The following is a 70,748-nucleotide window of genomic DNA, read 5'->3' on the forward strand; positions in this document are numbered from 1 at the left end:
CTTGTGTCGACCCGGTCAGAATGACTGACAGATCCCTTCAGGCTGTTTAAACCTTGCTTCTCTTCATTAGAAGCCGCACTAGATGGCACGCTCACTCCTGAGTTTTCTTTTCTCTTAAATTCAGGCGCTGTTTAAGGAGTTGGAAAAATGTGCAGATGAATCCAGAAGACTGCAATAAAACATTGTCCAAAAGAAAGAAATAAAATCAGCCACACCCCGAGAGGCAAAGGCCCACCTACAGGAAGAGCAGCTCTCACAGGTGACACTCCTTCCACTGGGTGGAGCGAACACAGGCTACTACTTGACATTTTTCTAAGATAAAAACAAAAGAAGTTTAAATAAATCTGGGATTCAGAAATAGTACAATGATTTACATTAAAAGTATTATAATTTAAACTATATGTATGTTCTGATACATTGACAGGGATTCAGATGTAATTCTAATCACTTCTAAGAAGTGGAGAAAAAGCCTCATTAGAACATGTCACACGAAAAAAAACAAAAAAAAAAATAGGTGGTGAGGATGCAAGCTTCTCTTTTTTGTTTTTGCTTTTCTTGATCTTTTTCCTGATCAGGATATTCTGGGCTATATTTTTGGATAAATGTGTTTAAAGTTTCTCGTCAGGCTGCATGATCAGGAATCTTGTAATCTATCGGGGATTGAACAGAAATCACTAAAAATCACAAATCCGACGTGTCTTCCGTCCTAGGAGCTATTGGTGTCTTTATCCAAATCTAAAGTAACGTCTACGCAACAAATGTTTACAATGCTACGTGTTTGTAAAAATACTTTTCATATGCCATCACTGACCAGTCGTGACGTATCTTCTGCTCTGGTCCTCTCATTTCTTTTACACGTATTTATTTTCTCTATTCTTGTTTATGGTTTTTCATTTGCTCCAAACGACCCATCTTTAAACTGTGACTCGACTTGACTTTTACCGACGGTATGAATGAGCGATGAAAAACTAGTACACTTCAAAACTGAACATGACACACAAACATGAACATGAAGAAAAAGATGCATACAGGAAACGGCAACAATATAAGTGTAAAGAAAGCATATTGAGATTTAAGAAAAAAACTGTTCAGTGGAAATATTGTGCAAATCAAATAAAGTTATGTTGCAACCCCTTTAATGAGTTTTTCTTCCTCAATGTTCTTTCATGTTGGGGTGTTGATGGTGATATTTAATGTGAAAGAAGACAACAAACAGTACTGTTTAAAAGTCTTGAGCCAACATCATTTGTTTAGATTTATAACGATTTATTGAAATGTGGAAACATTAATGTAAATATGTTGTAGAAGGCAAAAACAGTTGGTATAATTCTTACAAGCCTGATATTCAGTATTTGGTATGACCAGTTTTATTAAACACAGTCTGAACTCTCGTAGGCAAACTTTCTTTTAATGTCTCTAAGGAAATTTTTTTTTTTTTTTTTAAGTTCTCCAGACTTACTGATGGACATTCAAAGCTATTGTTCTATTACCTGTAAAGCTGATCACACAATGACAGGCCAGTCATGACTGTTCGTGTTCAAAGTGTTTTGACTCTTTTCCTCTCTGCTATGCTCGTATGCCTTTACTGCATTGGTGGTGTGTTTGGCATTATTCTCATGCTGAGAAATAAAGCTGTTGCCAGTCAGACACTTTCCAGATGGAGACTGCACGGTGGATAAATCATATTTTCGGCATTTAGAATTTCACTAGTTTTTCCTCCTCAACCATGTTTTATAAATGGCTGTAGGCACTTACTGTTGTGCTCTCTTAATATGACATAAATTAAAATTTGGATTAATCGCACCAGCACACCTGTTGCCACTGACTTTACAGTCTAGCTCTTGTGTAATTTGGCATATCTCAGCCTCCTTAAGACTGGCCTTTTGGAAGCCATCCAGCAGATGGATCCCTCCGATCCTGTGTAAGGTATACATGACTTTCAGACACTCTTCACTTATTGTAGGTGGTTTTTTTAGGCCTTAAGATGCTACAACCCATGGGTTGACAGTTTATCAAATACTAAATATTTTAAGTCTTCAGGAAAGACTCACTCCGAGGCTGTTCTTTATTAACATTTGGTCCATTTTCATCATCCTTTTCCTGCCGTTACATTTGTCTGCCCATCAGGGACTCTCAACCATTAAATGTGCTGTTTGCTCTGTTAACCATGGCAGTGGGACTAGAGCTCTGTAGTAGCCACCAGGTAGTCCAGCTTTCATGCAAACATTGCAGCTGTTTAGTTTTTCATCTAAAGTGAAAGCAGAGCTGTATGTTTTAGGTTTTTAGAAATCCTAAAGTCAGAGCATGGTACAACATCTTTAGATGGAAAGTAGCGAGCTAACTTCAAACTCTGTTGAACTCGGTTTGGACACAAAAGTGGCTAACAAGATCATATACTAAGGATCCAAATATGAATTTTTATTTATAGATATATATATGTGTATATATGTGTATGTAAATGAATATGTGTATGTGAATATGTGTATGTGAATATGTATATGTGAATATGTGTATATATGAATATATATGAGAGAGAGAGATCTCTAGATAGATCTCTAGATATGCGCATGCAGTCTTTTTATTTGAATAAAAAAATATTTGGAATCCTGTAGATCCCAACAACTCATGAAGTAGGAATTTCAGGAAGACGCTACTGTATCAACGCCACACATGCTGATGGAGGAAGGAGAAAAGAGAATGAAAATGAACAAGATTGATAGGGCAGTGTAACAGAAAGCAGCAGAAATGGAAACAGATCAAACGCATCATTAGCATTAAAAGGATTTGAACACAGCATGGGCATTAACATACTTTTACCGCAGTTATATATCACCTTTGGGCTTTTGGAGCCTTGACCTTCAAGTGGGGAAAAAAAGCACTATGCTTCTTAAAAAACAAAAATAGATATTTGCAAAATTCTGCCTAAATATGTATTTTACCTGGTTAATGCGTGCGGCGGGGCGTGGTCTGCAGCGCCGCTGCAGGGGAGGCGGACGCACCTGAGCGGCACCCGCAATCACGCCTCGCGGCCTTAACGTCTGTGCTGTCTATGGCTGTATCCCAATTCAGGGTCTGCAGCCTTAAAGTACGCAGCCTCAACGATCCTCAAGGGCCACGTACTCAAAGACCGCTAAGGCCGGAAGTGCGAGGCTTGTGTAATGGGACGGTCTAGCCTCCGTTGCGCTGATACTGTTGTTTGTCAATAAAGTTTAAAAAATAAAAAAAAAGCCTCCGTTGCACTGCCCAGGTTGCCTAGCAACCATGATACTAACCACTGGACAGGTGTCATACAGCTTTGTTTGATAGAAATGAAGGAGAAAATCTTTTGTTCATTTGTTTGTTTGTTTCTACATGAGCTTTGATCATTCTCTGTAAGATTAAGCTCAGCTATTGAACGGCGTATATTTTAAAGTAAAGGCTTTAAAACCAAGTTAGTACAAACGTCACTGTCACATAACTTTGCCGACATGTGGCCAACAGGAATGTTTAACGTTCTTCGTTATTAAACATTTGCACATAAATACGTGACATAATATTCAGTACTTACTTTTCACAGTTTACTCTTCGGCCGCTCCGCTTCTGCCGTCTGCGGCAGAATTCTCCACACCGACTGCCGCGCTATGAATTGTGGGATATATGGGACCACGAAGTCTACACTGCCACCGCCTTAAAATTCAGGATAATGAAGGACGCATTTCAGGGCCGCATTTCGAGCAGCCTTTGAATTGGGACAGCCTTCGGCGCGCCGCTGTGACGTAATCGGCCTTGAAATGCGTACTTTAAGGCTGCAGACCCTGAATTGGGATACAGCCTATGCTGTTGTTGGTATGTGTCGGGCTGTGAGCTGAAAAGCTACAGCCGACTGTATGCATACAGCAACTGTGTGTAAAAAGTGGTCAATAAAGAGATGCTAAAAAGCAGTGGGTCTGCCGTGGTATGTTTACAATGGGACTTCTGCTCCTGAACCTCAGCGCACAGCGTCTGCAAATCGGGGTTGTACGAAGTCACTTTCATCTTTAGGCAGGACTGTAAGCTGTCATCTGTGAGCAGTGGCGGCCCTAGCCTGTTTGGCGCCCTGGGCGAACACTCCCTCTGGCAAACATCGGTGCAAATTATAAGTCTGTATTATAATGTCTGGTGTTTTCGTGTTTGTTGGTTTGTTTCTATTTTGTTTTATTTTGCGAGTTGGTTTTTAGATGCCGCTCCAGCCGGTCAGAGAATCCCCCGCCGCCCCGCCCTCTCCTCTCTGCGCCGCAAGCAGCAGGCGCACCTCGCAAACGAAGGGCACCCTTACTCCCAGCAAATGGGCGATAGAAAACCGATCGGTGCCTATGCCATTCCCAATATGCGCTGGCTGACGTCGGGGCAGCATGAGTACGAGCATTTTATTTTTTTTTTTTTTTGCCGATGCCCATGATGCCGCCCACCACCACGATGCTGCCCCGGGCAACCGCCCGTGTCGCCCGTATCTAAAACCGCTACTGGCTGTGAGGCGTGAGCGGTGTTTGTTTTTAACATAGTTCACGATGGAGCTGCTGACATAATGTGGATCCGAATGCACAGCGTTGTAACAGCAGTCTGGCGAGGAAGGAGCGGCTAGCCGGTCTAGCGGGCATGTGGTGTGGAGGTTAGCCGGATAACACGGAGCCAGTCAGTTAAATTAAACAACAGACCTTTATTCCTTGTCAGCAACATAAGACCATACAAGCCAGGTCTCCACGGCTCTATACTGTCCGTACATATATGTGCGGGGATCGGTAGTCGCCGGTGCCAGGCCGTTACAACGGTGAGGTCTATCCTGAGAACAGAACACGAGCAGCATGTAATGGCTGCCACGCTATACTCACACACCCCCTAGGAGACTCCCCCCCTAGTGGTGCTATAACCCAAAAGGTTTGTTACAGCGTTCGGCGGGTACACCAGCTTCCGCGAGTGTGATGCTTATTTTGAGCGATGACAAAAATAATAGAATATAATTTTATTTTTATATTTCAATATCACAATAATCTTCCAATTTAGAACTACAAGTTAAAAAAGAACTAACATAAATAAAATACACTTCAGCTAAATACTTATAATTTATTTTCCCAAACCACGCAGAGCCGCACTATACGGACTAAAGAGCCGCGTGCGCTCCGGAGCCGCAGGTTGCCGACCCCAGCTGCTGGGGTTTTATTATAAAAACTGGGTGGGAAATGATTAAACAAATCTATTAATATATGGTGAATTTTGATCTAAGTTCAGTCTGTCTGTTACTCACAAATAGTACACAGTGGTGTTTGATCCCCAAGCAACTTTCAATAAAGTTGGTTTACAATGATATGCTGGCTTATGACATCAAGTCATTTTGAGCCCGATAGGACATTCCTATTGGCAGGTAGAAGCTGCAATTAGTTTTTGGCAAAGTTACATTGTTGTGATATTTTGATACCATGGTAGCATTTACAGGATATTGTTTTGTAGTGATATTATACAGAAAAGAGTTACTCAATAAGGCCCATTTACTAGTTGTTTTTCTCTTTCTCTCTGACCCAAGAATTGATGTGTAAGAATCACAGGCTGGTACCCCAAGGTCGAAAATACCACAGAGACGAGACCACTTCCTTACTCCCATCCTCCCTTCCTTATCTTTTAGAAAAGAGCTTGTTAAAAGCCAGGTGGTTTGTTTCAGAATTCACTAATGAAAGAACTCTGTATTCTATGCCTAGGAGTGTATTTTGCTGGGATGATCATAAATTGTAGCTGAACTGATAAACTACACAAAGGATACTTCTTTGCTCAGAAGGCAGGAAGACGTTTCCTTATTTGGTCTGTACCGGTTTTGAACTGAGAACCTGCTGACACACGAACCTTTTTTTCCTCTATATAAGCTGTTTTGTACTGAATAAACCTTTGAGTTGGTTTGGGAAGGCAACCTGAAGCAGTCTGTGTTTCCTTGTTCTCCCAAGCTACTCCCGGCGCTGTAACTAACCCAGCTGAACGGCATACTTGAGCGTTACTTTGAATAATTAGGAATCTTATAAGGAAAGGACAAAACTCTGCTTATCGGTGCTCACGCCTTGGAGGGAAACCGGGACGGAGATTTTCTCTTCATACATTAAAATGTATTTTCCAAAAAGAGTGGCAAACACTGGGACCAAAAAAGTCTGGATTGGTTATAATGAATTTAAAGATACTTTTAAAACAGTTCATTTCTTTATTTTATATATAAAACTACTATTTAGTGTGTAGTGTTTACTATTTAGTTTTTCCGCAATAAAGAGATGCTACTGTAACCAATCTTTCAGTATGACTCTTTGGGCTTAAATTATAACAGGTAAATGTATAAAATTACAAAAACATCAGTTGTAGCTCAGATGGTCCAGAAAGTTGGTAATTCACAGAATATTTCCTTTTTTGTGGACCCTTTGTAAAAAAAAAATAAAAATTCTATAGTCAATAGTGAGAACAACAACGAACTTTTCTGTTATGTAATTGTTTACCTGTTATTTAACTCATTTGCTGTAGTTGGAATAGCCATGGGGAAGATCTTTATCAGTAAGTAAAGCTGCGAAACATCTTAATTTATATTTATAAGTCCAAAAATTCACGTCTTTTGTCACATTTTCCAAATGCACCCAGTGGGTCTTTGTCTGGCTAATCCTGCACCTTATGTTTGACACCCCTGACGTGCACGTTTTAAAATAGGGAAACATAAAACAGGCAAGAGTTACAACTGTGGATAGGAGAAAACAATAAGTAATAGGAAGAAATAACTCAATTTATTGAAAAGCTCAAAAAGATACAATTAAAAAGTTATCAGTAAGTGTTTTATCACGCCACATATAAAGCATTAATTTCAGCATTAGTTAATTTGACTGACGGGCTGCTTTGTAACGTTGTAATCCACCTCCCGATCAGCGTGTGGCGGTAAAGCACCAACCAGTTGTTTGCCAAGCGTCAATAAACCTCAAAGAAGAAGAAGACCCCAAAGTTATTACCGGAAGTGAGTTTTTTTTTTCTGTCTCACGCTGTTAAGGAAACCTACAGACACATTAGCAATTTCCTCCTTGACTCTAAAGGTAAACAGTTGTATACTACCTACAAACAACATGTATCATTTATAAGCAGGTAGCCGTGTAGTGTGTCTTTTTGTTTCAGTAGTTTGTGCCTGATATATACGAGCTCACAGCGGCTACCTGGCAGTTGTGTAAGCTAGTTTAGCTGCTTCTGGCGGCTTGTGCTAGCTAACGCAAAGTGAAAGCTAATGGGGACAGGGCACGGTAGAAAAGAAAGCAGCTAGAAAAAGTTACTCTTTAATGTTTGGAGGATAGAAATGTATATGAATTTCCAGGCTAAAGTTCAGGTTTCACCAAACCAATCGTGCGGAGCCTGTCTTAAAACTAAAACTTAAAAACAAGTTCATCAGGAAACGTTACTGCACTGCGAAGGAGCATAGCTTAGCAGGAGTAACTATAGGTTTATTTCGCTTGTGGTTCAGCTGCTGCCACTTTGTTTGTGTCCCCATACAGCCGAGGCTTTATTAGGCTAGAAAAGAGAAACTTTATTACGTTTAATGTTCTGTGACTCATTTGCGCTGACGGTTAAGTGTTGCTCAATAAATAAGTCTATTTGCTGTTATTATTTCCATCCCTCTGAGCTAACCATGGCAGGTTTTTCTCCTTGTAACAGGTAACGAGAGATGAAAAAACAAGATACCGAAGAGTCCACCACTCAGGCTGCGGAGAATGCTCCACCCGCAGCAGCAGCAGCAGGGACAGAGTCACCTGCAGCTGCAAAGGACAGCTTGGAAAGCAACAGCCCCAAAGAGTCTGAACCACAGACACCACAGACGGATACACCTCCACAGGGCGAGGAGGGGGCGGGGGGAGGTAAACTGTGAATTCATGTCAATCCCAGCTGTACTAGATTATATAGTAGGCTAAAACCTTCCTATCATCAGTCATTGTGACTCAAGTTTATCATCTTGTTTCCCAGTTGTGCATGCGTATGTATACCAAGCAACCAAGATGTAGGAGTAGAGCTTTTTTCTCTATATCATTGATTAACCTGCCAACCCGAAGGGTGCATGTACCTGTTTATTCCCTGTGAAAGGAGGAGGCAGGAGGACACATTTTTTTCAGTTGTCCGGTATAGTTTATAAATTCCTGCGCTAAAATCTTTCTTTTTTTGCAAATTACTCATCTGCTGTCTACCTAATTGGCCTGGCAGTTGGTCGTGATGGTTCTTATTCTGATTTGAAGCAAGGAAGCTTGCTAATAGCAACATGTGATCCAGTGCTTTAGTTAGTGTGTCCTTCCCACTACAACCTGTGGGGGGGGTTGTACTCTACAGCCTGCTGTAGACTTCTGTGGGGAAACTTTGTAGAGCCCAAGATGTAACCTATGTAAGTGCATTTATGCTGGTGCTGATGCAATATTTGTTAATTAACATAGGGCAGGGATAGCTCAGTAGGTAGAGTGGTGGCCCCATGATCGGAAGGTCGGGGGTTCAACTCCATTGAACGGCTACCCTGAGGTACCCCTGAGCAAGGTACCGTCCCTACACACTGCCCCCCGGGCGCTGCATTGGTGGCTGCCCACTGCTTCACTGGGTGAATGGGTTAAATGCAGAGGAACTATTTCCCTATGGGGACTAACACATACACATTATTATTATTATTATTAGTATTATTATTATTATTATTATTAGGGCCTTGTCCCAGTGTTTCACATGCAGTGCCTCCTGGGTCCTCGCTTGTTGCTGTGGTCAATTTTTTTTCAGGGAAGTTTTCCCTCTTCTTTGTACATTCCTTCATGTCCATTCCAATAGTTTCAGCAGTCTTATATTGTCCTTACATTGATGCTAGGATAATTATTTTTTATACTGAGAGAAAGTTATCCCCTCACTGATAAATTAAAATACTGCTGCGAAAAACAACAACATTCAGCATTTAACAGCAGTATGATAAAGTATACAATCAAAAAGCTCAGTGCCTCTTTCATTTTCTACATCTCAGTTGTCAAACTCCAGCTATGAAGTGTCTGCATCAGTTTCAGTGCCATGCAAGCATCATAAGCAGTGTTAGGAGAATTTACTAATAGCAGGTTCCAGCTCCATATTATAATGCTGGCACCACTAATGTTTGACTCTACACTGCTTAGAATAGTTTGCTCTCTGTTGTTGTTTCATTTTTCTTATTCTTAAGCCTTTAATTTGCTAAGTGAGATCCAGCACGGCCAAAGTGACAGTTAGGAAGTAGAAATGCTGACCATGTGATCATCTGTGATGATGATAACGCCAGTCACAGGCCTTCAGATGTGCATCATGGTTGAGGACGGTGCCTAAAAGCATCTCAAAGTCACAAATCAATTAAAGATTCTCATTTATTTTCAAGATATTGTAAATAAAACTTCTAAACTGTTGCTGATCTGATAATCTGGGTGTTTTTTGTTTTTTTTTAAGGAGTATCATTTCCAACACGGTCTTGTAGCAAGTGAGCTTCATATTTCTCTCACTGTAACTGTTTAATTCTACATTGTATTATTTATTTGTTTTTTTAATTATTATGAACTGAAAACCCAAAATGCAACATATTTGACTTCAGAAGAAGAAAAGCAGCTAGTCATTTTTTCCCCTCCATTCTGTGTAATTGCAGAGGCTCCGTTGTCTCAGTGTGACATGGCAGAGGAGCTGAGCCGGCAGCTGGAGGACATCCTTAGCACCTACTGTCGGGAAAGCATTTCAGACGATGCCAGCGACTTAGCTAACGGCCAGTCACACAGCCCAGAGCTCAATGGCCTGACCAATGAGAGGGAAGATGACAAGCCAGAGGAAAGCAAAGTCAACGGTGGTGACAGCGGTGTGGGAAAGCAGCAGAAGAAAACTCACGAGAAGAAAAAAGTGAAGGGTCTAGGTAAGAGGGGGAAGTGTGTTCAGTGTTTTGGCCAGATTTATAGGAATAAGTGGGAGAAATTAGTGTGAGCGCGCTGCACAAGTGGAAAGATTGTGAGTAATCTACTGAAAATGCAAATTTATGACTGCACACAAAACCATTTTGTTTCGGTAATCACCAGCACAGTCCAGAAATGCAAATCAGGCGATATAAAACGAGTAGATTTTGTGTATCTTTTCAATAACGGCATAGCATTTCAGGTCAAAGAGAAGCAGACTCAACATGATCTGAAATACAGCCTGTAACAGATGTTACAGGCTGAGGCAGCTGTTCTCTGAGAGCGCTAATGGAGTGCAGCAGTATTCATCCAGAGAAGGGCTGCTGTTGTCTGCTCGACAAACCTGAAGTTTGTATATGGCAGCTCATGTGATATGTTTAGAAGGAGGACACAAAACATTAGATACCATATTGTTAATGTCTTGTTGGACTTAATGTAATGTTTGTGTAAACTTGTGCATGACTCTTGTTTTTCCTGCATTTGTGTCTGCAGGTGTTTATTAAAGATAAAAGAAAATAATGTGACTCTCAGACAGCTGCGAGTAGCAGAATCTCGAGTTGCACTTAGTAGTACCTGAACGACATAACGTGGGAGTCAGACATTCTTGTTTGTCACGTTTGCGTCAGGTCTGTCTGAGTCACATTAAAAGATTAATTTTTAAAGATGCTTCAGTGTGTTAAGTGAAAGATTCTATATCTAAGGAAAGTTAGAAAAATAAGTGGATTTGTGGCACAGAGCTCTGTGTGTGTTCACTGCTGAGCTTGTGCTCTCTGCAGTTTTTTGAAATGTGACTAAAACCATGAAACACCGCAAACTGCTCGGCTCACTGTAAAAGTGCTGCCTGTAATACATCTGTGGCCTACTTGTCTACTCTTTTAAAATAGCAGTGCTGCAGACTAGGGCTGGGCGATATGTTTTAGTACAACTTTGGTAAGCCGCACTGCTTGATGGATTGTCAGAGCATTACGGCTGCCGTAGTGAGGAGCTTCGCGGAGTAATCTGGGTCCAAAACTCCGTCCGCTTCAGGTCCCAAAGTCAAACGAACACTAAGAGTTAAAAACGGTCTAAATTCTTTCATCTTTAATTAAATCATCAACGTTGCTGCTTTATCGGGTGTAACAATTAAGTTTTACATCCATGAAAACAGAATTTATTAAATTTAACAGAGTTATAAGCTAACAGGAAGTTAGCTCGCTAGTTTCCACCTAAACATTTCATACCAAGTTCTGACCGAGAGATTTAAACTAATTAAAACGTACAGCTCTGCTACCACTTCCAACATAAATGAAGACAGAAAACTAAACAGCAGTGGCGTTTGCAGGGTTATTACTGGACTACCTGGTATATAATGTTGTGCTATGTGATTGCTAGCGACACAGCTATGTTAGCATAACATTAGCACAGTGAAGCTGGAGGATGAACACCAACTTTTTTTTTCCACTCGATAAAAGTTAACGTGAGGGATTCTGGTGGTCAGGGACAAATGCAATCGCATAGCAGGATGCTATACACGGGCCAAACTTCAGTCAGGAGAACAACTGAGATCATTCATCCACAATACAAGGTTAGTTATTAATATACTGCAACAACATGGGACTAGAACAGCTGCGAGAGAATTCAACATTAATGAATCATTGTTACGGAAGTGGAGGAAGCGCAGTTTTTGGATTTCCCCATATTTCAAAAGTGCTTCATCCCTTTGCTATGACTGTCGTCCGGCATAATTTGCAGATGATAATGGTTTTAGCCGCTGCGATGCTTTCGACCAAAACAGTCGCAGCTTGATGACATCATCAACATGCGCTATCGCGATAGAGCGGTATAGTCAAAATCTCTGTCGTTGGCCAAATTTATATCGTTTCTATCGTATATCGTTTATCGCCCACCCCTACTGCAGACCAAACGTATGCAGGATTTGCTGCTGCTTCTTCATTCATGCATGTGTGCACATGTGCATTCCGCCTCACTACTGCTACCTCTACAAATAAGTATCTTACACTGCCTTCTGTAAATTGGCCTATCTCTTAAAAATGTCCATCCAAAATCCATCAGTTTGTAGTAGTTTAAAAAGCTGCTAACATTTGTGTGAGGTGGGCGAGGTTCCATCCTGATGTTTTTATTTGCCTTTGTTGTGAGCAGGGAAGGAGATCACACTTCTCATGCAGACTCTAAACACACTGAGCACCCCCGAGGAGAAGCTCGCAGGCCTCTGTAAGAAGTATGCTGAACTGGTGAGTAGTTCTTCTGAAGTTTGTAGCTTTGGCTGTAAACGTCTTTGTTATTATGTTAACGATCACAAATACTTCAAAACATATTAACAGCAACATTTTAACTGCTGTAAAATTTCCAGTCTGCCTCTAAGGACAAAAAAAAACAACCCAAGCATCATATTGTTTGCGTGCACTATTCTTACATTTGAAAGTGTGTAAGGCAAGTTTGTCCTGTCGTGTCTTATAGGAAAGCAAGGCAGCGTCCTGCATAAAAAGATATAAATGTTAGTTTGGCGGTGTCACACCTGAAAGAGCATGTGTGTGTTTTACAGTTGGAAGAGCACCGAAACACCCAGAAGCAGATGAGGGCGCTGCAGAAGAAGCAGAACCAGCTGGTCCAGGAGAAAGACAACCTGAGGAACGAACACAGCAAGGCCATCCTGGCTCGCAGCAAGCTGGAGAGTCTGTGCAGGGAACTGCAGAGACACAACCGCACACTCAAGGTACAAAAACAGACCCTGTCCTCTATCTTTTACATGTATACACAACGCACATGCACAGAGACTCCTTAAATTTAGTCTTATTTTACTGATGAAGCGAAAACAGTTTGGAGGGTAAAGCTGACGATCACATAAAAAAAGCACTCGTTGTCATTATCATCATCGTGTCTCCGCAGGACGAAGGAATGCAAAGAACCCGGCTGGAGGAGGAGAAAAGGAAGGAGGTGACTTCTCATTTCCAGGTGACGCTGAACGACATCCAGGCTCAGATGCAGCAGCACGACGAGAGGAACGCCAGCCTTCGACAGGAGAACGCAGAGCTCGCCGAGAAGCTGAAGAAACTGTATGAACAGTACAAACTCCGCGAAGAAGTGAGTAGGCAGTGTTTTCCTTCACCCGCTTGGTTAAAGCGCCACCAGTGAGTCCTCAGTTATTTGAAACTCTCGCCTGTCTGACCTTGTAATCCCAAAAGCACATAGAGAAAGTGGTGAAGCACAAAGACCTGCAGCAGCAGCTGGTGGATGCAAAACTGCACCAGGCCCAGGAGCTGCTCAAGGAGTCTGAGGACCGCCACGACAGAGAGAAAGACTTTGTAATTATCCTTTTCTTTTTAAAATAAATACACAGTCCAAGCACAAGACTGAATCTACACATGCAACAATCAATCTCTAACGGCTTTGTTTTCTCCCTCCACAGCTGTTAAAAGAAGCAGTAGAATCCCAGAGGATGTGTGAGCTCATGAAGCAGCAGGAAGTTCACCTCAAGCAGCAGGTTTCCCATCAGCCTTTCAGATTTTCCAGCTGAACTCGGGAATGACTTTAACATTTAAATAATGTTGTTGTTTTCCCTCACTAGTTATCACTGTACACGGAGAAGTTTGAAGAGTTTCAGACCACCTTGTCCAAGAGCAATGAGGTCTTCACCACTTTCAAGCAGGAGATGGAGAAGGTGAGGCAACTCCACTAACTTGAAGGTGTAAGAATGAAACGTCTCCGTGGTTATTGGCTGTGGTGACAGTCTTGTTCGCTTTGTGCTTACAGATGACTAAAAAGATCAAAAAGCTCGAGAAGGAGACGGCCATGTATCGCTCCAGGTGGGAGAGCAGCAACAAGGCCTTGCTGGAGATGGCCGAGGAGGTAAAGCTGGTTTGAGCTTATTGTGTCCACGTCTGCTGTTAAGAAGCTGTAAGATCTGTGTTTGAATAGTGTAGCTCATAGGTGTCAAACTCTGGCCCGTGGGCCAGATTTGGCCTGCAGCCTAATTACATTTGGCCCGCGAAGCCATACCAAATTATTATTAGAGCTGGCCTACTGTTATTATACAGCTAATATATATATTGTTTAGTATTAAGCTTTGCTTGTTCCATATTCAGTTTTTCAGCAAAACTTCTTTGAGTTCATAAGAAGAGATTCATTCTTAAATCTGGAGGAAGATTTTTTTTTTTTTCTTTCAATAAATATTAATGTTAGCCCGCGACTTTGTTCCAGTTTTGAATTTTGGCCCACTGTGTATTTGAGTTTGACACCCCTGGTGTAGCTATTTAAAAATCTGTATATCTTTTCAGCTGTCTTAGAGAACAGCCCCACTAGTATACTAGTGGACAACATCCTTGCTTTTATTTTGAAGGGGCAGTCGCTGCTAACTGTCTAACAAGATGAAGGGCAATCCCCAAATTAACCTGCAGCTAGTTTATTTTAGGATGCCACATAAATAGTGGAGTATGTGCCACTATTTTGAGCTGCAGAGCAGAACAAGGATTATTGGCCCTTCTATGCTCAACCTGTTTACCCTTGTGAACAGAGGCGTGTGCTAAAAGTGATGCTACAATAGCTGAGCTGAGCTTTGTTGTCGATTTACCTCCTTTATTTGTATTCTAGTCGGGTTTTTTTATACTTTATGATAAGACTGCAGTGAAATTGGCATGAAGCTGCAGTATAAATGGTTACAGGCTTCGTTGACATCACATTTGGTTCACAGACTATCACATTTGTAACCTAACCTTAAAATTTCAAGCCACGGTTCTAGACAGTAGAATCTTACGTAGACAGTTTATTATGGCTGCAGTGTTTATATTCATTTGTGATTCTATTCATTTTTTTTTTTAAGCAAGTGTGGGTGTAGGAAGTGGATGCATCAAATCTCCAGTCAAACCAAAAGTTTGGTGACTTTGCACATGAACAGTAGAATAACCTGCAAGTCTTGTTTTGCAGCAAGGTTATGACATCACAGGTGACTCAGTCCAGAGTCCTAACGATGTCACTGCCTTTGGGTCTCTCTTAGGGTTTTAAACAGATCCATGCTTACTCGTTTTATGGATACAAGAAGCCAAAAACCTCACTAATGGGAATCTTTTCTGTGACAACATGACAATGTTTCAGCTTCCTTACAGCTGAAAGTGGAATCTTCTGTTTTTCAATGCACAGATGGCTAAAAAGCTGACAGCACAGTTGCTGTAATTTTGTGTGTGTGTGTGTGTGTGTGTGTGTGTTTTTTTATTCACAGAAAGCCGTTCGGGATCGTGAGTTTGAGGCACTTCAGGGAAAAGTCCAGCGGCTGGAGAAGCTCCGGCGGGCGCTCAAAGTCGAACGGAATGAGCTGAACAAGAAGGTCCAGAGCCTCAGCGGCGGCACAGAGGGAGCCCCCACCTCCAACCCAGGGACTGACTCCCCCTCTCCACCACCTACAGACTCTCTGCTGGAGCCTGGCACCTGCCCTGCCCCTGACACCACCACCGCCTCCACCTCTTCTTGCTCCCACTCCTGCCCCTGTGAGCCGCAGCTGGACACAGACACCCTGCTGGAAGAGGCAAACACTCAGCCTGTCCAGGCACAGGAATGAAGCAGCACTGCTCACACGTTCTTCAAACCACCCACAGATAAGCCACCAGCCTGCAACCCACTACTCCTCTGCTGGATGGAGCCCATGTTAAACACTGGGACCGAAGCAAACTGCAAAGTCACACCTTTATGTACGAGGCCAGAATACCAGATCAGCGTTTGACAGAAGGGTTTAGTTGTAATCTCCCAGAATCTTCTGCAAAACAGTCTGCTGGTGTAATTACATGCACACTATCACACAGTTACCGTGAATGTATAATGCAATTTTCTGCAATAATTTGGTTTTCATGGTTTTTATTAGCATCTATCGAGTGTGTTCATCTACAGGAAACAACTAATCAGCCACGCAAGTTAATATTATTACAATACTTTCAGAAATAACTATAGTGAAAGGATAGTGATCATATTTACAAGTTATTATCTACATATTAATGTCAACATGTGTAAAAATGATCAAAGAACAGAAACCAAGGATGACATAAAGGACCACCATAACAACATAAACTATGCCATGTAGTCATATTAACACATCTAAATTTGTGTATATACAAATTATCAAAGCATTTTTAGCAAAGTAAAAGTATATATAAAGCTCGTATGAATAAATTTACATTAACTACATCACTTTGTTCATTCTATTTACTAAGATCCAGAGCAAGTGTTTATTATTCTGACTCTTCATTTCTAACTCTCGAGTTTGTTCCCCTTGTTTTGAAGTTTGCCATATTCTTCCTTTCCGTTTCTGAACTCACATGTACTCCTGTACTCAATACTCTGAGTAAATTTATTTCCTGCTTTAAATCACACCATGAGAGTTCCAGAAACATCTCTTTTAAAAGCATTATCCATATTTAACATATTGATTATAATAACGTATTTGAAATAACCTCCAGGGCCCTAATATTGCTCTTAGACTGTATGTAAACGGTGGCCACAGTGATATCAATATTCCGATATCTTGCATTCCTGAACTTTTGGTCCGTCTGCATTGTTGGAAGATGTTTCTAAGTCACATTTAAAAGCCTCAAATTTAGTGTTTTTGCCACGACTGTGTTGGATTTTCAAAGTCAGAAGTGACTTTTCATCTTTGTACAAGCATGTGGAAATATTAAATTAACAGCTAATGCTAATTAGCTTGGTTGCATTCATAAATTGTAGGGGTGCGAACCGAAGGCACACATGCCTGCAACAGAATAAAATAGTAGAATTTCAAGCTAGATTACAAACTAATTTCATTTAATAAAATCTTCCAGAAGGTCCCAGCAGCACAGACATAGTGGAGCTGTCCAGCTCAGAATTAGCTGACCTAGCAAACAGCAATTAACTACTCTAGCTCCCTGTGTCGGTCAGGGCAGGCATTGATTCACATGGATAACAGGTTATCATGGTGGTGTTATGAAGGGATTTGTTTTCCCAGGCTGGAAACGTTTTTATTAAAGTTTAAGGCTTTGGGGATGGACTTTTGAAGCAGGCCTCAAGTGGCCACTGGAGGAATTGCAGTTTCTGGCACTTTGTGTGTTCACATTTTTCAGGCCCAGAGGTTTTTGTCGCATCATCTTCAGATCTCATCATGTTTTTTTGACAATTAATAAATATTATTTTATTAGCTGACAATCCCAAAATATATGTCCGTATTAACCTCATTACTAGTGTGCATGTAATTCCACCGACCGCCTCTGTGTTGTGCTGTTTTCCTACACCTCCGGTCCAATCGGCCCGGCAACAACAGCAACACTGCTGTAAGGTGAAGCCAACCTGCTTTATGGTGTAAAGAGTCAGAGGGTGTGTGTGTGTGTGTGTGTGTGTGTGTGTGTGTGTGTGTGTCCAGTTAGTCTGCTTCAGTTTGCCCGCTGATTGTCAGTGTTTATCCTAAAACTCACATTATGTGTTTCTTTCAAGTGAAGTCTTAACAGCAGCATCAGGCACAATATTTTTAGCAGGTTCAATTCATAAAAACAGAAAATCATTTTTAGGCCTGTCCTGAAATTTGAGTCCCACTTATTAAAGCGTCGTACTGATGTTTAAAATGACAATTTTATGGCACTTAAGCATGTTATTTTTGAAAATTAAGGCAGCACATTACTGATGTGACATCAGATAAATATCAGCCACTGATCGACCAATCATTTTACTTGTCAATATTCCGATATCTTGCATTCCTGAACTTTTGGTCCATCTGCATTGTTGGAAGATGAATCTGTCATTGAAATGTGGAAATCTGGCAGAGCACGCTATACTCTCCATTAATTTAGAGCATTGCTAAAGAGTTTTAGTTTTATGACGTCAGTTGCTTTTTGCTAATTTTGTTCGGGTTTGTCACTCTGCAGTAATGACCTCTTTAAACTCCATGGTTGTCTGGTGTGTGTATGGTGAGTGTGTGTGATAGAAGTACTTTCAGTTTTTCCCAGTTGAATGTTCAAAGACCTCTATGCAACGCTCATGTCTTGGTTTTATTCTATGGCAGTCTGATCTGACAAGCACTCAGCTGAGAATGTATTTTTATTATATCCACTGTCCTGCATGGATGTGCTGTACCACACATGACATCTCACAGAGGAACACACACACATATAGATTTGTTTTTCCTTTTGGCCCACACTTGAGCTACACCGGATTGTTTCGATGTTGAGTGTAATGTTGTGAATCTCTTGAAAGATGCACCGACTGAGCCGATGTGAATACAGATGGAAAAGTTAGACCGCCTCTTAATGGACCATTGAACACGTGTCTTCTGACATTCTTGTGTACTACATAATATGTAGCACTGGGAACAGAGTGACGACTCATTTTCATCTGATATCGCAATGACAAACCTAATCTCTTCCATTGTCCCGTAGGACAGATTCATTCCTGTCCCACAGTGGACTGAGAGGTTCACTCACCATAAGAAGGAACCAAAGATCTTTCTGTTTTTGTTGTTTTTTTGGTCTTTTGCAGTACTTTTCTCTGGCTCTGTATATTTTGTTTCTTGTTAAATAAAAGAACTGACTTAGCTTTGACCTTCTAGACTCAAGCTTTTATCTGATGCTTCTATAAATATTTGGTCAGTGATGCTTGTGTTTTGAGTATGTGTGTAATTTTGCCTCAGTTACAGCACCACGGTGGATTTTAAGTCGAGGTGGTTTTCCAAAAATGCCGCATTAACTGTTCAGGAATTCCAGACATTTTTCGATACTGTGCCGAATTTTAGAGTGTCAGAAGTCCCTGGACTTTCAGACCTTTAAGATCAGGGATGTCAAAGATGTTTTATGTCATTGACCATGTATGGCCCAATTTAAGCTTTAAGGGGCCAGCCCAGTAAAGCTCCCCATACTATAAGCGGGAAAAGAGGTTGAATTAAATGTTTAATCCCAGAGTTATCTAATTATAAGGAAATGATGTGCAATTTAAATAGTACATCTCAGGTCTTGCATGGTAGACAAATGTTACTGTAGTAAAGTAATCTGTCAACAAAACTCTTTGGGTTTAAACTGTAAGAAATGAACGCGCTGCAGAAAAAAACGTTCTGTTAGCTCATTGCTGAGACTGACCTGTATTATAAAACAGGAGATTTTTATATTATTTTCAGAAAATTGCTGAGTTTTTTGCTGCAAAGTTAAAAAACAATAACATGAATTTCTATAGTAGATACTACAAAAAAATAACACACCTACACTTTTTTGCTAAGTCCCTGATAGGTTTATTAATTAATTTATTTATTTATTATTTTTCACCTAATGATCATTTCCCCCGCCTGCATCTACAAATTATTGGACTTGGTATTGAATTATTATTCAAGATTCTTTATTTGTCACATGCATGGTTATACAGGTATAACACGCAGTGAAATGTGACCTGATACATATATATGATACTGGTTTTATGTGTTTTTACATTCAAATAAATGTAAAATTGAGGAAAAGGCAAAGGGAAAATTATACATGTGGAAATAAGTTAAAATGATATACTGTTATAAATTACAATTATCTGTAGCAATATATACGCTGTTTATAGTATGGGTGAAAATATGTCTGTGAAGGTTCTCAGTCATCCAGGTCATCGTAGCTTCTCGGATGAGAGGTGAAACGTCTTCAAGCAACTTAAAGAAGTCCAGACGCTTTTCTTTGCAAGCTCCTTTGACTATTGGTGAAAACGAATTTAATCAGACTGGAGCCTCAACAAATATGTTGGAATAATTGGGTTCAAAAAAGATAAAAAGACTAGAGATTTTGGGGATTTTCTTTTTAACTACTATAGTAACTATTAAGCCTTACTCTACTCTCCTAATCAGAAGGTGGCGGTAATGCGCTCGAATGCGATTTCCCCATCTGCCAAGAGAAGAAGAACATTTCCTCTTCCGCCGCGGCTCCGGTGCATGAAACACGAGTGTTCATCATTTCTCTTTCAACGGGCGGAACGGCGACAATACTGGACTTGCTGCCGACACTTAGCTGACAAAAATGGTTAGTGTGCTCCTTGGTAAATGGTTCCTGATGCTAATATTTGTTTTCGAATGAAGCGGTTTGTTGATACCAGGATCGCCTCCAGCTTAGCTAGCGTAACTGCTGGTGCTACCGTTAGCTTAGCTCGAAAATTAGCCAGCGACAGCTTATATTTGAGCTAGTGTTAGCTGGGTGTAGCTAAAAGAGGTTTCGCCGGCCTGTGGTGGTTGCTACAAGTGGAAAGCTGCTTTCCCGTTTTCTTCTTTGCCATTTTCTCTCGTTCGCTGTTTTGCTAAGCATTTCAACGTTAATAGTTGTTTCGTCATCGTAGAGCCCTGCGCATTGTTTCCCCTTTGAAACAGGGCGACCTGCTGATCTAAAATCAATGTTTGTGTTGTTCACAGAAACCGATCCTGCTCCAGGGCCACGAGAGGTCCATCACTCAGATCAAGTACAACAGAGAAGGAGACTTGTTGTTCTCTGTAGCTAAAGACACGGTGGGTTCATAATAGCCAAGCTCACTCATCCATTGTTTGTTAGTTTGTTTGCAGCTGGCCAACTCGTTGATCATCTCTCTCTACAGGTAACTAACGTATGGTACTCGGTCAATGGCGAGAGGCTTGGTACCTACAACGGACACACAGGAGCTGTGTGGTGTGTGGACTGTGACTGTATCCTTATTTTTCTGGAAAAAATGCTTGGAAAAGTTTTTTTTTTGTAGCAAACGGATGTAGTTTGAGATTGTAATGTATCGATCGTGCATGCTCGATCATCCAGGTAAGGAAATTCAACTAAAGTAATTATGTTCATCGTAAAAACATGAGCTGAGGTGGTCTTAGATATGTGACATCGAGATGAACAGAGCAAACTTTCTGGGATGAGTTTGTAATCCTGTGATAGTGTCTGTGCTGAGGATACGCATGTTTGGATCCTTAACTTGTCTTCTCTCAGGGGACACTAAAAATGTGCTAACAGGATCAGCAGATAACAGCTGTCGGTTGTGGGACTGTGAGACCGGTAGGTTGAAAACAAGTTAATCATTTTTCTTTCACTAGCTTTGCATGATTTCAAACTAATCTTCATGTGTGGTATACTGGGCTTTGCTCTGCTCCCTCAGTTGATCTTCTCTCTCAGTCTGGCTGTTTTAGCTCCTTTCATGTTAAGTGTAACTATATTCTGATTGGCTGATTGGTGGGTGGGGCTTCTGTGCTCACAGCCTAAGTTTTCAATGACATATAGAGCCATGGGTAGAAAAAAAACTGAGGATTTTGTGGGGATTACTTGTCATTTTAAATTTTGTCTGAGTTTAATAAAAGCATCGACCATTTTAACGGTGTATAAGAGAAAAGGGAAAAACATAATGTATCCACTTTAATGCCATATTTGCAGCATCGTCTGAACCACTCAGGTATGAGACAATCTCTAACCGGAAGTAGCTTCTTCTACAGTGTCATAAAGCCCACAGTGTGTCGTCCACAGGTAAACAGCTGGCTCTGCTCAACACCAACTCTGCTGTTCGAACGTGCGGCTTCGACTTCAGCGGCAACATCATCATGTTCTCCACAGATAAGCAGATGGGTTACCAGTGTTTCCTGAACTTCTTTGACCTGCGGGATCCACAGCAGATAGGTGCATATACACAGTGTTAGCAGTCATGTTGATCTTTAAAGAAAAAGGGCTACAAGACTAAAGAGTCACACATCAGAGGTGCTTTGAAGCCACCATTGGGCACATTGTCCTCCATAGACCAGTGTGAAGTAACTCATCTTTGTCTCAGTTTTATATGTATTTAGAGTAGAGCTGGGCGATAGAACGATAACGATATATATATTGCGAACTAACTTTTTCTCAATAGAAAAAACTGTTGCGATAGGCCTCACCACTCTTGTCCTCTTAAAAAAAAAAAAAAGAACAGCCAATCCAAATTAAGTAGCGCAGAGCCGAACCAATCACAGTCGCAGCGTCACGTCACGTGACTTGTTACGTACAGCACAAGTGCCAAGCCGCACATGTGTATTTGTTTGGGAAGCAGCCAGCCGCCGTGCCGCCCGGGTAATGGAGAAAATGAGTGTGCTGACTACAGAAAAATCAACTGAGAGCGTGACCGAAGAGAAAACAGATGACCGTTCCAATGCCGGAGAGATTGTTGAATGGAAGAGCCATAGAAGTTCCGTAGTGTGAAGGTATTTCTGCTATTTCAACTCTGACAAAAAACAGAGTAGCGCGCACTGTAAATTGTGCCAAAAGCAAGTCTGGAAATGAAGCGGTGCATGCTCAATCTCTGACTGGAAGCGCTAATTCGTCATTCGGCTTTTGTCAGACTAAAGTAACTGTTAAAACTGTTTGAAAAGCTCAGCTATACAACAAGGAGCGATTGAGAATTTCCTTTTAGTTCTCAGTTTATTTGATATTGACAAAAGTTAGTCAATTTTTTCTGTTCTTCTGTAAAACAAACCGTTTATTTTTAGAATTAATATTTTGTTTCTAAGTGGAATTGACGATTTAGTCTGTTTCGTTTGTTCTATTTTGAAACTTAAACGCTTTAGCGGCTGCCTTTTGTGTAGTTTGCAATATTTGCCTTATATTTTATTTTGCAATATTTTATTTATTATGGGAAATAAATATTTAAATCAAAACAAGCTGCTGATTATTTCACATTTTACTTGTGAGCAACGGCACATTTAAATCTTACAAATATAGTTATTTGGCTTATATCGTGATATATATCGTTATCGCCTGAAATGAAAAAAAACATATCGTGATATGAAAAAATCTTATATCTCTAATTTAGAGATTTTTACTGTATTGGTGGAATTATTGCCGTATATGCGGATTATGGCTCATGTCAGTGGTATAAAGTTGTAATTTCTCTCTCTCTTCTCTCTGCAGAGGACAACCAGCCCTACCTGACCGTACCATGCAGTGACCACAAGATCACCAGTGCTGTGTGGGGACCTCTGGGAGAATTTGTCATTGCCGGCCATGAGAACGGAGAGATCAACCAGTTTAGTGCCAAGGTTTGTCACACACACTGGGAACATGTGGGAATGTATTAAACAGGCAACATAGAAAGCAACGTGCGATCTACACACAGCCCACAGTGCTACGAAAATGGAGCCTCTTCACCTTTCCCTTGATTTCTGTATATGCTGTTACCATGGTGATTGCTCATATTAAACATGACCAGAATTTCATATGACACCAGAGTATGTACAAGGAGTCATTGTAAGCCAGACTGCTCAAAACAGTTTCACACCATCTTTTTTTTTCCCTACCCTGGCCCTGTGTGATGTCAGAGAGGGTGTCCTTGTATGGTTATCTCAGACATGCAAGAGGCAGCTTATCAGGACAGAAATGGCTTAAAGGGAGCAGAGCCAAAACGGCTTGTTTCAGACAGGATGAACTGATGAGGTCCACTGTAACATGAAATGAACAAGGCTTATTTTGAATTGTTGAGTGCCTGAATAAAAATGCGGAGCTTGAAACAAGAAAAAAATGAATCCCGCTTCAAAGCGTCATGTTGAAACATGCTTCATGTTTTGGACAGTCTGGAGAGATCCTGAAGAAGGCCAAGGAGCACACCAAGCAGATCAATGACATCCAGACATCTGTGGATCTGACGATGTTCATCTCTGCCTCCAAGGACAACACTGCTAAGGTAAGCCTTTAAACACAACCTCTGAGATCAGGTCACTGATGTACGTTCGCTTTAAACGTCACATGCAGATGTCTCTGATGCTGTTACTGAGTGTTGGTCATGTTCCTCATGTTCTTGTAGTTGTTTGACTCGACTTCTCTGGATCACATCAAGACATTTAAGACAGAGAGACCTGTTAACTCTGCTGCCATCTCCCCAATAATGGACCATGTAAGAGAAGCCCCTCACAGGTGCTGCATGTCCTTTGCACAGAGGATCAGTCTGACATTTAATATTTACTCAATGCTGTGTCACTCAGGTGGTGATGGGAGGTGGACAGGAGGCCATGGAGGTCACTACGACCTCCACCAGGATCGGGAAGTTTGAGGCCAGGTAAGCTAACGTGACAGATGTGGATTCCCCTTTTAATGCTTGATTTTAGTCCTTTCAGGAACCTGTTGTGGTGGTAACCACCTTCTTTGCTGTACTCAGGTTCTTCCATGCTGCCTATGAAGAGGAGTTTGGCAGGGTCAAAGGTCACTTCGGCCCAATCAACTGTGTGGCATTCCACCCTGACGGCAAGAGGTAAAAGACGACAGTCTTCCTGACCATCATCTTCAAATATGCAGACAGCGTGGTTGAAGCAGTTGTTAACACTTTTCTCCTGCTGTTGTCGTTTTGTGCAGTTACAGCAGTGGAGGAGAAGACGGATACGTAAGGATTCATTACTTTGACCCACAGTACTTTGACTTTGAATTGGAGGCGTAAACTGCCAGCCCGCCTGACCCCACAGCTTCAGCTGACATCAGACTCAGTCCAGTCAGGAAAGAGGAATAACGGACAGTCGGCACTTTGTCTCCTCCCTTCATCTGAACTGATCTGGAGTCAGGGTACAACAAAGGTCTACGCTGTACACTTCTCCCAGATTACTTCACAATAAAGGAATAGAGCCGACGAGAGTGTGGTGTTTATTGTAAGGCTTTTTATCTAACATCACTTTTGACACTCCTGTGGCATCAGGGGCGTCTGGATCTCTACATATTTTGTGACTGGACTTTAACCCATTCTCCTGAAGTGTATTTAATTTGACAAGAATTTGACTTATCAATCATTTTTCTGTTGTGAAGCCATTCTGCCAAAAATCGCTATAAAATACCTTAAAAAGTTGTTCCAGTTTGTCATCTCTCATTTTGATAGCACTTGATAGTAAAAATAAGCCTGAACAGTGTGGAGTGATACAAGTTTATAGTGGTGATTGTGTTTCTTATACTCTCATGTGGGACATACCTCTTCCATTCTCTCTACTAAGCTCAGTGATCTGCTAACGAATCGATCGCTCTTTGTAAAACCTTAAACAGTTTTTTACCAAGTCAGACATGGTTTGCAGCTCTGACACTTGATCCAAGGAGGAGAGCAGGGTGAGAAAACGTTTACACATCGAAGTACAGTGTGTTGGTATTGGTACCTTTATTGTCCCTAACGGGAAATTGATTTGCAGTATGTCCGTACAGACAACCAACACATCACATACACACTCCAAAATAATCTAATATAAGCCTGACAAAACAACCTAGATTTTTCATCAAAAATGTGCAATGTGCAATGGCAACAACACTTATGGTTTAGTGTTATTAACTTTAATAATAGCAGCAGGTACAAAAAACAATCTATGTCTCTTTGTCTTCACTGCAGGCACTTTATAACGGTGACCTGATGGAAGCAGTTGAAAATCATTAAAGAGAAGATGATCTGAACACAACAGGACAGAGGTGGCCTTCCTCAGCACCTGCCTGTTATAAAAGTCCACAAGCTGGACCTGAGACCTCCCTAAAATCTTACCAGCCACTTTAACCAGGTTGCTAAGTCTGGTCTTATTATTCAGGGACATATTACCGTACAGCAATGATACAGAAAGTTAAAACAGATTCAATAAAACTTTTATAAAAAAAAAGTCATTTCAGATGAAACATTGAAACCTCTCAACCTCCTTAAAATGTATAGTCTTTGTTGAACCTTTTTCACTGTAGCAGCAAGATGTTACTCAAAGGACAGAGTCTTATCAAGAACAACCCCCAAATACTTGTAACTGTCCACCAGTTCAATGGCTGCACCATTTACCACTGTTAGCGCAGGATGGGGGGATGTCTTCCTGAAGTCAATAACCATGTCCTTGGTTTTCAAGGTGTTAATCATTAAGGAGGACTGATCACACCACGAAACAAACTCATCCACAACAGGCCCATGGGAATCCTCTTCACCATGAAGGAGGCTTACAATGACTGTGTCATCTGCATATTTAATGAAATGCCTGTTGGCCTGTGTACTCAGTGTTTTTGCATTAATGCTTGATTCACATATTGGGTGAGAAAAAATGGGAACTTTTATTAGTAAGTTGCAGTTTTTAGTTTGAAAGATTTATTTTTGTACAATTGCACGATATCCACGAGGTGTGAAATTTTCAAGTGGTTACAAGCAGTTGACCAATACTGTAGGACGGGGATGTCAAACTTTGATCTTAAGTGGGCTGGACCAGAAAAAGTTGATAGTTCAGACCGTCCTGTGATTATACAATAGAAAACCTCATCTCACGCTCTGCAAGAAGCTGGCTGACACCAAACAACTCCCTACTCTGAGCCCTTAACCTCCACAGGCACCAAGACTGTCTGGGTGTGGTAAGGAAATTGTCTCTAATAACGTCATCAGAACCGAATGTACTTGTAGCCATTTTTTTCTCTGAGCATTCAAAGCCACGTGCACGGACAATTTGGGGTTCAGTACACTGCATGTGGAAGTGTGATCGAGCAAACTTGGGGAGCTGGGTCTTCTTAAAACACTCTTGATCAGCGGTCCCCAACCCCCGGGCCTCAGACTGGTACCGGGCCGCGAGAGTTGAGGCTCAGGTGTGAAATGTATAGTTTTCAGGGTTTTTATCGGTTTCCAGCGTTATTTTGTTATCGTTTTTATCGTTAACTCTGTTTTCCTGGGTCTTTTCACGTGTGTTATGAATAAATCTTCTTTTTTACAGTACCAGTACTAGTTTTATTTTGTTGTATTTATCCGCGACACCTTAAAGGCCGGTCCGTGAAAATATTGTCGGGCATAAACCGGTCCGTGGCGCAAAAAAGGTTGGAGACCGCTGCTCTTGATGACAAGTTAGGTGGCACTGTACTGTAAATTCTGGCTTGCCTTTTTATCTTTAATTTACAGTGTCAGTACGAATAACAAGTCAGGACAATATAAGATTCTGTTTTATCTTTTATTTATTTTTTTATAACAAAGTTCTGATAATGCACATTTCACAAGGATAGAACTCCAAACAAGCACGTGTAGAGGCTCACTCCACCTTCATGTATAATGGTACAAAATATCTAAAATAAGTCACTCATACCCCAACAGTAACCCCAGAAGAGGTTCACACTCATACTTACATAAACACACAATGGAGGAAGAAAATAAAAAAACAGAGCAGATATTCATAGGAAAATGGGCTGAGGGGACTGTACTCGTGATTTTAAATAAGTTACTGAGCAGAGATCGGGAACTGTTTGGGCAAAGGCAGTAATACGTACATGCTAAAGGCGAGACCAATCTAAACATGCATTCACTAGTGAAGCAACACAGAGGCAAACAGTGCCTCATGCTGGTTATTCAGTATCACAGTATCATAAATAGATGTCTGAAAACTAACGAAGCCTTTTTGCATGTGAGCACTTGGAAATCATCTACATCTCTGCAGGGACTTCCGAGTGAAATACCAGGATAGGAACAGTAACACTCTGGGTGGCTTTCAAATATTATTAGAGCAAACCTGGTTTACACACCAGCTCACAGGGATTGATTTTATTCTACATGGAGCACCAGGCGGGTGCGGTTTATACCGGCGCATTACTGGGCTTGTAAACAGGTGACAGTGTAAATCAGGCTTGCCTCTAAGAGCACATAATAAAAACAGGAATAGAAAAAGGCCCTATCACTGGAGCGGGAGAATACAGGAATCAAGAGGGGCTTGAGGATAACAATAAAACCATCCATTCCTCTGTGTGCCGGTCTTCAGGTCGTCTTCACCTCTTCTTTTGGTCTGAAACAGGTTAGAAGTTGCTACAGTTACTACACTGAGTTTACTCAGAAAACATCATCTAAACAGCTAACACAAAGACAAAGAGGGTTCCCTTTCTTTTAGCAGTTTCAGTAACTTATCTGCTGTTACCAGCCCTTTTCTCAAACACTAACTATGAACGTCATGTAGTGAAGCACCATATTACACCCACACTGTACTCCTGTATCTCTTTATCAAAACAACTGTCCAATCAGATGAAGCTTTGGTCATATCACTAATTAACTGATTAGCCAGCAGTGTGCCAGGACACACCAATAACCTCGTGCTTTTACTAACCATAGCAAGTTACCAACAGCACTGAATAATCATTAGTACTTTCATACAGCAACATTACCAGCTGCAGAACAGATTAGGGAGGTGATGGACGGTGATCATTTGCTTGTTCATGCCTCACACCTCTTTCTATAAATGAATGTGTGTGGTACGCAGCTCCTCTGATTGGAGCTTAATACACCTGTCTGTATGCATGAAGCCATTTTTTTAAACACTTAAAAACCGACTGAACGACTTCAACTACAAGTCTAAAGAACAACTAAAAAGTAGGTCAAATCATGCAATGCAACTCCACTATATGCCTCTTGTTGTCTCATTAGCTGCTTTGTTGTTGTGTGTGAGCCACACAGTATGCAGAGAGGTAGACAGCATTGCCTTACTACACACACGGCCTTAACTGAAAACCCTAAATGATAAATGCAAGAAACCACTACACCAACCAGTTACAAACCACAATGTCATGAATCTGAAATTGCTTCAAGCTGGGAACCTGGTGTCAAAATTCTCTACTCCATATCCAGTGAACAACCGAGACAAGTAAAAGTGAACCACTCTGTCCCAGTCTGAATGTTTCTTACCCTGATGTGTCCATTTTCTCCTCCTCCTTCTCTTCCTCTTTGACTTCTAGGAAGCAAAGACACATGGGTAAATACTGTTCCTGTTATCTTTAATCATGTTCTACGATAGGTTTGTCTCACTAGCCTCACCTTTCTTTTCCTCTCCTCCCTTCTCATCCTCCTTCTTCACTCGTTTAGCCTTCTTGTGGTTAGCTGCGTTCCGGCGTCCCCCGCCTTGCCCCTCCGCCTCATCTTCAGAATCAGAAAACTCCTCCTCGCAGGCTATCCTCTTGTCGTGGGCTCGGACTGAAAAACAGAACACACACAAAAAGGCATCAGTACAAATCCTCATGCCACTGTTTCTTTAATCCTAAAAAAAATAATTCCTCCTGAAGTCTCTTACTAGAGATGCGTTTGTCTGGGTCTTCCTCCTCCTCGTCTCCGCTGTCTGGGTGAGGGGCATCCTCTGGGATCGCTTGCATCTGGACACCGGGGGCGTGAGGCAGCATACGCAGGTTCTCAAACAGGCGCTGTTTGATCTTCTCCAGGTACTCGTTGGTGTTCTGGTTGGTCATGTTGGAGGGGCTGATGTGCAGCTTAAAATCAGGCCCAAAATACTCAAAGTAATCATTGTACGGCAGCTCATTGGGGATGGAGCAGTCCAAGGCGACAGCGGTTTCGTAGGTCCAGCAACGGGCCACATTGCGGATGGTGTAGCCTCCGCCGCCCAGCATCAGCAGAGGAAGGTTGAAAGTTTTGATGTACTCGACACACTTGGCGTGACCTGTAGGAGTCAGCACATATTGGCGTGAAATTCCTGATGGTACAAAGGCAGATCTGAGCATTATCTTTTGGACTGTGTGGTTATACCTTTGATGGTGAGGTTAAAGCAGCCCAGTCTGTCTCCAGACAGAGAATCAGCTCCACACTGCAGCACCACAGCACTGGGCTGGTACATCTCCATGACTTTAGCCATGACCTAACACATACACAGTAATAATAAAGTCAGAACATGAACAGTGAACATGCTCTCTGCTGGCTACAGAAACATTATCAAAGAAAACTTACAGGCTTGAAGATGGCTTCATAGGACTCATCATCAATACCATCTCTGAGGGGGTAGTTCACTGCATAGTACTTGCCCTTTCCTGCTCCAATGTCCTGCACACATTGGGAATATTGTTGAATTCATGGTCACACATGTTCAAGTTGCACTGGTCACGTGTCAGACGTAAGAGTAAGAAAACTAACCCTCAGGTCTCCAGTGCCAGGAAAGTATTCCCCATACTTGTGGAAAGACACGGTCATGACCCTGTCTGTGGTGTAGAAGGCCTCCTCTACTCCATCACCGTGGTGGATGTCAATGTCAATGTATAACACCCTCTGATGGTATCTGAAACATGGCATAGAACTCAGTTAATAAACTTATACAGTTCTACTACTGTATAATAACATAAACAAAACAAAAAACACTCCAAAAGTGCACCCAGTGTGTGTTTCTACTTAAAAGCAAATAAATGCTGATGAAAATCAACCACTCAGAAAGACACAGGACAAAGACAGGGAGCCTAACAGAGCATTTCTGAATGCTTTCATAAATGCGCTCTGCAGACTGAAGGACAGCTTCATCCATCAGGCTGTCAGGAAGCTTAACTCCCTCCCGATTCTGCCCCCTCTCCCCTCTCTCCTCCACGGTCTCACTGAACTCTGTCACACACACACACTCTGACTCACTCACTGGCCTGCACCAGTTACCAGTCACTTTGTGGAGCATTGGACTGCCATTACCTCATAAGACTTTGTTGTTACACTATCTCTTACCGTACATTACTAAATCTCCATTTGCACTATTTGCCTATTTGCACTACTCTGCCTGGTTTACACCCAATGTCATTTACCCATTATATTGTATATTGTATAGCTTTCTTGTTATATGTAAAATTGTATTGTATTTATTTATTTAAATTTTTACTTTTTAATTATTTTACCTGCATTTTTTTAATCACTCTTATATTTAAATGTTCATTTGCTTTTTTATCTAGGGATTGAGAGTAACGTAGTTTCTATTCTCTGTATGTCCTGTACATGTGGCAGAATTGACAATAAAGTTGACTTTGACTTTGACAGAGGACAAGGATATACAGTCATATAAAAACAGAGCACAGCTGTGCTGCTTACTTAAGCAGCTCCAGGATCGCCAGCACGATGTCATTGACATAGCAGAAACCAGAGGCCTCTGACTTCTTGGCGTGATGGAGCCCACCGGCCCAGTTGATGGCGATGTCTGTCTGCTGCTTGTTCAGCTTCACTGCTCCAGCTACAGGAATGAAAAAGAATAATCAACATTAAACAATCTGATGGAGCTTTTAAGGGGAGTTTTAACTGTATTTTGATTCTTGTAAGTTTGCATTTGAACAGTCAAAATATTCCTCATGTATGTTATTCTGGGCCTCTCAGTTCACCCTGTCTGAAACAAGTCATTTTAGCATCCACCTTCCTTTTTAAATTTCTTCTGATTAGCTGCTCTTTGTAAACAAAAGGACTGAGATTATGTGAAGTGTGTTTGGAAAACATACCCACAGAGCCACCTGTTGAGAGCTGACAAAACTCGAAGAGACCATCAAAGACTGGACAGTCCTCTCCAACATTGACTGTAAGAAAGAGAAAACCAGTTTTTACACGCCTGAACAGAAGGAAAAGCCGAGGATTAATGAGAAGAAAACAGCGCACTCACATCTCTGCATTTGTTTGCTGTACTCAGACATGTTGTCCGGTCGGATGGACCTCAGGAACTTAATGTAATCATCACTGTGGTACTTTGTCATCTCTTCACCACTGGCTTTGTGTGGTCTCTGAAATAACACACATTGTCAATAATTGTTAGTTGTAACTAACATTTCGTGCAGTTTGGTACAAGTGTGTGAATACAGACAGGGCTAACCCATCATTCAAGCCCTATTTACCTGTCTTATATAACTGACAGTCCTATGTAACGCAGCTTGAGATATATTTCAAAAATCATTTTTATTTAATTTTCTGAGATAAAACAAATATGGAAACCTTCCATAGTCAAACTATCCATTTATCTATCAATCGTCTATCACTTATTGACGTCAAAGTCACATGACCAGTCTAGAAGGGATATTGAGGGATTCGGCAACAGAGAGCCACGATCTTTCCAGCATGTTCCGAGTCCCCTCTGGGTTCACCATACCTCAAATATGTCATCTAAGTTGCACCCAAGAGGCATCCCAGTAAGACACCTGTACCACCTCAACTGGCTCGTTTTGATGCTGAGGAGTAGCAGCTCTGCTCTGAGCTCTACTGAATGTATCAAAGACCATATTCTTTACATAATTTCCTTAGGGATTATTAAAGGATTCTGGTCACTACTCCAAGTTTGTGGCCTTAAATCAGATTAGGAACAAAAACAAACAACCTTACGACTTCACGCTCACAAACAAGAACCTGATGAGTCTGAACTTCCAGCTAAAACCCATTTGACAGCCCAGTTCCCCCAGTTTGAGCCAGACACTATCACTCAATTAAAACCAGTAGAGGTAGGGGGCAGAAAAAAAAAGATTCAGCACAGCGTCATGATATTTTGGGTGGTGATACACAGGGACACCAAATACTCTGGGAATACTGCAAACAAGAAGGTTCGTCTCACCTGATAGGTGTTTCCCTCTGGACCACATCATTGGCAAAAAGCAAAGATGTGAAGCTGAGCTCACCAAACCTAGAGATTTTAACCTGCTGCCTACAAATTCTGTCCATAAAAGTTAGAAAGGGACTCAGTAACAAAGGGGATCCCTGGATAAGTCCAATGCCAATTTGGAATGAGTTTAACTTACTGCTGGAGACCAAACCCTCACTGTGGCTGCACAGGAACAAGTCACAGACTCATAAACCACAATTACAGCTGCATGAAGCTCTATAAATGTTACTCAACATGGACATCGTTCAAAGCTTAACACAGTTAAAACAGCAACCGATGACCATTATTTTAAATTTTTTTTTATAAAACTTCATCGCAGTTCTGCAGTAAACAGCAAATAACTACCCATTTTTATGTGTGTAAAAAAGCGCTATACAAATACAGGCCATTTACCATTTAAAAACTGTTGCAAGGTACAGTTGCATTAACAGTTTGCCTCTGAGTACTATCAGTCCTGGCAGAAACCCTGTGTGTGTGTCTCTGTCTGATGTGTCTGGTGGTATGACTCACATAGATCTCCATTTTTCTGTACAGTCCATAGTTGAGGAGGAGGTTGTGCGTCATACGGATCCTGTGTGGTTTCATGGGATGGCCCTGGCCATAGTAGTAATTCCCCACATCACCTGTGGGCAAAAACATCATCCAGACAAGTTTATTTTAGATATTGCAAAAAAAAAGAAAGAAAGAAAGAAAAGCCACATTGCCTTAGGCATTTTAGTTCTTCTAAAAATGCCAAATTCAAGCTCAGCTCAACCCAAAACCTGCTCATCTGCATTTCAAATACACCTTTAAGTTAAAAAGCCTACGAGGCTTCGTGTAAGGATGACTTTTTTGTGAACTTGGCCAACTCTAAACCTCTTTTTTTTTTTTAATTAAAACTTGTAACACATTCACGAAACGACTACTGCAGAATACACCGTGGGCGTCTTGGGCTGACTTGTGGGAGTTTTTATCGGAATTATTTTGCCAGACAAACATTTTAAAAAGCACACAAGAAGGCTTGAGAGAAGGACCACGCTCAATACACCCGTTAATGTAGCCAAATCATTCGGCTGGGAATGTATAAGTTCAGTGTTATAGAAGTTTCTTATGTATGCGATTCTGCACATTATTTTTTTTTTTTTAATGGAGTCAAACGCATTCTAACTTCTATGAAACCACCGGGCTAGATAGCGCCAATCTAGAGGAAGCCGGTACATCGTTCACACTTCTCGGAAGTTGTTAGCAATTCCCGAGTAACACTGATGTGATTAGCGTCGGATCGCTTCACGACTCCTTCACGCTGCAGGGAAGACCTTATTAGCCACACGCATCTAAAACCCACTAAAATGCTTTAACAATTTCACGAAACTGGTCTCTTTACTAAAGCACTTGAAAGTTCGATGAAGATCCCCCAGTGTGCTGCGTGCAGGCTTAAGCTAACAGCCAACTAGGCTTTCCGTGTGGCTAAAGCAGGCTAGTTAGTCAAGCTAACATTAGCTCACCACACCGGCTAGCTAGCCTGATGGTATAACAACCTTTTTCGATTCTTTATGAAATACATGTAATATTTCCTACTCTTCCAATGCCACTTCGATATCAAGGCAAACCAAGATGCATACGTTCGATATTTACCGTCATAGTAATAGCAAACTTTCTTCTTTGTTCCTTGAGACAGCGCCATTTTACCCCCCTGTTCCGTGCTCACCGGTTCCTCTGTGGCTCCAGGGAGCACTCGTTGAGGTCCTGTCAACCAATCACAGAGGCTGAACCGCCCTACAGGGAGGCGCCGGTATTACAAACCGAAGAGCGCCCTAGTGCGCTCCGTAGGCCGTTTGCCTTCGGGGCTTTCTATGGCAAAGATTTCTTTTCGTTTTCAGTTGCACTTGGTATTTGGGTTCAAGCTGCAAGAAGCAATGAAGGCAAGTTTCTGCACGTACAGTAGCCCGTGTCAGTTCTACAATGTGAGGGTGGTCACTGGTCGCTGTAATCTCCAGCAACAACCAGTCCGTGAGCTGATAAAATAAGAATGAGCTTTTCTTCTTCCCCTGTGTCGAGAATCCTTTTACTTCAAGGTTTTGCCCAAGGAAAAACAGCTTTACTGTAGATTCGAGAAGGGATTGAAATGAACCCCCGATATTTAAAATCCACGGACTCCCCCCAATCCCCCTAGCCTGCCAAAATGAGGTCACCAGAACAAACAGGAAAAAAATATACTGAAGGCAGATGAGTAAACATGTAAGAGTGTTGATACACAGGGAACGATATTAAATGGTTTCAGTTGAGAATAATTATTTGAAAAGCCAAAAACGGAAAATGCCAAATGCATGGGAACCTCACTGCATTGATTTGTGTACTTTTCTATGCATAAATAATTGAAACAGAAAGCTACAAATAGTTACATAAAAATCTACGTGAAGGCAGGAAATGAGGTGATGCCTAAAATTTCCTAGGAGATGATGGCTCTCCTCTGATATTCACGGAAGAAATACCTGAATAGGAACGGTAGTGTCTGTGCTCAGCTCTCACTTTCCACAGTATGATCCACCCTTTAACATAAACACACCAGTTACACCAACATTTTATTGATCTCTTTAAATAATCTCTTTTATCTTATTGCAAGGTTGTTGCAAGGTTCTGTTTAATACTTTTTGTAATACATTAAATGTGTATTACAGAGGTCCATGACCATAAACCAAGCTGTCTTCAAAATAATTGGCAATAATCATAAAATTGGCCTGCATCATTTTCCTTTCCTTCCTGTGAGTCAGAGGGAAAGAGAAGAAAGACAAAAGACAAACTCAACAACATCAATTTGTCATCACCCACTTCTTTCAGGGTGAAACCATAGACTGTATAAAATGAAGTACATGGACCCCATTGCTTTTTGAAGTCCAATCTTGAAGCCTTGAGCTGGGTGTTTTGGCCATTGCCATCTTGGTGTTGTGAAACCAGATGTGACAAGTGAGGCGTGGAAATCTGCGAAACAATAGCTAGGTAGGCCAACAATAAAAACAACTCTCCTTTTCCATCCTTTTTGGCTCTAATCGGTGACTGTAGTCAAACTGAACACAATGTTGGAATCAATATGACTTGAAACCAGGAAAAATGGAAAATACATCAATAAAGTCATCAAGAATGTGTTTACTGAGGTCATAGGTGAAGGGAGCAGTGGGAATCATTTTCCCATTTACTTCTAAATCCCTGGACTCCTTTTAACATTTATATGGCGCCAATCCACAACTGTTGCTTTATGTTGTATGGTCAGGACCCTCCAATAATACAGAGAATATACTCAATTTGACAGAGATTATTGATGTTTGTCTATGTTTTAAACGCAGTAACAAACCGTTCCTGCTACTGCATAGATTTGCTTATAACAATCCTTATTCCCAAGGGATCACATGAGAAACTGGGAGTGTTGTGGACGACCATATATAAAACGGCTCTCTACAACATTCCCGCTTTCTCACATCTTTACGACATGCTGATATCAGCTTCAAAATTTAGACACAGTTTAATTGTATGGAAGGTTGGGTCTTGATTGTTGTCTCAACTTGAAATTTGAGTTCGGCCATTGAAAGAACCTGGTGGTCGGTTTGCTTTGTTTGTTCTCATTGAAAAATAAAAGTGTTTCAATGCACCAGAGGTAAATGTTCTTCTACTAAATATACTTTAACAAATGCACGTAAAGTGAAGTACATAAAGAACCCATTTTCCTTTTACAGTTTTTTCTGATGGTTTGAGCACATTTTTTGTAACTATTGGCTATTTTTGCAAAACTCTACACACAAATAAGAAAACTCTTCACCCAATCAGCAAAACATTGTAGTTTTCTTGTAAAAGTGAATAACCCTTGCTTATCTCTCCACACCTTTGTAAAAATGGTATTTTCGTATCCAACAGTTAACACAAGCCATCATATTACAGTTTTTCTCGATTGCTTAAACACTATAACCAGGCCTCTAAACTAAAATTTCAAAACCGTAACGCTACTGTTCAAAAAGCTCACCCATTTCCCTGAACTATAAACACTATTCCCTGCTTTGACACATGACTCAAATTTGGTGAACTGTTACTGCAAAACTCTACACACAAATCCCTACATTTTACAGTGCTTACACCATGTAGTCATTTAGAAAGCACTAGCATGCAATAATGTTAACTTAAGTCAGCATAGCTTGAGCTCAATTAGCACACAATTAACCAGGTGGAAACACTAGGAGTCAAAATTTAGCACACACCAATCAGAACCTGCGATAGATAGATAAAAGGGCCAAAGTCAGCTCATTCAGGTTTGAAACAATGGATCCAAAGAGATGCAAAGGAAGAGGACGTGGTGGAGAAAGAGGACGTGGTGAAGGAGGTGGAGAACGACGGCGACAAGGAAGGGGAAGAGCAAGGGCAAGAAGACAGTCAGTCTCGGATGAAATTCGAGCCACTTTAGTTCACCATGTCCTTGTCCATGGGATGACTATGAGGGAGGCTGGGCAACGAGTACAACCAAATTTGAGTCGCTTCACTGTTGCCTCCATCATCAGAACCTTCAGGGAGGAAAACAGGTAGGTGTACTTGCAGTAAGACTGCTTTGTACAGTAACGTTTAAGTTACTGAACTTATGTGTCTTGAGTTTCAGTATGTTTCCATTATTTGCCTGTAAAATGAATGTGTGACAGTTACAGTAATGAGTGCTTCTATTTTTGTAGGACACAGAGACGACCACCTGGTGGAGGCAGGTTAAGGCTTTTGTCGGAGGAGCAAGAGAGGGAACTTGTAAACATGGTAATTGCAAATAATGTAATCCGCCTGCAAGAGATTCAAAGGAGAGTGATTGAGGATGATCATCTTTTTCGAGGCATAAATGCCATCAGCCTCTCCACAATTGACCGAAAGAATCAATTCCGGATGAAACAGGCATACCGAGTCCCTTTCGAACGAAACTCTGACAGAGTGAAAAACCAACGTGTGGAATATGTTCAGGTATGAGTTTTGATACTGTATAAAGTATTGTGTACCATCACAGCATGGCAGTTTATGCTGCCATTTCAGCACTCTTGAACTGTGGTTCAGGGTACCGATTGACTCTACTGTGTTATGTGTTTTGCAGAGAATCTTTGAGATTGAAGGACGGCCTGTTCCCCATGAAATAATCTTTGTGGATGAGGCAGGTTTTAACCTGACCAAAAGAAGGAAAAGGGGGAGGAACATAATTGGCCATCGGGCTATTGTAAATGTCCCTGGTCAGCGTGGGGGGAATGTCACTATGTGCGCAGCCATCAGCCAACGAGGGGTACTCCACCGCCATGGGGTACTAGGACCCTATAACACTATGCTTCTCCTTGCTTTTCTTGATGGTTTAAGACAACATATGTTCCAGCTGGACTACAGGGAACCAGCACAGCCAGAGCAGCCTCACTACGTTGTTGTGTGGGATAACGTCAGCTTCCATCGCGCTGCTCTGGTTCATGACTGGTTTACCAATAACCCAAGGTTTTCTAATATCTTTCTGCCTGCATACTCTCCCTTTCTAAACCCGATAGAGGAGTTATTTTCGGCATGGCGGTGGAAAGTGTATGGCCGAGAACCTTATGTCTGTGTTCACCTCCTTCAGGCCATGGAAGAGGCCTGCCTAGACATATCAGTAGATGCATGACAGGGGTGGATCAGGCATGCAAGAGGATTTTACCCCCGCTGCCTGGCTGGGGCCAATATAGCCTGTGATGTGGATGAGATTCTCTGGCCTGACCCAGACAAAGACAAGATGCTGAGGTGGGATAATGTTTCTGGTGTGTGTTGTACTGTATAGTACATGAATGACAATGTGCCACTGTACATACATTGGTTGCGTCTTTTGTGTTTATCATGTGACAAGGGTTTTGAAGGGGAGAACCATAAGCAACCTATTTGTTTTGGAACTATTGTTTTGAATTAATTGTACCAGTGTGCAAAACTCTGTTGTAGTGTGTGTGTTTTTGAGGGCTTGTGTTTGATGTCTGAGGGCAAAGTTTGGTTTTTCAGCAGGAGTGAATAGTTTTGGGTGTAGAGCTTCATTTTGACCTGGAAATAGGATGTTTGGGAAATTGAGTGAGATGTTATGGATTTGTGTTTACTGTTGTGAGGATATGAGGCGTAGTTTCAAGAAATGTGTTTTAGCAATCGAGAAAAACTGTAATAAGCACACAATGCACCAACTACACACTGATGGTATGAATAAAAAAAACACATCTGGCTTTTGCTTTCTCTGTGCACAAGGTAGGCTATGTCAGTTTGAGCTCATACTTTTGTCATAGGTCTGTAAACATGGAGGGATCCAAACTTCAAGTACTGGTGTTTATTTACACACATCAAAACAAACACAAGTGTTCATTTCCAAGTATAGGATTATTTGCAATCGCCATATTGACTATATGGGTTTCTTGGTCTGCAGTGAACATGCTTCCTCTGCCCCCAGCATCTGGTCGTCTAGCTAGCAATTCTGTAAAGTAACAATTTCAGTATTTTTACATCAATGGTATTGTTGTGTTTCTCATTGGCATATGGCAGTGCTACAAATCTTAGTGCAAAGTGACTGTACTAACCGATTCTCAAAATGTCCTTATGATGCTTGCTACAGTGTAGCGGCTCGAGTTAGGCTGGACCCGTTGGCCAGCTTCCCTCAGGGTCATTCCACGGTTGATTACATGGTCCACTATTGTAGCTCTGATGTCATCAGCAATTCTATTTCTTACTCTTCTTACCCTTCCTATCCCCCCTCCTCATCTTCCTCTCCCCCCTCCTCGTCCTCCTCTTGCTCCTCCTTGTCCTTGTCGTCCTCTTCATCCTACTTCTTCACGTCCTCTTCCTCAGCCTCCTCTACTTCTCACTCTTTCCTGCTCCCTCCATTGTACTCCACACACAGAGCTTACCTGTATTATAGTGCTTGGGCTGATTGCAAAGTGAACTAATTATCTAAAAAAGTTTTCACATGTGACAGTGTGCCAGACAGTTGGCAAAATAGTGTAAATAATGGCCGTAAATGTGTATAGTTTTGCTAGGAGTGCGTTGATCATTTGGAAATTGAGTGTAAAGCAGTGAGTTGTGTTTACAGTTCTGCAAAAAGAGTGCTGTGCAGTGGATTGTAGCTACAGGTTTGCAAAGTGTGTATTACAAAATGGCAAACTGAGTGCAAAGCAGTGTTTGTGCTTTTAGTTTTTCAAACTCAGTGAGTGGTTTTGCTATAAGTATTAATGGTTTTAGAAATTGTGCTATAAGAATCACAGTTAGGGTTTACAGTTTTTTCTGATTGCTTAAACCCTAACTGTGATTCCTGTAGCACAATCTTTAAAACTATTCAGACTTATAGCAATACCACTCACTGAGTTTGCAAAACTAAAAGCACAAAAACTGCTTTGCACTCAGTTTGCAATTTTGTAACACACACTTTGCAAAACTGTAGGCACAATTCACTGCACAACACTCAATTACCAAATTTCCAACACACTCCTAGCAAAAGTATACACATGTATGTCTATCATTAACACTAATTTGCCAACTGTCTGGCACACTTTCACATGTGAAAACTTTTTTAGATAATTAGTTCACTTTGCAATCAGCCTAAGCACTATAATACAGGTAAGCTGTGTGTGCGGAGTACAATGGAGGGAGCAGAAAGAGTGAGAAGTAGAGGAGGCCGAGGAAGAGGACGTGGAGGTGAAGAAGTAGGATGAAGAGGACGACAAGGACAAGGAGGAGCAAGAGGAAGACGAGGAGGGGGGAGAGGAAGGGTAGGAAGAGTAAGAAATAGAATTGCTGATGACATCAGAGCTACAATAGTGGACCATGTAATCAACCGTGGAATGACCCTGAGGGAAGCTGGCCAAGGGTCCAGCCTAACTCGAGCCGCTACACTGTAGCAAGCACCATAAGGACATTTTGAAATGAGAATCAGTGAGTACAGTCACTTCGCACTAAGATCTGTAGCACTGCCATATGCCAATGAGAAACACACCAATACCATTGATGTAAAAATACTGAAATTGTACTTTACAGAATTGCTAGATGACCAGATGCTGGGGGCAGAGGAAGCATGTTCACTGCAGACCAAGTAACCCATAGAGTCATTATGGCGGTTGCAAATAATCCTATACTTGGAAATAAACACTTGTGGTTGTTTTGATGTGTTTGAATAAACAGCAGTACTTGAAGTTTGGATCCCTCTATGCTTATGGATCTATGACAGAAGTATGAGCTCAAACTGACATAGCCTACCTTGTGCACAGAGAAAGCAAAAGCCAGATGTGTTTTGTATTCATACCATCAGTGTGCAGTTGGCGCATTGTGTGCTTAGTAGATGATGGCTTGTGTGTACTGTTTGATACGGAAACACCATTTTTACGAAGGTGTGAAGAGTTAATCTAGCTGTGTTTGCTTTTGCAAGAGAACTACAATGTTTTGATGATTGGGTGACAGGTTTTCTTATTTGTGTGAAGAGTTTTGCAAAATTAGCCAATAGTTACAAAAAATGTGCTTAAGCAATCAGAAAAAACTGTAAGCATTCAGAAAAAACTGTAATAACAAACTCAATGACGAAACCTGAAGCAGATTAGGATTTGAGACTGGCCACCAGATGGCGGTGTGCGCTCATTTGTGTTTGGCTTGAACTTCCCAAATCTCTGCATAGCCTGTCAGTGCTGAATGAAAAATGCAGCAGCTTTGAAGTGATCAGTCACAGTATCTCACCTACATCACGCAGTGCAAACAGAACAACGATGTACAGAACAAACCAAACAATGGAGAGGTGAACTCCGTGTGGAGCAGTCATCAATAATTTGTAGCTCACTGTATCTTCCGTGCCCATGCACAGTGTACACTCAAAAAAATGAAACGTTGACTTTAATTAAAATTATTTTGTCAACAGGTTCCACGAAATTGAATTATGTTAGTTTAAAGCAAAAATCTTTAGTTCATCTAATTTAAAAAAACTACTTAAGATTAACAAGACATATTTAAGACTAACTAAATCAAGTTATGTTGTATGAACAAAGATGATATATTTTCAGGTTAGATAGTTTAGATTAGTTACTTCAACACATTTCTTATTTGTGGCAGTAAAATGTTAAATTTAAGTTAGATTAATTCAAATATTATATTTTCAGCCACCTTGTGCTTTATTAATTAGTTTTACATAAATCTATTTTGTCAACAGGTTCCACACAAATGAATTAAGTACATCCAACTTATTTTTTAAAATTTATTTTATTGCCAACACATTCAGTGAGCATTTGTGTAAACCCAGTCCAAAATAAAACACAACAGCTCATTAGGGTTAGTAATTAACAGTATGTAGACAGATGCAACATCAAGACTTTAAATTAAATGTCTGTATCTACCAGAAATAGAAGAGAAAAAAAACGCATTAAGATCACATAACACATTGATAAGATGACACTTGAGTTATGCACATGTGATGCTAGTAAGGTCTGTGAGTGTTTTTTTCTTTTAGTGTCTAAAATGGATAGCAAAGTTGCTATTTGCAATGATTGCTTAGGGTCAGTCCAGTAACACAATGCCAATGAAGTGCTTTCCTTTAACAATGCAAAGTGAAGTGTCCACCTCAACAGCCACAATTTAAAAAAAAATTTATGTAACAACAACAATAATAATAATAATAATAATAATAATAATAATAATAATAATAATAAATAGTCCACTGATATTAGCAATCAAAGAAAATTACATCACCACCCCAAATAAAACTTTAACAAAACATGCCAACATTATGGTCTAACAATAAAACAGCTTGTCAGCGTTCAGTTTTTTTGCAACAGCACAGCAGTAACCATTTAACACTTGCCACTGTCAACATTTATTTTACCAGTGTTTGGGCAAAAAACTTCAGATGTAAACATTTTAACATGGAAACAATTGTTCGTCTTTAAAAGTCCACAAAATATACATTCATCCTGCATTCCCAACTTGGATGATCTGATATCCTCGTGTTGGTGTTGTTCCCAGACCATCATGAAAATGTTGTTCCAGGTTCAACATTGCAAGTGACCAATCACATTGTTGTGACGTTATTCTATTCCAAGCCATTCGTGCATTTATGAAATTCCAATGTTGCAAGGACAATATCAATTCTGCTTACTGTTTATTAAAGGGTTACGGTTAGGGTTAGGGTCAGGGTCCGTTGATCGGCGGACAGAGGCGGTTTCACGCAGCTTAAGTACAGTTTTTTGTTTTACGCCGGTTTTTCCCGAAGTCGCAAAAGTATGACGTCACAACATTCTGATTGGTCACTTGCAATGTTGATCCTGGAACAACATTTAGTATGATGATCTGGGAACAACACCAACACGAGGATATCAGATCAACCTCCTAACTTACCCTTATTTTTAGTATGTATTGCAATTACCTTTACAATGCACACAATGTAACACAAACTGAATATGAACATATTTCTACCTCATAACAATATGCCTTGAACGCTAATATACACACCACCCTTCAACATTTCTGGTGCAGTATCATCTCTCAATTAAATCCTTTAAATCTCAATACTTTTGATTGTCTCTTAGCTTTCAGTCTTGAGGTTAACTGAGATTCAGTGCATATATCCCACCCATTAAGAGTGCACATGCAGAGGCCAGGTCTTCCAGGTCATGCAGGACACACTAGATGGTTATACCCACATCGGCTGGAGGAGTGCTGGCATCAGCTCTTTCGATGGTAAAGATAGCAGGGGTAATTTGTTCCAGCTCCCTCTGAACAGCTGTAGCTTAGACACAAAAACATAGAAAAATGGCATCCAGTTTTAAAAAAAGAAAGAAAAAGGGCCAAAGCTACCCTTTAATGACGTAAACACAATATTAGGAACATGCACCCCAGTGCGCCACTATTTTAGACTACAGATTCAACGATAAATATAAATAGTTTGGGTATACAAGAAGATTTCCCAAAACATTTAAACAGGTTCCATGCAAATTACAACAACAACAACATTACAACATGCAACAACATTAGTTATTCAAAATTTGGTTTAATACAGATAAAAAACTAAACTAAAATTACCAACCAATTATTCTTTGAAGAGGATGCTTGGGTCTTCATTCAGGTAAAAAGGTAGTGCCCTGAGGACACACTCCCTCCCCTTTTCAATGGTTTCCTTCTGTAGAGAGTGGCAGAGATACAGGAAGAGAAAACAGATATACTTTAGGATGACAGAAACTCACATTATACGCAAAATGAATGACATATCCACTGCACAGATAGACATGTACACAAGACCAACTAATCATCACATGGACATGAATAGTTAACCTGTTGGGCAGGGTTTCCACCACATTATATATGTCCATAATGGAGGTAAAGACAAACTAATACATCATCTTTTTTGCATTCAAAACATAACATAAAAACATTCACTTCTGGTTTAACCTAAATCAAGGGATCAGATTTTACATATGTTTAGGTAATTTAAATTTTCCAACGTTTTGAGTACCAAACTTTGTCTTGCTTAATATAAATGTAAGTGCACTGTGCAGCTACCATACACTAGCTGTTTAAATTTGAAAATGATCTTATTAGCCATAATATTTTGCTACCAACAGAATAACGCACCTGTGTGGCTGGGGCCAAAGTTTGTCTAATTTTCTTCCCTGCAACGCCTCCTTTTTTCTTGAAGACTTTTATGAGCTGGTCAGTGTATTGGTCAAGTTGTGTAAAAAGCCTTGGAACATGTGCAGCAGTAGTAATCCTCACATATTCTGCTTCCACCTGAAAATATGTCAACAAACACAACATACTGTACTGTAAATATACATACTATATGTACACATATACAAACTAAAACTAATGTAGTAAGACCTCATTAAAGCTATAATTTTAACACAAACATTTACACAAAATGCTAATGGAGCCATTACAGCTTTTATTGTTATTTATCAAGTTCCAAAAAATATTGATCACAGCTGATCTGAAAAGAATTTCATGCCTCAGGCCCTTGAACTGCAACCTTTACCATGGTTCAGATGTGGAGAAGAAATAACAGGGGCATGGGATGGGTCACAAAAGAAAACTTAACTTATAAAACAGTTTTGTTTTTAAAAGTATAACAGTTCACATACCACATACAAGCTCAGCAATACCACATACACCACATCAGTATAGGAGGGAGCAGGTAAAGGCGGGATCTGAGATTTATAAAGAAAAAAAAAATTAATTCCTTAATTTCAAGAAGCAAATTATTGTTTGAATTACAACTAAATAAAATACTACTCAGAAGAAAAGCAAGAGATTGACACTGCCATGTGCTAACTTTCTATAGAAGCAATTATCACCAGGTCTGTCGACCTCCATTGTCTGTCCACTCATATGTCTTGAATAATTTTATTAAAAAAATTAAGTGTGTACTTTCACAAACTGTAATTTATAACTACATTGATATGTATAACTCCGCTAGGAAACATGCTGTATTTACAGACCATTTTTACATAATACAGATTACTGATAGAGCAGAACAATGGTGTCACAGTGGCTTTCGCCCTTGACTTTTTGGATTTTAAATGTCACTTTATGCTATCCTTGCTATCCTATTCGATATTTCCGACTCTCGGATTACAGAAAAGGAATCCCAAGAAAGCAAATGGAAAAATAACCCCTTGAAAGAATAACCCCATGAACCCCTGTAGCTAATCCCTTAATAAAACAAAAAACAATAAAAATGTTTCTTACACAGTCCACAAAATAAGCATGTCCAGGACCCAGTAAAACTAATGTAAAACAAGCACACGCAAACGATATAACATGTCTTGTAAGACAAACGCAAAATATAACCATGCTGGACATATAGATACTACACAACATAGTCAAAGAAAAAAGTGGTCTTACCTCTCAAAGAAACAGCAGCTTGGCGCCAAAACAGCCTTTTTCAGTTAAATTTGAAGTCTTGCGCATGAGCAGGCACAAGCCGTGAAACCTTCTTGTTCTGCGCGGTTTCATTACAACTGTTTTTGCATTACTGCCACCTTGTGGATATACAAGGTATATCGATCCTAATTGACTTAACTTAAATGTTATGCGATCAAGTAACACATTAGTATTATGTACGTTGAATAATAGACACAATTACGTAGACTTGATTAGAAAAACATATGTTAACTTAACAAAAACATATATTTTAAGTAAAATGAAAATAAATAATTAATATACACTGAACAATCCACCTCATTCATTTTTTTGAGTGTAGGTAGATGTGGATGGTTTACACAATTAAGTGCGCTTCTTCTGCCATTATTTTATGCACACTTCTGTCTATTAGTAAGAAAATGTCTGCTGTCGAAGTTTAATAATTGAAATCTACAAGACGCACGGCGCCTCGTCAGCTGGGAGTTTCGGCTTTTTTTCAATAACTCAGAATTGTTTGAAGGCTGGAACCAAATGTAGCTCAGATCTCAACTCATCAAATCAGCATGTGAACTAGGTCAGATCACCCAGAGCAGGGCTGATGTGCTCAGCTTGCCATGTTCAGGAGGGTGGTTGCCTTGTTGCCTTCCTTCTAATGGAAGGAACACTGTGAATGTGAAGGGGACGGGGGGGGGTGGATGTAGCTGTAGTGATCTCAGGGCCACGGGACTAATTGAGGAGCCAGGGGTCAGCGGACTCCCACTAGAATGTCAAGAGTGCTCAATTATCTTAGAACCTTGGGCCATGTGGGATTTCCTTATCAATGAGAATAGAAATAGTGGGCTTTGGTTTTTTAATGAGCTGTGGACCATCAATACTATGATGAGACACATGTGTTTTGGGTTTTTTTCTTTGTTTTTTTAACCCACTGAGATGTCTCCAGTCGTTTTCCATTAGTGGAAAACACAAAGTCAATACAGCCTCGGGCTGCAAGTTATATGTAACCAGACATTGTTAAAATTTATATTACATTTTACATTTTTAGCTATTTATAAATAATTTGGCATGACAGTTGGATGTATTAAGCCAAATATAATGCAAGTAAACCAGTCCTGTTTTATATGTTTTTTTTTTTAATATTACAGGTGTCCTACGATACAGAGTGGGCCATTTATATGGATACACCGGAATAACATGGGAATGGTTGGTGATATTAAAGTCCTGTTTGTGGCACATTAGTAAATGTGAGGGGGCAAACTCCTCCACATGGATGGTGACCATGGTGGCCATTTAGAAGTCGGCCATCTTGGATCCAACTTTTGTTTTTTCAATAGGAAGAGGTCCATGTGACACATCAAACTTATTGGTAATGTCACAAGAAAAACAATGGTGTGCTTGGTTTCAACGTAACTTTATTCTTTCATGAGTTATTTACAAGTTTCTCTTTGTTCACACCCATTGACATGTCGAAGAGGTTAACACGTGAGGAGCGGATCGAAATTGTGTTGATATCTGATGAACGCATTGCAGCAGATTTTAATGCAAGACATCCTACGAGACCACCCATCTCCCATGCTACAATTAGCAAACTGCTTGCTAAGGTTCGTGAAACTGCTTCAGTGTTGGATTTGCCAAAATGTGGACGCAAGAAAACTGTCACTAATGAAGAAACATCAGTGTCTATCTTAGCTTCATTCAGCAAGAGCCCACACTAGCACTCGCCGCATGTCACTGGAGAGTGGCATCAGTCGAACATCCCTTCGGTGGATATTAGCTACTCACAAATGGCACCCTTACAAACTCCAGCTACTGCAGCATCTCAACAAGGATGACCCAGATCGGCGCACAGAATTTGCAGAATGGGCAAAACAAAAATTGGAACAGGACCCTCAGTTCACGCAGAAGATTTTGTTCAGTGATGAGGCAAACTTTTATGTGAATGGTGAAGTTAACAAACAAAACCACCGCTATTGGTCTGACACTAACCCACATTGGATGGATCCCTCCAAGACTGTTGGAACAACAAAAGTGATGGTTTGGTGTGGTATATGGGGTACAACGATAGTGGGTCCATTCTTCATCAATGGAAACCTCAAGGCCAATGGATATTTGAAATTGCTACATGATGATGTGATTCCCTCTTTATGTACTGAAGCCAGCACGTTCCCTGAGTTTTTCCAGCAAGATGGTGCACCACCACATTATGGGTGCCAGGTCCGAGCATTCCTAGATGAATAGTTTCCTGGAAAGTGGATTGGTCGTCGTGGGCCAGTTGAATGGCCCCCAAGGTCTCCCGATCTGACCCCCTTAGACTTTTATCTTTGGGGTCATCTGAAGGCAATCCTCTATGGTGTGAAGATATGAGATGTGCAGCACCTGAAACTACGGAAAGTTAATGCCTGTGCTGGCATTTCTCCTGCGGTGTTGCTATCAGTGTGTGAAGAGTGGGAGAAGAGGGTTGCATTTACAATCCAACACAATGGGCAGCACATTGAACACATTTTATAAGTGGTCAGAAACTTGTAAATAACTCATGAAAGAATAAAGTTACGTTGAAACCAAGCACACCATTGTTTTTCTTGTGACATTACCAATAAGTTTGATGTGTCACATGGCCCTCTTCCTATTGAAAAAACAAAAGTTGGATCCAAGATGGCTGACCACCCATCTTGAGAAGTTTGCCCCCTCACATATACTAATGTGCCACAAACAGGACTTTAATATCACCAACCATTCCCATTTTATTCCGGTGTATCCATATAAATGGCCCATCCTGTAGTTCATACTTGTGTATTAATTCAATTTAATTCAGTTTTATTTATACAACAACAAATCACAACAACAGTTGCCTTAAGGTGCTTTATATTGTAAGGTAATATTTCTCTCTACAATATCTGATAGAAAACCCCAACAATCAGATGACCTTCTATGAGCAACCACTTGGCGACAGTGGGAAGGAAAAACTCCCTTTTGATCATTATTACTTAATTATGTATTAGTAGAATAAATCTTTACCTGTTCAGATTTACTGGGTTGTATCTGATTACAAGTATACATCTAGAAAAAAAAAACATTCCCAATGGAATAACAACAGCAAAGTTCTCCCTGGAAAGCCATCTTGTAATGCCTCCTAGCACTTTTGAAATGTTAACCTTTGTTCAGATGGTTGTCTTGATATAAACAGGGGTGCACATAGGTGGTCAAAATAAAAGACGCGCACCAGTTAAGAAGTTGGAATGCGCGTTTGCGCACATAAGATGTTCTGGAGGAGGACAGACATTTGTTCAGAACTCTTAAAGATGTCGAAGAAGCAAGCTCCGTAAGCAATTACTTTGGTGTTCCTCCACCGCAAAAGAAGCGCGTATTCCAGGAGGAATATAAACACAATGCACACACAGTGTCAGCGTATAAATGTTATTATAAAAATTAACAGAAAGTTTGCAGACTTTACCCTGTAAGAAAGCTTTTAAAGGCTTAGTTTTACCTTTTTAACATCTTAAATTTTGTGAAATTTCATGGAAATCTGGAATTCTGCAAAAGCAAGAGTTCTTCCATAGATTTAGATGAGAAGGCCGAATCTATAAATAGCATGAAGTCCTTCATGTGGTCAGAGTAGTACCAAAATAGTCAATTTTGCTCTACAAGGGCCTGATATCCACTTATGAGAACATTATAATGCTACTGTTCTATCAAAATTTTAAATGAATATCTTCATATATGGCTCTCATTTTTCTTAGAAACAAAAATTAGGTAAAATAAAAAAATCTGGTAATTCTTTGTTTTTACATTCATCAGGTCCCAATCAGCCCAAATATCAAAGAGAAATTAAAAATGCATGCTGTGGATGAGTTTGGGTCTTAGGAGGTTAAATCTGTCACTAGAGCCACCTGACGTTAACCCATTAATTACTTTGTATTTATACAAACACACAAAACAAGTATAAAATGCTGACTAAAGCTCGATTCAGACTTCTGCAGGAAATCTACATCCTTACAACATAACTGGAAACCCCTCTTAACCCTGCCATGCCACTGAAGTCGTTGCGGGCTGCATCGACGTGATCTTTAGTTACATTTAACATTACAGGAGGTGCACTTTAGGTTATGTCAAAGGTTACAGTGTAGCGTTAAAAGCTATTTCCAGTTACAAAGTAAGTCCCATTCAAGCATAATTCACGCATAAGAGATAATGTTACAGTGGTGACTAATGAAAGTGGTTATACCAAACCACAGACCGTGTAGTAACACTGCTCTACGTGTGGAAGAGTGGGTACATTATTTCTAGATTCTAAAACTTGAGATACTATCACTTTAATAAATTTTGAGGTCAAACCTGGAGGGAACAGCACAGCGGCTGCATTTATTTATTCTTGGTGCTTTCGTAGAGAAATTTGGTACTCGAAGAACTCTGAACGAAATCTTTGCAACAAAGTTACAGTTTTCTATACATTACTGACCAAAGAAGATTTGTAATAACTTTCCTTCGGGATTAATAAAGTATTCTGATTCTGATTAACTGCCCAGAGATTACGTCCAAGTGGAAAGGTTTGCTTCTTTAAGGACTTATTTGTGTAATGGCGTTTATGTGTGTTGCTCGAATTCCTGTTGCTTGACTACTGCGAGTGGACGCCTGTTTACTCGTTAAAAATGTGATAATGTGATAGACACGCTCAAGAGATTCTAAGTCAACTGTACCGTGGCAAGAGCAGTGCATGATGGAAATAAGCATGAAGACACATAAACAGGCAGGTAACCAACATTTATTTACCATTATCAACTTTACAATAAAACCAGTAACATCTGTCAACATTAGCAAAATAAAGAACAGAAATCAATCCAATTTATTTACAGAGACAAAGCAGATTCAGGCTCACACAAGACAGATAAACAACTCTGCTTCATATCAAACTGCAACAGTGAACATAGCAAGCTTAAGTGTTCTTTTTTTTTTCATAGTAAGGTAAAAATCAAAGTCGTCTATCTTTTTTTTTTCTTTGAACAAACAAGACATAGCTTCTCTGAATCTTTAAGATGGTTCTCTATAATACACCACAAAATACTTCAAATTTGGGTTAAAATATAGGAATGTAAAAAGTTGGCAAGTCTTTTCTGATTTCTTTTTCTTCTATTTAACAGTCATTTCAAGTGGTTGTGGTGTCCTAGTATCTTATCTAGCGTCGTTCCTTCGGCAGGAGGCATCTTGAGTTGTGGATTTTTAAGGGAAAAGATGCTTCGACCTCCAATCATCATCCATCGTTACTTCATGGTGTCATTTGCCGGCCAGCTAGCCATTAAAAATCCCCCCAACCCCCCCCCCCCCTCCCCACGCACAGCGACCAAACCCGCAGCCTAAAACTCAGTCCAGGTTCAGATGTCGAGCAGTAACCAGGAAAGTGATCTAGTGAATCTAGTCTGTCGTCTTGTTATCATGACGAAAAAAGTGGCACGTCGAAGGAGTCTCTCACATACATGTGTATATATTTACATATACATATATCCATATACATATGTATACATATACACATATATATAAATATATATATATATATATACTCTTAATTTTCTCTCTCTCTCTTGAAAAACAGTTCACCCAGTTCATTGTGAGCTAAACGTACAATCACTCTTTCTTTTCAGACGGAGCGGGGGTCGAGCTGCTCTCCTCTGTCGGTTTCGTGGCCTCGGGGGCAGGAGCAGCTGCCTCTTTGGCCTCCTCCTTGGGGACCTCCTCCTTAGCTGGCCCCTCCTCCACCTTCGGAGCCTCAGCGGCAGAGGCAGCGTCGGCGTCAGCAGCCTCCTCCTTCACCTCCTCTTTCTTCTCCTCGGCAGGAGCAGCGGCTCCATTCTCAGCAGGCTTCTCCTCAGAGGGGGCAGCGGCAGCCGCTTCCTCTTTCACAGCCTCGCTCTTCTTGCTCTTCTTGATGTTCAGTTTGAAGTTGAAGGGCTTCTTCAAGGAGAACTTCTTCTTCTTCTTCTCTTTGGTGCTTTCTTTGGCCGCAGCCTCGCCCTCCGGTTTTGCAGCCTCTCCGTCTGCAGCAGGCGCCGGTTCGATAGTGTCACCTCCCGCACTGGCTTCAGGCTCCTTGGCGGCCTCCGCGGAGCCGTTGGTAGCTGCAGCATCCCCATCGGGCTTTGTAGAGACATCGCCATTGGTCTTCACGTGACCGTTCTCCTGTAAAAAGGGTTACAAAAAAAAGAAGAAAAAAAAGACACAAAATAAGTCAGCTTTCTATCAAGTCTTGTGTTTTTTAATTAAAAAACAAACATAAAATACAAACAAGAACAACTGCTGTTGGGGAGGTCTCGTATCTTTGCCGAGCATCGTTGCGCTCATCAATTAACCACCATGTCGTCTGGCTCAAGAGGCGACGCCTTGCAGTACCCTAATCAGGCGATAGGCGGCGGCAGCGTCTCACAGACCGCCCGGGTTGCCAGACAGACGGGCTCAACAAAGACGAGGCTGAAGCTCATCGATGGACGAATGAAAACACCTTCATTTGTTATTTTTTGTTTACCCAAGAAAAATTTGATAATTTTCCAGGGGAAAAACATTTAAAACTCCGAAGAATTTTTTTTATTCATGAACCCCCCCCAAAGACTATTTGGTAAGAGTGACGGAAAATCGTTGTTTTGAATATTAGTGACATTTGACATCTCATTAATGACTAATTTTACTTACATTACGTTTTGGAAAGTACCAATTTGCAAGATTTGCGGTGAGACGGCAACAGGGCTCTTTTCAGGGAGGAGTAGTAGACTGCCTACGTGCGAGCAAGCCGCCCCCTCCCCCTTTTGTGACTGGCACTGTCAAAAAGCGTTCTCGGTTCGACCTCAGTGACAAATAAACACATACTTACTTGAAACTGGGAAAACCGTGACAAATAACAGCCCCCCTCCCCGCGGACTGATATGTTTTTGGGGGGAGCTCTGTGAACACCCGTCTGAGCACAAGATGCTACAAAGCCCCACCTGACTTACCCCAAAATGTCCTCACATTCAAGTTTAATCGATTCATCGTTAGCCAAATCCGCTATATGCGAGGTTTTCGTGTGAGAAACTCAACTTTTATCAATTTATTATGCCATCCTTCTGTGATAAAGTAGTCATACGGAGCAACTAGATGGTATATTTACCTGTCCGTTGGTTTTGGCAGCTGCAGCATCAGCGGCAGCAGCGTTTGCCTCCGCGGCCACCTCTCCCTTGGATGCCTGGGATCCCATTGTCTTCGGTGAGTAGCGGTCTTCTAAAGCAAATTAAAAAGAAAAACTAAAAAAGGCGCGTTTTAAGTTAATCCAACTCCAGAGCGAGTTACGTATCCAGCGGTGAAACCGTGAAAAGTGTGTGTGTTTTTAATTTTTTTTCTTCAAACAGCAGCTACTCCCCTTCGGTTGTTCCCGTTGTCTGACTTGCCACCCCGATAGAGAGAGACCCTCTAAACTCGAAGCTCGCTGAACGTAACGCTTCAACATACAGCAGGTTCAGGGCACCACCCGTGGGCGGATCCTGTTCATGAACGGCCAATCATCGTCTGCTCCAGCCCGACTTTGTCCAATCACCTCTGACTCCCTAATTGTCCCCGCCCCTCTAGTGGACCCCCAGCAATGAAATCAATTCAGCCTTACTAAATGCAGTGTTTTATAGGCATGAAACTAAAAAAACAATGCTGACATAGCATAAAGATAAGAGAAAAGTCTCCCACACAAAAGTAGTTTCCTTCCTTGTAGTGAGTATTACTGTATGAGTGTGTTTGCTTACCTCAATTCACATGATGGCTGATAATTCAGAGGGAAGATATGGAGCACATAGCTTCATAGAACATCTAGGTGATTACCAGATGAGAGTGAGGTATATTTATAGTAAACATTAAACCACTTGTTTGGATGTGTGTGCGGGCTTTAATAGCATTGCACCTGATACACTCAGTCATAGCATAAATTGAACCTAAAGTTGCTTTGATCAAGAAATCAGCAGTGAGAAATAATGAACACGGTATAACAACTCTATTCACTGTAGCAGTTTATTTACACAGGATGCACAAGCACCCTTAGGGCTGCAACTAGTTCTTTTGAGTTATTAATTGACTGTTAGATCCTTTCCTCAAAGTGCCAAAAAAAAGAAGAAGTGAAAACTGCTCTAAAAAGTAGAAAGACAACCCTTTTTACCTAGATTTATTTTCCTTTCACCTCCAATTCCCACTGTCTCATTTCATGGCATTTAGTAATGCACTGCACCATTATTGTTTCACTTTTGCTTCCTGGCGTAAGTGGGGGAATTCTGACTGGACATCTTTTGGTTTCAGTCTCAGTACAGATGGTAGACAAAAACATATCTCAAATTACAGTCTGATTCAGCAATTAGTCAGACTGTCAGTAAAATCCAACACGTTTCCAGAAGTCAACTTATGGTATGAAAAAGCCTCCATATAGAGTAAATCACAGGCACAGTCTCCCCTGGGCAGTCAAATTACTCGAGAAAATAGTAGTTCCATCAGGTAGATGTATTATGCTTTACTAGCACAACACAGCTCATGAAATACAGTTTAAGAGGAGAAGAAGTAATTCTTGCAACACTATAGCCATCTTAAAATTCCTCTATTTTTGAAGTACGGCTAAATTAGCCTTAATTTCAGAGGTCACTTGACTATTGATTTTGCATGTATGGAAGAACAAGTCAAACCATATAAATGACTATGCCCTAAATAAAGCCTTTAAACAGCTTTTCTTTTTGCTCTAAAAAGTTATACTTCTACCACAATCTGTACTGTTGTGGAAATCTAGTAATTTTGGATTGTCATGGGTTTGATTCACTGCATCCCACTAATTGACAGAGCAGTTATCTGAAAAAGGCACACTGGAAGAGCAATTAGATCAAAATCTTGGTTACACAGAAATAAACGCAACCTAAATGGGCATTCAGGGAGCGCATGCTCCGCCAAGGCCAGCGTGCTCTTTTGCAGTTAAAAAAAAACAGTAACCCACTCGTTTCCCCATGGATCACCTCTCCGCTGTCTTGGAGTTCAGCACTTTTTAATGTTGCTTTTACCGTATGTCCATTAAGTCCCTCACTGTGATGGAAGAAATTTTATGACAGTTTTCATTTATACAGAGGACTTAACTGTGACAAAATCAACAGGTGGAAACTAAAACAGAAAAAGACTGGGAATGGGAATGTTTTTACCTCCAGGTACACTATTTCCCATCTAGATCTGTTCCCACCAGGAGGAGCAGCTGAATGGTAAAGTGGATTCACTTCTGTCATTCAATACAAATGAACAAAAACAACTGAATGAGAGTTTACTCTATTGTTCGATGTAGATTTAGAGGACACATTTCTGGCCATCAGATTGGAGAACAGGATTCTTGTTGAGGCTAGTAGCATGTCACGCTGTCTCCTCATGTCTACGTGACTAGAAATGTTGTTCACTTCCGCTTGTCAACAACATACCAGTGCTTAAATATGCCAACGGGATGATCATGCACATTCCCCCTGATCGTTCGCCTCCACAAACATTCTTCACAACAGCTGCTGATGTTAAAAACCTCAGTTACGCAAGCCAAAGACTCCAGTGTTCAGTGGCGCAAATTGTTCTTTACTGCAACCAATCTGTCTAATTGATTTTGTAAGACTCGGGACCAGTGAAATGTGTGTCCTATTAGAAACCCACCTGCTCATCTCTTTGCAGGTACAGATCAGCGATGAACAGAAATGAGTTTGAGATACTGGCTGAACTGTGTAATCATTAATGCATTTACAATGGGCTCAAAGCACAGTTTTGCATTGTCCATGCAAACATTTCATCAATGTGGTTAATACAAAGTTATTCATGTGACTGTATCAGCTGAAGACTTTCACTGTAGAATGCAGAGTGCTCCTTACTGATGTTGCTCACATGAATTCAGGTCTTCCAGTCACTTTCATGACCACGGGTGTATGAAATCAAGTACTTAGACATGCAGACTGCATACAGACCTCAACAAAAAGTGCAGTTGTGAAATTTTCTCACTCGTAAATTGTCCATAGTCAGCTGTTAGTGGCATTGTAACAATGTGTGTGTCATTGTGGGGGAATTGCTGTCATGCCAGCAAATGCTGAAGCGTGGAGTGCGCAGAGTCAATTGATACATACTCTCAAATTTCATGTGGCCGTCAGATTAGCTCAAGAACATTGTGCAGAGAGCTTCAAGGAATTGGTTTCCATGGCTGAGCAGCTGCATCCAAGCCTTACATCACCAAACACAATGCAAAGAGTCGGATGTAGTGGCGTAAAGGACGCCGCCATTGGAGTCTAGAGCAGTGGAGATGTGCTGGAGTGACGATTCACCCGTCTTCATCTTGCAATCCAATCAACATGTCTGGGTTTTGCTGTATAAAGTTTGTTGGAGGTGTAGGTTGCATTTTAGGAGTTGGGCTAAGCCCCTCAGTTGCCCTCAGTTCCAGTGAAAGGAACTTTTAATGTTTCAGCATACCAAGACATTTTGGACAATTTAACTTTGTGGGAACAGTTTGGGTATAGCCCCATCCTCTTCCAGCGTGACTGCGCACCGGTGCATAAAGCAAGGTCCATAAAGACATGGATGAGCAGGTTTGGTGTGGAAGAACTTGACTGGCCTGACCTCAACCTGACAGACGACCTTTGGAATAAATTAAAGCAGAGACTGCGAGCCAGTCCAACATCAGCGTCTGACCTCACAAATGTGGGTCTGGAAGAATGGTCATAAATTCCCATAAACAAACTCCTAAACCATGTGGAAAGCCTTACACAAAAAGTTGAAGCTGTTATAGCTGCAAAAAATGGGCTGACTTCATATTAAACCTTGTGGATTACGAAGAATGGGATGCTACTCACATTCGTTTGTGTGAAGGAAGGCAAGCAAATATTTCTGACGATATAGTGTAAGTAATTGCTAATATAATGACATTAAATAAGTAATCTTTAGTTAATTAAATTCTTGCTAAGAGATAAAGGAGAACCAAGACTAATAGTTGTTCACAGCTGGGATCTACTGAGTTGATCTTATAGCATGAGGGCTTGAAGGAGGATGGAAACACTATACATTGTTGCTCGTATGTTCATCAGTTAGTTTTATCGATACTTTTCACACACATGAGAGCAACTTGTTACTCCCTGAGTTTTGTTTTTGTTTTTGTTTTTAGAAGAAAGTAACCAAAGCACACAAGAATTACAAAAAAATCTCACTTTTTTTTGCAACACATTAATTAATAAGTAGCAACAGGCTGCACAGTGCACCAAAGTAGACATTACGTGAGATAACACTCTCTTTAATAGATAGTAAACAAAGAGAGCCGTCACCTAGCTCTTGCTTTTAAAATATGGTCAAATTAAAGTATATTTAGTGGCCATATAGTGCCATAAAATCCAAGCTAGATTATACTTATACATATTATGCACATCTTAGTCTTAGATAGAAAAAACACTGAGCTCACAGGGCAAAACATTTGATCAGCCTTTGTTTAATGTACTTTATTACAGGCTCACTAGAAGAAGAAGAAGAAGGGCCTCTTAGCCTGAGTGTTGTTTAGGCTCCTGTGGAGTTTGCAGGCCTTACTTCCTCAACAATCTGCTTCCCGCAAAGGTTAAGAGTCTAAGTTGTGTCGCTGTCTGACATCAGTAGCCTAGCATAACAAAACCATGTGAAATAAAGGTTACATTTATTGGGAGATATTAACTATAAAAAAACAGTGTTATCATTCTTATGTGATCAGGGAAGAAGGCTATAATGCATGACCAAATTACCATGGTGGTCAGAAAAGATGGATCATTTAATTAGTAATGAAACCAAGAAATTATTACCAGCAAACAATATAGATGCATCAAATAAAAGTAGACAGAACAGATTCAGAGAAACAGAAAAGGCAAATGAGATCAGTAGGAGGTAACAGGACAAGAAAAACATGAACAAAATCAAAATGATGCTTGCTGATTAGCATTGTGGTTTTATGGTGTTATTGTGTGGTATTTCCTGGACAGGTGCAGTGACCTCCATGTGCTGGTTGCCTGGCAAACTCACTAAGGACAAGACTCCAGGAAGTCACCGCCAAGTGCTTTTAGGAAAATATATTTACCTTTTCATGCAAGCTCTTCCTGCTTGCATGTGCAGGTCTTTCTGCTAAGTTAGGCTAACTGTCTCCTGTTTGTATCCTCATCAAGCGTCAACCTCCTGAGCGAAAGAAAATTCCTGTAATGGCCATTGAGGCTGTCTCCAAGAGTCAGCCACCATAGAGTCCCATGTTAAAATAGTCAGCTTTACAGGATTAAAAAACATGTTTACAGCTAAAAAAAAACAAACAAAAAAACGTGTTTAGCAACTACTGATAGCTTCCTTATGGTGGATGAATTGTATTTATAAGTCATCTATCTAGATAGTATCAAAGGGCATGGGCTTCTTTGATAGAACAGAGTGAAATTCTAGTTTATTACAAGCTTGTTGCTTAGCAATGATGAGTAGATGTCTTATAAATTTAGCTTGCTAACCAGGCTTGCAAGCAATAACTGAAAACGTAACTCTCAAACCTCTCATTTAAATATAATCACATTACACACATAACCTCTCAACACTGATGGTCACTGGTTTCAATATAATTACATCCATCTTTCATATATTTAAATATATCTTCTTATAGTGACAGTCTACACTTCTGACATCTCAGTCCACAACAAACTTAACAAAAGACATTTGTCTTAGTCTCATTTATGGACTCGAGGCATGAACGCATTGTCCTGTTAAAACAGGAAAGGGCCTTCTCCAAAATCTTGCCACAAAGTTGGAAGCACATTATTCTCTGAAATAGCATTGTATGGTGAAGCAACGAGACTTCCCCTGAATTGGAACAAATGGCTCCAGCCCAAACCAAAGAAAACAGCCCCAAACCAGAGGAATGCAAGAGAATCCCGAATGGGCTTTACTTTTGGCCATGTTGTTGTTACCTTTGTCTCATTTACGGAATTGCCTTCGTATTCTCAATGTCAATATCAAAGCAAAGAAGCATCTTTATGGGTGGCTGTTTGGAAAACAGAAAATGTTATACTGGCAGGACAAAAAAACAAGTTATTCAAAAAGTCTATGAGTCTACCTTTGTAAATGGATTTGTAAATGTTTCATTCGCCCTAATCGCAGAAGAGATTTAAATATGCATCCAAAGGTTCAAAAGAATGTGCTTGAACTTGGTTCTCTTTACTCTGATGTTAGTTTGTGGTTTTGCCTCGACTTTCTGGCAGTCATGTTGAGAGGACAACCTTTTCTCACTCTCATATCACGTTGTATCTCTCTTGCTGCCCTTGTAAATGTCATAATAATGTGTCCACTGTGTACTGTGGAATGCCTGGCACGCAGGCCCTCCCGTCTTCTCAAGCCATCTTCTCCTGTGAATGGGCTTCTTCACCCCTCCTGAGGTAACTCACGCCTGGAGGAGATTGGGGGTGGGTGGTGGTGGTGGTGGGCGGGGGGTGGGGGGCCTTGAGGGGGGGCGAGCGCCATCATGGTTGACTTCTGCAGCCTGAACTACATAAACTGCTCCATTCTTCTTTTCCCCTGAAATCTTAGACACAGTGTGATGCCAACGACGGCTGTGAGACCAGTGACGAAGAACAGACTCATCGTCTCCTCACCTCCGCAGCGCCACTCTTAACACTTTTTGCTCTGTGTAATGCACGTCTGCGTGTTTGCACATGTGCCCCTGTGTTTCATGTGCATATAAGGGAAGCATTGTCATGGGACCAAACTAGCGTCAGGGGGAGAAAGGCACAAAGGAGTGCTCCTTCACTCGTAGATGCACATTATACACACACAAAGCATTGGTACGTCAGCTGTGACAGGGTTCATATAGATGTGCTGAGGGCTGGAATGCAGACAGGATGGGGGAAAAGAGGAGGAAAGGGGGTTCTAATCAGCATGTCAGAGCAGAGACGTCAGATATAAAGAAAGCAGTGGCTGGGGGAGAAAGAAGATAGCTGGAGGTAGAGGCAGTCAACGCATTGTTTGGACATCGCATGCACTGGAATGACGTGCTGATAGCTTTGGTGATAACATGAGGTGCAGGCAAAGAACTGACAAGAGGTCATCAAACAGCTGTTAACCCCTCCCCAATTCCAATGCCTTTACAAAGGCAGGACTGGGACGGGATGGAGACAAGAAGACTCAAGAGAATGGTGCCAAGTGAAGCAAAGTGGGCGTGAATGAGTCACATTTAACGACAGAGTTTTGAAAAGATGATAGACAGAAAATATATAGAAAAACCTTGGAAATTTAAACCTCATTTAGGATTAGAGGTATTGTTTGGCTATGATCTAGCCACATCCTAACAAGCACAATGTTAAACCTAGAATTTATTTTTCTGATTAGAGTATATAGGCATTCTACCTCCTCAATTTGGTAAAAATTCAATAATGCGTTTTGTGTTATTTGGAAATGCTGATCATTCTGAGAATCATAAGTCTACATAGCTTAATTGCTGCTAAATATTATTCTGAGCAGTGTTTAAAACTACATGTTAACACAGCCACTAAACGAGGAAAGGCCATGGCTTTTGCTACAGTTTTGCTACATTTGGACACTTTAATCTTCATATTAATATCAGTAATCTGGAGCTTTAAATTGTAAACATGAAGATGGAAATAACTGAAAAGACAAAGCAATACTTCACCTCAAAGGAATGAATACCCGCAGTTCACAGCAACTTCTTGCAGCCTATTTGAATGGTTCTGGACATTTGCTACATCCAGAGAAAGATGTAGCAAATGTCCAGAAGCATTTCCGCCTCTCTGCCAACTGTTGTGACTGTCTGTCACCATCAGGTAATGGTGCATAATGATAAAGATGCACCAGATAGAAAAGGAGAACTTCCCAATTAATTTTATTTATATAGCGCCAAATCACAACAACAGTCGCCTCAAGGTGCTTTATATTGTAAGGTAGATCCTACAATATGCATACAGAAAAAAACCTAACAATCATATGGTATGAGCAAGCACTTCGGCGACAGTGGGAAAGAAAAACTCCCTTTTAGCAGGAAGAAACGGCCGGCAGAACCAGGTTCAGGGAGTACCTTCTCAGGACGGCTTGATTCGGTTTTTAGGGTTTTCCACTAGTTGGTACTACCTGGTACAAGGTACCTTTTTAGTACCTACTCAGCTGTACTAGGAGTAGGTACTACTGGAAATGGATAAGTAAAGGGAAGTGTCAAAGCAGCCAACAGCGTGGACTCACGTGTAGCAGATGTTTTAGGGAAATACTTTGGTATGTGTGGGGGGAGGGCATTCAACCTTCTTCAGAGGAAGTCACCTAACTTTTTCAGTTTTACTGTGTCAGGATGGAGCAGTGTGAGAAAGGTACTTTCCAATCAGGTAACATTACTGCCGTGACTAAGCGCATGTGGGAAATGAAAGTATGATGTCATAACCACAAAGGCAAACACGCACGAGTGGGAAAACAGTTCATTCAGTTATCATTTGTTTTTACTGGTTCGTCACAAGCAGTGAATGTGAATGGCAAGTTTCCATATATGCTTCAAAAATAAACAACTTGCCAAAAGCACCACTGAACTTTAATGTGTCGTTGTCATCAAACTCCTCGGCTTGAACGAGCCAATCACCTCCTCCAACTGTCAGAAAAGGATTATTAGCCACATCACTAAAAGTGTAACAGAGCCCAATCATACCCTTTAACTTTCTCCTTGCTGTCACCTTATCAAACCAAGCTATACAGCTGAGCCTCGGGGAATTCTCTGAGTTTTTCCTGCCCTTTGACCTGCCCTACCCCCACCCTTTGATTGCATGACTTGAGGTCATTGCCTGAGGCTCTTGAAACAGCTTTGGTATGCTGACTACATCTCCCAGTTACTGTTACCTGCCTTTAATCCCACGGTAGCTGTAATTTATGTTAACGTCAGCGATTTTTATCTTACATGTGACGGCAAATGCCACCCCCTTACTGTCCTTTTGTTTTCTTGCAGTCAATGAAGCTCTGTAGCCCTGGATGTTCAGATGATCTCCTAAAGCCTCCATTGTTTCACTCTATGTATGAGCATCACAATTCTGGCTGGAGGGTTAGAGAAGAGCTGAATGAAGACAGTGAGAGACGGAGACAGAAAGGATGAGGGACAGAGGCTTATGGTCTTACATCAGAAGAGTGTGAGAGTGCTCTGAAAGTTCATCAACACCTCCTACCTTTGTATTATTTTTTGAACATCACTTTTTGAAACTGTTTATAGGCGACCACGCCAATTTTTTTCTTTTTTTTTTTTGAAAATGGATGCATCACTTGCCCTGGATTATAATCAGGATTTTAATCAAAGCCAGCCAGTCAATATCTAGGACTCGCACAATCACATAAGCAGTGACTTTGCAGCAATAGGCAGCATATGGTCTAGCATTTGAGCTGACAGATGTCCAAGATGGACAAATAGAGAGCAGAGCAAAAAAATAACCTTTGAGCTGCCTTAGTAGCTAGGGTCAAAAGCCTCGGAGCCGGGGGGCAAACAACAACGAGCAAGGAAATGGGGTGGTGGAGTGTTGTGTGGTACACAAGTCCAGCTAAGTAGGTTCCATTAATATGTTGTCTGGAGCGACACACTTGGTTCTCTTTACTTTCTCTTTACACTTTGACACATTCACACAACAAGAATAAACTCCAATGTCAGGGACTTTCCATTTACAATCCAAATACTACCACTGAGGAATCAAGTACGGCGAGCGCCCACGTGACATTTTACTTTTACTTTTGCTTTTTATGTCCAATTACAAACAAATTTATTATCAGAGGGGGAATCCCTATGGGGATTTCCCTCAAGTTATGTGTCACAATGTAAATAACAATGTGAAATACTGAGAAGGAGAAAAAGGATGTATTGGCTGAGGACTTTCTGAAAGGGTATTTTTTTAAGAACTGTAAGGCTTTATTTTGAAATAAGGCTGGATTTTTGGGGGAAATAATGTAGGGTTTGTGTTAAATGTGGAAATTCAACCTTGCTCTTGGGGAAATTACAGCCCCCCCGCTCCCACACACACACACACACACACACTCACACTCAAAATGCCAGTCTGTCTTTGTCTAACATACTGTATACATAAACACAGGCATGTACACACACACATGCACGCACACACGGCTGGCACATACAGCAGCGAAAATGGTGTCAGCCCATTATAAATCCCTTTTGACATATGAGCATGCCAGCGACCTTATTACCATGACAACAGCTTCTACACACTATAATGCTGTGGCAATGCTGGCACAATATGACACAACAACGTGGACACTTATTGTGCGATGTGTTGCTGAGAGGCGAACCACTTGCCTTTTATTTTCCTTTCATGCTCTCTGGCTCTCACCTCTTGTCCTGTTGGGTTTTTTTCTCTTTATTTTTCCTGCTTCTCCTGGCTGTGTGTGTGTGTGTGTGTGTGTGCATGTGTGTGTGTGTGTGTGTGTGTGTGTGTGTGTGTGTGTGTAGAGGGGATGTGTAATGCATTTGAAGTATTCAGGTATAAGGAAGAGTCTGGGAGCTGGAGAGAAAAGCACCCTTCCAGCAGCTTTCAAAACCAGATTGATATAAAGGTAGGTCAGGCCTATCTCTGCGTTTGCGAGCTCTCACTTCTCCAGTGTGTGTGTGTCTGTGTGTGTGTGTGTTTCAAATCTGTGTACACCCACGCGAGAGTCCTAAAATAAATGCTTCTTCTTTCATACATGTGAGCACATTCAGCAGAACTGCACAACACATCCACCCCCTCCTTTTTCCTCTTCTGCCTCCTCCTCTCTACTTTACCATCCATCCAGCGAGAGATGGAGGGAAAGCCAAAGTAAAGCAGGGAAATGGGAACACACTGAAAGAAGGGAAATCAGGCTTGCGCATTTGGACCAAAAAATTTGAGAATCTTAGGCTGGTATGCCTTTCTGTGTTTATCTCTTGTACGCATGCGAGGCATTCAGCTTCGAGGAAAGCGAGAATTTAACAGAAATCAAAACAGAAAGTGTACTTGTGGAATGATTTTAGAGACAAGTTAGTGCTGGAATATGACATCTGTGATAGGAAAACCTATCAAACCATTAATATCTGATACCTGAAAAAATGAACTTCTGATACTGGTGCCCAATAGCGTATCAAGACAGGTTGATGTTTGGAGATTTAGCCTACAGCATAACATAAATGCCTTGTATGTAGTCATCCAAAAAGCCAACGCTATGTAGCCCAATAATGTATTTGCACACTTCCTGAATCCTTAGTCTTTTGCATATTTGTCATACTTAAATGTTTCATCAAAAAAAGCTGAGTTCAATTTCTCTAGCCAAACCCAGGCCTGGTTACTGCCAGATCTGTTGAATTAAGAAATCACTTATACAGAGGCTGCCTGACAATTTGAAGTAGGCTGAAAGATCTCAAAAAGAAACACATCAGCTAAGATGTCATTGATATATCTCAATCTGGAAAGGGTTGTGAAGCCATTTATAAGGTTTTGGGACTCCAGCGAACCACAGTGAGAGCCAAATAGAAAAAAACAAAACAAAAACAAAACAGAACAGCATTAAAAAACTGAAGGCCTCACTTGCCTCAGTTAAGGTCAGAGTTCATGATTCAACAATAAGAAAGAGACTTGGTAAAAACAACATCTATGGAAGAGTCCTGTTACATTTGGGGTAAAACTAACACACCACTTCATAAGACCATCATAGCAAGAGTCAAACAGGTTGGTGGTAGTACTATGGACTGCTTTACTGTTTCAGGACCTGGGCGACTTGAAACAGTGAATTCTGCTCTCTACCAGAAAATCCTGAAGGAGAACGTCTGACTATTAGTGCTTCTTCTGAAGCACAAACTCACTTGGGATATGCAGCAGAAAGATTATCCAAAACACACCAGCATGACTACATCTAATTGGCTCAAAAAGGTTTTGGAGTGGCCTTGTCAAAGTCCCGACTTAAATCAGACTGAGATGCTTTCATGACCTAAGACCTATAACTTTTCTTTCTTTAATAAATAAAATCATAATTTTAAAACTGTAATTTGTATTTACTTGGGTTATCTATGTCTAATAATAAAAATTTGTTATACGATCTGAAACATTTAAGTGTGATAAATAAGAAAGAAAGAATAAGATATCAGGATGTCAATCATTTTTCACAGTGTTCACACTGTAGTTACAATGTTGAGTGGTTCTCCTGAACATGAAAGGGAATGAGACAGTGCTAACCACAAAGAGGAAGTAGTTTGAAAACAACATAAAAAAAATCAAAATGCATATACAAGAAGCAAGCCAATCACTAAAATTGAAAGTTTCCATTGTTTATAACACTCATTTTGACTTTACTACAAAGAAGTATATTATGACCCCTATCTTTTGTGTAGCAGAGACGAAGCTAAAGGAGTAAAAACAGCACAACATGAACGAGAGTGGCCCACATTATCGGGAGTTCCGTGTATTGTTTTAACAGAATTCCAAAGCAGAAATAATTTATATGATTCTACGATATAATAAATACAATCAGAAGGTTTTTGGAAATTTCAAAATCTTTTACTGGCAAATAAATACAAATTTTGGTGATGATGATATAAATCCTTAAGAACCATGAATTCCTCTGTAAAATATAATTTCACCCAGCAGCGGTTGAAATCAACTAGCCAACCAACTATTTCAATTCAAGTTCAATTCAAATTCTTTGTTGTCCCACAAGGGGAAATTAGTTTAGCAGCAAGGCAACAATAAGAGTAAACAAAACAATAATATTAATAATAATAATAACAATAATAAAAAGCCACAAGACAATTATTTGCCATTAAGGAGATGGGTTGCAGTAGGGATAAAAGAAGCCTGGAGTCTTTTGGTCTTCCTCACAGGTACTCTAAAACGGTGGCCAGAGGGCAACAAGTCAAACTCACTGTGAAGTGGATGGTTCAAACAATTAACAATAGAACGAGCCTTCCTCAGCACATGTTTGTTATAAATGGTTGAAAGTCTGTCTAGCCAGCACCCTGAAATTTTTTTAGCAGTTTTTACCAGAAGTCCCAAGCGATTCTTATTCTTCACCGTCAGGTTACCGAACCAGGCAGCGATACAAAAAGACATAATGGATTCAATACAACTTCTGTAAAACAAAGACAACATCTCAGATGAGACATTAAAGGATCTCATTTTCCTTAAAAAGAACAGTCTTTGCTGAACTTTGTTAGTAGTGGCATCAGCATGAGCTTCAAAACACAGGTTATGGTAAAGCACCACCTAAGCACCACCACACCTAAATACTTATAACTCAGTCCCAGTATCAGCTGTTTTAATAATAGTAAGTGATGAGCTATAAGAGGACTTGCTAAAATCAATAATCGTGTCTTTAGCTTTTGACACATTCAGTTAAAGGAAGGACTCATCACACCAAGCCACAAAATCTTCTACAACCTGCCCATGGCCTGACTTCTCCCCCACAAGAAGACTGATGATCACTGTGTCATCAACTAGTTTCTGAGGTCACTATAGGCATGACCGTGAACACTTTTAACTACCTATTTTTTATTTGGCTGAACTACTGAGAATGCTTCCAACACATGGTCACAACTCAAAAAAGTTTCTGTTTTTAGTTTTATCTTAGTTTTGCCACAAATCTCGAGAATCTCGACTTTTCTTGACTGTCTAATTTTCTATCTCTCAAATACTTGCTGCATTTATAAAATGCACCTTATTAGCAAAGTTCCTCTACACACTTAGTTTGGAATTGTCTAAAGGAATTCATTCATGAGCTTTAAAACACTCTGCATATGCACTCTTCACCAACTTAAGCGAGCGGGAGAGGGAGTGAGCAGTAGGTAGCGAGGGAATGGCGGACTGATGGTGAGTCAGAGGGGAGATGGAGGCAGAGGGAAGAGAGGAAGAAGTGCTGATGAATGGGCTGATGGCACACTGACCCACTAATGTTGCAGCTGTATTGCCAGTGGCTCTAACTGGCCTGATGAAACACAGAAACTCACACTGATACGTGCAATTTACTAAGCCCTTTTTACCGAAATTAACACTCCCTTATGTTGCAACAAGGGCTTTTTTTGAATGACTTATGCATCATGTGCATTTCCATTGTTATACTCCTGGGTATATGCTTGGTTTAAGTGAGGAAATCTCACATGAGCACACTTCTGCTACATCATTGCCTTTCTGTAGTTAAAGGTCATGAAATGGAGGAAGTAATGCTCTGCCAGCACAGGAAACATAAACCAGGTTTCACAAGCTTTGCCCACACTTGGTTTCTAAATCTGTCAGATGTATTTTTGGCTTTGAAAATCTAATGAGTTTCAGAACCTTGTATCATGACAGTGTGGGCAAGAGGCACTTCAGTTCAAGCATAAAGCATGGCAAATCTATTGACAATGAGCCCCATAATATGTTTAAAAAAAATAAAGTTCTTAATGCCAAAAGTTCATGTATAAAACGTCATAATGGAGTTCAGTGTAGGCCTGACCTTTAGAAAACAGCCAATGTAGTTTTGATATTTTGTAACATAATTCCAACATGTAGAATCTAAATTAATCTTAAATATTAGCTGTAAAAAGATGAGATTCAATGTAACCAACGTCTGTGAGGGATCAATCGAATGAAACTATATTTCACTCTCATCTCTTTTGTGGTCTTATAGTAAGAGTGAATCACATGGATGGATATTTCCTTTTTGAGTTTCATTTGATCCAGCAGTGTAAAGGTGGAGAGCCTCACTGTCAGGTGCAGAATGCAGCACTACCAGAGATGTTAAGATGTCAAAGCTAGTTGGAAGTGTTTCGACTTTTTTGAAACTGTTCTTAAAGGGATCACTAGAAAACACAGTTATTCGTTTTCAAGAGACAAGTGATAATATTCTTGTGTCTTGATCAGTAAGGCAGACTTGGGGAGACTAATATACTGGTAAGCTGTTTGACAAAGGTAATAAAATATGTTTGTTAGTACGTGCCCCCAATTAATCCCCTCCATGAATCACCACCTTATTGTGGTGGAGGATGTTTTGTATCCCAGTGATCCAGACGCAGTGATGTTGGGCCTTATGCCTCTGGTAGGGTTTTCCAAGGAAAATTTGGTGAGGGGCCAGACAAAGAAAGAGTTGCTTGATATGAAAAAGTACAAATCAAAAGACCAGTTTGTCCAGGGAGGGAACTGGAGGGAGCACAAGGGAGAGCGTCGGGTGAACAGCTGACATTGCCCTGCCTTACTATGGGCTCACCATCCACAGGAGGCCTCATAGGGATTGGCTGCATTTTGTGTTTGGTGCCAGTCTAGGGTGGTCCCATCTCCAGCTTCCCATGTGTGCAATGGCAGTGAGACCTGAACGTGCGACATGGAATGGCCTGCCTGATCTGAACCCGAGTGTGTTCTGGCAGGGGCCCCTTATGTTGGTATCCTCAATTCCTACCTCCAGCAGAACTCCATAAAGTATTCCAAAGGCCTGGGGACATGGAGTCTAAACCTCGTGCATCTCCTTTATTGAGGTGGCTGGACAGAGGTGTGGCTGTAATGTAGTTGGTACCTGTCGTGATGGTAATTCCAAACCAGACAGTGGACACTGAAGTTGAAAGAAGCCACCAAGGTTAAGAAGGAATTCTGAGACACCCGGTGGCCAAGCTAAAAGCTAAAAGCAGTTCATCTAGTGTAATGTGGAATACCTCAACCTTGTCCACTTATTTCCCTTCCTTACGAATGGCTTCTTCACAACCTCCCTTCAACTGAGAATATTTCTGATGTGGCAAACAGTAGATGGTTCATCCAAAGAGCTCAATGCATCTCTCAGGTTCTTTGTTAGGTATTTACTTGACTTTTTCATCTTTCTTAAGGACACCACTTTCAGATACTGTTCATCTGCTGTAGGAGGTTTCCTGCGTCTGCCACGTCTTCCTTTACACTCCACTTGTATAGCTTCCTCATATATTGTAAGGACACTTTGCACAGCATGCCAAGATACGCCATGTTTTTATCTAACGGCTTTTCAGCAACCACCTTGTTATAATTGTTGTTGTTACTAGTTACTAGTAACAAAGTACCTAAGGATAAAAGAATGTAAAATTGGTTATTTGCTAAGTTGTCTGTTAAGTGTAGACACAAGATTAGTTCTTGAATGATTTGTAGAGCAGTTTGAAGTGGCTTAACAGACAAAAAAGCATTTCTCTGATGACATGATTCGAGTCATGCTGACAGTTCTTCCTCTTTCATACTGTCTCACAATTCTTTGGTGGTTCCTGTCTTTCTGCTTGGTAGCCAAGATGGAGAACTTTTATTATGAGAAATGTACAACGTTTGTTCCACATTTAACTTTTTGACGGTTTTTACTACACAATCCACGTGCTTGTAGACTACTTTTGCAGCCTTACTTGATAGCATGAACACACTGAGACATGCAAAGTAGCAAGTAAATAAGTATGGTAGAGAACTGGAGAAACAGTATTTCAATTAAAGAGATATGGATCTGATTAAATGCACAACACTTTCCAAGGATAGTCTGATAGATGTGTTTTATGCACAAACACACTCCAAGAGTCACGATGACACATATCACCAGGGAGAGGAGTCACACAAACATACACAGTGTGGAGAATTAGGATGTGATTTGACTGAGAGCTTATGATAGGTCGATGCGAGGAGGTTGGCTTGATGTGCACTCTTATAGGGTGGCTTGACACTGGCCCCTTAATATTCCCATTAGAGACCTTACACGCTGAAAACACACACCAGTGGGATGCCATCTCCCATGAAAAGTAGGCCAGACGGAGCATTTAATGCGGTGAATGCAGGGTCTTTGTTTGTATTTGTGACTGTAAGCAGCATAAAATCTTATCATTCCATTGGTGTGAATAAACAGACAAGGAAGGTGAGACAGGTTCTCTGGCAGCCATATGGGGGTTTTAGCCTACAGTGCTGCTTACACAAGATAAGACAGTCAGCTGGTTAGGGGGGAATAAAGGCATACTATGTAAATCCAAGACATTAAAACACACAACACATCCCAGCAGGGCTCCACAGACAGGTCACATCGTTTCCAAAGAATGTGGAGAATCTGCATCAGCCTCAGTATGAGATGAATTTGTGTAGCATGTGCTCTGCATGACAGTGAGGCAATGAGGTCAAGCATGGGTGATGGAAGAAGGCAGTATTGGAGGGAAAATGTAGACGTGTAAGAAAAGGGCAGCAGCACTGACATACTGGCAGCAAAGCTTGAAAAGCTACAGCAGCAAGGCTGCCCTTCACATCAACACACACTCACACACATGCACGCTGGTTACACACACACACACACACACACACTGGTTATGCCCTCCCAGCACACCCTCTAGGCTGGCACATGGAGTGGTGGGGGGAGGGAGGCTGCATGCCCAAGGATGAGACTGAAAAGAGTGTGCAATTCGGGGATGGCAAGATGGCTGCACAGCTCAGTCTGCCTCTCGCACTCCTGTTAAATTAAAGGCTGTATATGAGCCAGACTGTTAAACTAGGTGCACTGTGCCGAATAATTCATCTGCAAAGATCAGAACATCTGCAGCTTTGCCATCAGCAATCACAGACCGAGCTTTTGAAAATTCCATATCAAAGAAATACACATCACACGTTAAGCAAATCCAGAAATGATTCCTGGTGGATCATTTTTTGCTGGAGACCCTTTCAAGTCTCAACGCAGGTTGTGCACCTTTGAAACCCTTGGGAAAAAATGTGATATTTACAATAGGCACAGTATGGCAACTTTTGGATTGGGAGTTATTGCTCTAGAACCTGCTGATAATATAAATTATGGTAAAGAGAGCTGATAACCAGGAAGAAAGATGAGGCAAATGAGTTGGTAATCAGCAAAGACAGAGCGAGAGAGAAGGAGGGGTGTTGTGAGAATTGACCTAATTCTGTGTGATGGCTGCTCGTGTAGTAGACAGAATTATCAGTGCCACATATTTAGACTTGAGGATGAGGATGCTTCTGTGTGTTCAGCTTGTGCACACGTGTGTAATATGTGTGAATATGATGCAGTGTTTTCTGACACCCTGCTTAAAAATGCATGGCTGTAGCTGATGGGGGAGAGAGCTGGTGCTGCAAAGTATGTGTGCATTTTCTAAAACAAATCAAATCAATTTATTCAGGGTTGGTGGTTAAATATTTTGACTTTTTGACTTTTGAGAAATTTAGACAAGGTTGTAGAAAGCAAAGACGTCAGGGAAAATTGGCTAATTTGCATAAATATGACAATTTATACACACACACCCACACATATATAATTTTCCACACTAAGCCACTTAAGCCACTTTTGCATTAACAAACCACAGAGGAATTAAATTTAAGGTCGCAGTGGAAGACAAATTTTCACTGAAGCCCAGTTACACCGGGGGCCCTGAAGTAAATTTCTGTCTGTATTTCTTTTTGTCTTTCACCGTCTCTTGTTACCTGCTGTCCAAGCTGACAGAATCATATGTGGCACCAATTACCTCGGTCTCAGCCTGTCAAGTGGAGGCAAGCAAAGCCAGGGGAAGTCAAAATGACAGTGAAACGTTTCTTCATCCACCACTGGGGGGTTAGAAGCACTCATTGAGGCTGGGATACACATCTCTGATCTGTTGCTTTGTGTGTGTCAGGATGTTGCTGACTTTTTACTGACAATGTGGTCTCTGGGAAAATGTGACATGCTCTGCCACTTGAGTACAGGCTACAATGTCTCAAAAACTGCCAATTTTTGGAAAG

General features: G+C 40.8%; 6 protein-coding genes and 1 long non-coding RNA gene across 8 annotated transcripts in view; 4 read left to right on the top strand and 3 right to left on the bottom strand.

The window, feature by feature from the left end:
• kpna6 (karyopherin alpha 6 (importin alpha 7)) overlaps positions 1-1,139 on the top strand; it is a 17,462-nt gene extending 16,323 nt beyond the window's left edge. For both annotated transcript variants that reach the window (XM_085261671.1, XM_085261672.1), the window contains exon 14: positions 1-1,139. This exon is cut by the window's left edge and continues 4,017 nt beyond it. The gene's annotated coding sequence lies outside the window, so the exon portion shown is untranslated.
• Positions 1,140-6,938: 5,799 nt separating this feature from the next.
• On the top strand, positions 6,939-18,479 carry txlna (taxilin alpha). The gene is made up of 11 exons (XM_085262447.1): positions 6,939-7,061; positions 7,672-7,871; positions 9,638-9,895; positions 12,072-12,163; positions 12,475-12,645; positions 12,819-13,013; positions 13,115-13,234; positions 13,339-13,413; positions 13,498-13,590; positions 13,683-13,778; positions 15,145-18,479. Exons 2-11 carry the CDS (start codon positions 7,682-7,684, stop codon positions 15,478-15,480), a joined length of 1,626 nt encoding a protein of 541 aa, XP_085118573.1. The 5' UTR covers positions 6,939-7,061; positions 7,672-7,681; the 3' UTR covers positions 15,481-18,479.
• Positions 18,480-19,764: 1,285 nt separating this feature from the next.
• eif3i (eukaryotic translation initiation factor 3, subunit I) lies at positions 19,765-24,704 on the top strand. Its single transcript, XM_085262646.1, has 11 exons — positions 19,765-19,921; positions 20,305-20,397; positions 20,484-20,571; positions 20,852-20,917; positions 21,380-21,529; positions 22,790-22,917; positions 23,448-23,558; positions 23,679-23,768; positions 23,857-23,930; positions 24,030-24,122; positions 24,224-24,704. Exons 1-11 carry the CDS (start codon positions 19,919-19,921, stop codon positions 24,303-24,305), a joined length of 978 nt encoding a protein of 325 aa, XP_085118772.1. The 5' UTR covers positions 19,765-19,918; the 3' UTR covers positions 24,306-24,704.
• A 2,075-nt stretch (positions 24,705-26,779) lies between these two features.
• On the bottom strand, positions 26,780-33,974 carry hdac1 (histone deacetylase 1). The gene is made up of 12 exons (XM_085262169.1): positions 33,817-33,974; positions 32,713-32,825; positions 31,219-31,336; positions 31,061-31,135; positions 30,663-30,801; positions 29,736-29,877; positions 29,553-29,645; positions 29,355-29,463; positions 28,888-29,268; positions 28,635-28,790; positions 28,506-28,551; positions 26,780-27,615 (listed from the first exon to the last, which is right to left on the bottom strand). The coding sequence occupies exons 1-12, from the start codon at positions 33,863-33,865 to the stop codon at positions 27,588-27,590; spliced, it is 1,449 nt and encodes a 482-aa protein (XP_085118295.1). The 5' UTR covers positions 33,866-33,974; the 3' UTR covers positions 26,780-27,587.
• Positions 33,975-36,104: 2,130 nt separating this feature from the next.
• LOC146549752 (uncharacterized) lies at positions 36,105-37,834 on the top strand. The gene is made up of 3 exons (XM_085261707.1): positions 36,105-36,743; positions 36,888-37,161; positions 37,289-37,834. The coding sequence occupies exons 1-3, from the start codon at positions 36,487-36,489 to the stop codon at positions 37,832-37,834; spliced, it is 1,077 nt and encodes a 358-aa protein (XP_085117833.1). The 5' UTR covers positions 36,105-36,486.
• Positions 37,835-41,081: 3,247 nt separating this feature from the next.
• On the bottom strand, positions 41,082-45,397 carry LOC146549753 (uncharacterized). The gene is made up of 5 exons (XR_014890448.1): positions 45,049-45,397; positions 44,286-44,351; positions 43,780-43,935; positions 43,235-43,327; positions 41,082-42,937 (listed from the first exon to the last, which is right to left on the bottom strand). It is a non-coding gene; the product is annotated as an uncharacterized LOC146549753 (long non-coding RNA).
• A 5,237-nt stretch (positions 45,398-50,634) lies between these two features.
• Positions 50,635-52,521, bottom strand: marcksl1b (MARCKS-like 1b). The gene is made up of 2 exons (XM_085262658.1): positions 52,193-52,521; positions 50,635-51,231 (listed from the first exon to the last, which is right to left on the bottom strand). The coding sequence occupies exons 1-2, from the start codon at positions 52,277-52,279 to the stop codon at positions 50,680-50,682; spliced, it is 639 nt and encodes a 212-aa protein (XP_085118784.1). The 5' UTR covers positions 52,280-52,521; the 3' UTR covers positions 50,635-50,679.
• Positions 52,522-70,748: the final 18,227 nt, after the last annotated feature.

The sequence above is a fragment of the Mchenga conophoros genome, linkage group LG22, assembly GCF_057382185.1.
Source record: "Mchenga conophoros isolate Kocher_MC1m ecotype Shallow Benthic linkage group LG22, M_conophoros_male_GT1.1, whole genome shotgun sequence".
Lineage (NCBI taxonomy): Eukaryota > Metazoa > Chordata > Actinopteri > Cichliformes > Cichlidae > Mchenga > Mchenga conophoros.

Bases quoted from the DNA above. Each gene is read 5' to 3' on its own strand.
- txlna (XM_085262447.1), top strand. From the start codon at position 7,682: ATGAAAAAACAAGATACCGAAGAGTCCACCACTCAGGCTGCGGAGAAT. The intron at 12,646-12,818 runs GTACAAAAACAG...GTGTCTCCGCAG, and splicing joins GACACAACCGCACACTCAAG to GACGAAGGAATGCAAAGAAC. The intron at 13,779-15,144 runs GTAAAGCTGGTT...TTTTATTCACAG, and splicing joins TGCTGGAGATGGCCGAGGAG to AAAGCCGTTCGGGATCGTGA.
- eif3i (XM_085262646.1), top strand. The intron at 20,572-20,851 runs GTATCCTTATTT...GTCTTCTCTCAG, and splicing joins GTGGTGTGTGGACTGTGACT to GGGACACTAAAAATGTGCTA. The intron at 24,123-24,223 runs GTAAAAGACGAC...CGTTTTGTGCAG, and splicing joins TTCCACCCTGACGGCAAGAG to TTACAGCAGTGGAGGAGAAG.
- hdac1 (XM_085262169.1), bottom strand. From the start codon at position 33,865: ATGGCGCTGTCTCAAGGAACAAAGAAGAAAGTTTGCTATTACTATGAC. The intron at 31,337-32,712 runs GTGAGTCATACC...GTGTTATTTCAG, and splicing joins ACAGAAAAATGGAGATCTAT to AGACCACACAAAGCCAGTGG. The intron at 31,136-31,218 runs GTGAGTGCGCTG...TCTTTCTTACAG, and splicing joins CAGCAAACAAATGCAGAGAT to TCAATGTTGGAGAGGACTGT.
- LOC146549752 (XM_085261707.1), top strand. From the start codon at position 36,487: ATGGATCCAAAGAGATGCAAAGGAAGAGGACGTGGTGGAGAAAGAGGA. The intron at 36,744-36,887 runs GTAGGTGTACTT...CTATTTTTGTAG, and splicing joins ACCTTCAGGGAGGAAAACAG to GACACAGAGACGACCACCTG. The intron at 37,162-37,288 runs GTATGAGTTTTG...TGTGTTTTGCAG, and splicing joins AACGTGTGGAATATGTTCAG to AGAATCTTTGAGATTGAAGG.
- marcksl1b (XM_085262658.1), bottom strand. From the start codon at position 52,279: ATGGGATCCCAGGCATCCAAGGGAGAGGTGGCCGCGGAGGCAAACGCT. The intron at 51,232-52,192 runs GTAAATATACCA...CCCTTTTTACAG, and splicing joins CTGCCAAAACCAACGGACAG to GAGAACGGTCACGTGAAGAC.